At 39.0% G+C, this 72,089-nt stretch overlaps 1 long non-coding RNA gene, 1 other non-coding gene and 1 pseudogene across 4 annotated transcripts; 1 reads left to right on the top strand and 2 right to left on the bottom strand.

The window, feature by feature from the left end:
* Window positions 1–19,180: 19,180 nt before the first annotated feature.
* Window positions 19,181–19,287, top strand: LOC133780955 (small nucleolar RNA R71). The gene has a single exon (XR_009869759.1). It is a non-coding gene; the product is annotated as a small nucleolar RNA R71 (small nucleolar RNA).
* A 25,842-nt stretch (window positions 19,288–45,129) lies between these two features.
* LOC133778238 (uncharacterized) lies at window positions 45,130–48,540 on the bottom strand. 3 transcript variants are annotated; one of them, XR_009869053.1, is made up of 10 exons: window positions 48,342–48,540; window positions 47,569–47,670; window positions 47,414–47,485; window positions 47,259–47,330; window positions 47,094–47,167; window positions 46,866–46,997; window positions 46,580–46,750; window positions 46,258–46,350; window positions 45,744–45,854; window positions 45,130–45,605 (listed from the first exon to the last, which is right to left on the bottom strand). It is a non-coding gene; the product is annotated as an uncharacterized LOC133778238 (long non-coding RNA). The 3 variants fall into 3 exon arrangements; XR_009869054.1 differs by lacking the exon at window positions 45,744–45,854 and having other exon boundaries at window positions 48,342–48,539; XR_009869052.1 differs by having other exon boundaries at window positions 45,130–45,854; window positions 48,342–48,537.
* Window positions 48,541–59,552: 11,012 nt separating this feature from the next.
* LOC133778237 (carnosic acid synthase-like) lies at window positions 59,553–65,146 on the bottom strand (annotated as a pseudogene).
* Window positions 65,147–72,089: the final 6,943 nt, after the last annotated feature.

Genomic DNA, 72,089 nt, shown 5'->3' with positions numbered 1-72,089 from the left:
GAAGTAGTGCAGGTCGCAGTTGCGAAAACCCTTGGACATGAAGAACTGGTCTTTGAAGTCGTTGGGTTGGCTGGGCAGCTCGATGACCGCAGCCGTATTTGGAAACCGGGTCAAATAGTAGAACCCGTCGCCTCACCCCCGCTACTCCGGGCTAGCCTTGAGGCAGAAAAAGTATAGGATATCTGCCGGAGTGGGGACCTCCCACTCCTGCTTCAAGAACAGATATCTCAGCCCCGCCAACAAACGATAGGAGTTGGGGGGAGCTGGAAAGGGGCCAACCTCATATAGTTGAGGAAGTCGGTGAACAACTGATCCAGTGGGAGGAAAGCCCCGGCTTTGAAGTGTTCGTCACTCCAGGCCGCGAACACCTTGTCAAGCGGCGCGCAGCTCCTCTCACCTTCTAGTGGAGGTCGGGCGATCAGGGCGCCCCGCCCTAGTTCGATGTTGTGGGAAAGGAATATCCTATTCACTTTCTCCTGGTCGGTGATCTTCGAGATGATCCTCTCGGCCTCGAAGAAAGCGTCGGGTGCCACCTCGGGCTCCCGCTCCACGGCTGGCCCGAAGACAAGAATTAGGGAGTCCGTCATCACCTCTTTTCCCTTGGATTGTTGGGAAGACGAGCTGCCTGCGATCCTCTTAGAAGCGCTCTTCTTGGGTCCCATTTGGTCGCCTAGCGAACAAAAGAAGAAATTTTCAGAAAAGGCGACCTAGGAATAAGGGAGAATAAAAAAAGAGTTTCCTTTGCACGAGCTGACGTAATCTCGGCTCGTGGAGAGTGAGACCACGCGGTTCTATGAACACGCGCCTATGCTCCCAACAGATCCTCGATTGCTCAGGATTCGTGTGTTAGGAGGGTCAGGGTGAAAATTTGCCTTGGAGGGAAAGTTTCAGTAGGCAAGAGATGCAAAACCGTCTGTGAGGCGTGTCCCTTAAGCTACCCGGTTTGGCACCCAAGAGTAATGGATATTTTAAACAACCATACCGAAAATCCTACCCAGAAAATTTCCCCAAAAAATGCATCCTGTAAACCGTGTCCCTAAATAGTTTTATACTACAAGCGATACCCTAACCTAAAAGGCTTTCTCCCTTCATACCCACAAAAAATCAACGAAACCTTGCATGCAGCTACAGTAAATATTTACCTAGGCTACAGTGAAAAATAATTTCAAAACATGCACAGTCAGGGGACTTACGGAGTATTCTGGTTGAGAAGAGGATGAAGGGATCGTCTGGGTTGGGGCTTCGTCGTAGTAGTTGATTCCAAAGCTTCAAGGGAGCCCTTGCACCTGAACTTCTTGAGTGCTGGGAATGGCAGCCGGAGAGAAGAGGGTTTTTCTTTTGGAGATTAAGAAGAAAGAAGAAGGAAAATTCTGAAAAATTTCAAATGACCGGGTGGCCCATGCGTAAGGTGGATACCCTTTTTATATACGTGAAAGGCCACGTGAGGAGGGCCGCTGGATTTCTCTGATGTGGGATCCAAGTCTCTCCACTCGAAAGGCGAAGCGACGGCTGAGTGTAGGCTAGGCCATTTAATGCGGTTCTCGGAAGACGTACCGTCACCAACCACGATGTTCCACGTATTCGACGCCTGCATAAAATGTGGAATATGAAGAGTTCATGGGGGAAGCCTAAAAGCCCCTACTGTGGCCCTACCCGACGTCGTGTACCACGAGCAGGGGCTTGGGGGGAAAATGTACGCCCTAATTTTCCAACGGGCTATTAGCGAGCTGAGATACGGCCTAAATTATATCAGCCACGTGGATCCCCCATGACCGGAGCTGTTGTCGTCAGGTTCTACCTCGTTAGCTCGGGGTATCCAAAGGTTCACCAGGATTACTTAAGGACTGAGTCTGGAAATCTGAAGGCCACAAGTCGAGGGAAGCATCCAGCTCGTAGTACGGGCTAGAGTTGGAGGCTTTGACTTTTTATAAAGTCAACCATGCAAGGTAAACGTGCATATATCAGACATCACGTGTCTGATATATCCCTGACTTCTCGGACACGCAACATGAACGTGCGTATTCAGACACCCACGACTGGGTTGGGCTGTGCGGCCCATTATCCCCCCCTTACCTATTGATTAGACCACACTTCATGTGTCAGGTTTTAGGAATTAATCATGAATGTCGCAGAAGTGACATGATAGGTAAGAAGGTCATGGGATGACCTTCTTACCAACTCACAGGTGCCCTCTCCTATAAATATGGAGACCCTGGGAGTTGCAAAGGGTTGGATTCTATTGTGTAAGGAAATACCCTGTAAAATAATACCAAGCATATAGCAATAATATTGGCTGGTGGAGTAGAAGGATTTTAACCTTTGAACCACCTAAAAAGCGTGATTGTGTCACCAGTCCATTTACAAAGATCATTCATCTATTTCGGTTCATCGTTAAGCACTAATCCCTTTCTCTTATTTTCTTAATTACCTGTTGGCGAAGAACTGCGTCAACATTTGTGATAAAAGCATAATCATTTATCATTATGTATAGAACAATAATATCCCCACAATTATGTAGTCACCAAACAGTTAAATTCAATAAGTCATAAAACACCCAAAATAATACTTAGCATCCACCATTCCTCATTCCTAACTATTACATAGCTACTTTAGATACACAAACCACTAGGTTGCAAATTGAATACATATATAACGTCCAAAAGATAGGACCATGGCACTAAACACATTAGCTTAAACAATAATTCACCTTATCCACAATCGCGTCATTAGGATCCTTGAATGGGAGAGATATATGGGGTGAGCTTATAAAGCCCACCAGGAAAACAACTAATATCATAGGACCCAAAAAGTTAAATAAAACCCTTGCATGGTTAGCTTTAAAAACAAAGCATATATTATCATGTATAAACTAAAATAGAGATGAACCACAAATAATCATAAGAGCATAGCTACAAGTGCACATCACACCGTCCACTAGATCCCTAGTTCCCGTTACCCACCATAGAAAAACTGACATCCTAAACCGGGTAGCCAGACCTAATAACCACCACAAGGGGGAGGCTCATAACACTTCCTATGTACAGGTGCTAGGTCTTTACACCTACAGGTGAGTGGACACCTGATCTACCTATGATGACGCAGAGACTAGGTCGTGAAATAACAACATGCACAAATCATGATCACTATGGCTCTCATCGGTATGACCAAATGCTGGTACACATGAAAAGAAAGAAACATATTCCCTTTATATTTTAGAAAATTGGGCAGCATAACAACTACATTTGAATAAAACCCAAAAATCATAACCTGCATAAATAAGTGAACAAAAATATATTTGGCACTTAGTGTCCTCAGAACATAACAGAAAACATGCATATTAAGTTTTCAATTTTTCAAACAGTTTATAAATGTCCAAATTGGAATATGTTTAATGCCATTCAATACGAGTAAAATAAGTTCAATAGTCAAGTTGGGTCCCTACCTCAGAATTTTCAATCCAAGCCCAAAGCGACGCTCCTAAGCTTAATGATGATCCTAGAGTGATTTTGTCCGATTTTAATATCACGTTTTGCCTACGTTCACCAAATGAGCAAACGATTATCATCATTGCATTCCTTACTCCAAATTGTGTCTAATGACAGATAATATGACCATATTTAAAATTTCAAGTTCTGGAACCTCACCCAAGCGGTGCATAATAGCGGTTGGTGGCGGCAATGAGCGGTGTACCAGAAACATCAACGAATATATGCATGGCATATATCAAAACGATCCTCTCAATGAGTACATCATGAAAGTAAAGCTCCTTCACTCAAATGACCTCCGGTGTCGCCGAAAAATGCTTCCAAAGGGGTGAAGAAACCCAAAATCTCACTGGAAAAAAATGGTGAGTTAACCGAAATGACTTAGTGGGCGACGTTCCTCTCTTCATGCTGGTTCCAATGGTACCGACCATTCACTGAGTGGTGTCCGGAGCTAGCCAGAAAATGTGTTCAAAGTTTAACGGCGAAACTTCGAAGTTTTCTTCTAGGCGTATCTCCACTCCGTTGGCCACCAAACTTTAGGGATGAGTTCGTTACCAACCACTAACGGTTCAGCTTCGGCAATGGCTGCCTGGTGACTTGCCGTTGGTTGTTGTAGAGAGAAAAGCAAGGAAAGAAAATAAAATAAAAAGAAGAAGAAGAAGAAGAAGAAGAAGAAGAAGATGATGATGATGATGAAGAAGAAATACGGGTCGGGGAGGGAGAAGAAAAAGTAAAAAAATATGAATATAATTTTTTTTTAAAATAAGTGGGTCCCACCACTTATATAATTTTTTTCCCTTTTAGACTTTTTCAACCTAAAAAGTCTCAGGTTTTACATTCCTCCATCTTTGAAGAAATTTTGTCCCGAAATTTTCAAAGTACAACCTCAAGCGGAAAAGTAAACAAATGAGGATACTTCTCTTACATCTCCAACTCTGACTCCCAAGTAGCCTCGTATTCTCCATGGTTCCGCCATAAGACCTTGACTACCGGAATCTCCCTGTTCCTTAGCACCTTTAACTCTCTGGCCAGGATTCTGATAGGTTGTTCTTCATATGTCACGTCCTCGTGAAGAGGGATAGCCTCTTACGCAATGATGTGCGATGGGTCTGAAGTATACTTCCTCAACGTCGACACATGGAACACATTGTGAACATGCCCTAACTGTGCTGGTAAGTTTAATCAATAAGCGACCTCCCCCAACCCTCTCGATAACCTCGAAAGGTCCAATATACCTCGGGGCTAGCTTCCCCTTCACTCCAAATCGTATCACACCACACATAGGAGTAACTTTAAAGAAGATATAGTCACCCACCTCAAACTCAACTTCTCGTCGGTGGAGATCGACATAGCTCTTCTGACGATTTTGAACAACCTTAAGTCTCTCTTGGATATCTTTGAACTTCTCAGTGGTACTAGCGATAATTTGAGGTCCAATTGTGACATGCTCATCTGGTTCTGCCCAACACAAGGGTGATATGCATGGTCTCCCATATAAGGCCTCATAAGGAGCCATGCCTATACTGGCCTGGTAGCTATTATTATAAGTGAATTCCACCAATGACAAGTGTTCTCCCCAGCTACCCCCAAAATCCAAAATACAAGAACGAAGCATGTCCTCCAAAGTTTGGATAATCTTCTCAGATTGTCCATCTGTCTGAGGGTGGTGAGCGATGCTCAAGTTAAGTTTAGTTCCTAAATATTTTTACAATGCTTGCCAAAACCTTGATGTAAATCGAGGATCTCTATCAGAGACAATGCTAGAAGGCAACCCATGCAGTCGAAGTATATTATCCACAAGAAGTCGAGCTAGTCTAGAAACCTTATAACCCTTCCTAATTGGAATGAAATGAGCAGATTTGGTCAAATGATCGACAATCAGCCAGACACTGTCCTGCTTTAATGTTTAGTAATGGTAATCCCATCACAAAGTCCATCGTGATCTTGTCCCACTTCCATTTTGGTATAGGTAAAGGTTGAAGCAACCTTGAAGGTCTCTGGTGCTCAACTTTAACCTGCTGACAATCCATACACTTAGCTACAAAGTTGGCCATATCTTTCTTCATACCTTCTCACCAGTATTGTCTTTTAAAGTCTTGGTACATCTTTGTGCTTCCAGGATGTACAACAAATTTAGACCTATGAGCCTCGATCATAACAGACTCTAACATTAAGGATATTTGCAACGACCAATCTTCCCTTATTGTATACAAGTCCTTCAGCATATACTGTCCATCCATCTAACTGCTCACCGTTTCGGATTCGATTCCAGATAAGTCTTAATTTCTCATCTTGCCACTGACATTGCTTAACTTGCTGAAGTAGCACTAGTGTAACCATTTCGTTTGAAACACAAACAATATCTTTTCCTTCATAGTACTCTAATTCATAATCACCCACCGTGATCATTCTTTTCCAATCCTCAAGAGCCAAACTAACCAAAGTGCATTTCTACTTAATGCATCAGCGACCACATTTGCTTTTCCAGGATGATATTGCAAAGTGAAATCATAATCTTCCATGTACTCGACCCATCTTCTTTGCCTCAGATTCAAGTCTCTTTGAGTAAAGAGATACTTTAAACTCTTATGATCATAATATAATTCAAACTTTGCCCCATATAAGTCACATCTCCAAAATTTTAAGGCAAAAATCACTGTTGCATGTTCCATGTCTTGTGTAGGGTAGTTGTTCTCATGTGGCTTCAATTGGTGTGAAGCAAAGGCAACAACCTTGCCATTTTGCATGGGAACTCCACCTAAACCAGTACTAGAAGCATCAATGAATACCACATACGGTTCATCACTATTAGGCACAGCGAGAATAGTCACCGTAGTCAATCTTGGCTTAAGTTCTCTGAAAGCTTCTTCGCAACTGTCATCCCACACGAACTTTAAATCCTTTCTTGTTAGCTTGATCAAAGGCATAGCAATTCAAGAAAAATTATCCACAAAGCGACGATAGTAACCTGTTAACCCAAGAAAACTTCGAATCTCAGTGACGTTCTTTGGTCTTTCCCATTGTAAGATAGAATATATCTTCGCAAGAATCCACAGTAATGCCTTCTTGAGATATTACATGCCCTAAGAATTTGACCTTAGTCATCCAGAAGTCACATTTTTTATTCTTAGCATATAATTGATGGTCCCTCAAAGTTTGCAACATAATTGTTAAATGTTCTGTATGGTACTCAGGTGTCTTGGAATACACCAAAATGTCATCAATAAAAACAACCACAAACTTATCCAAATATGGTCTAAAGATTCTATTCATAAGGTCCATAAATGCTGTAGGTGCATTCGTCAATCCAAATGGCCTCACAAAAAATGCAAAGTTTCCATATCATGTTCTGAAAGCAGTTTTAGGAATATCCTCTTCCTTAATCCTCAATTGATGATAGCCTGGCCTAAAATCAATCTTGGAAAAACACTTTGAACCTCCGAGCTGATCAAACAACTCATCTATCCTTGGTAAAGGATACTTGTTCTTAATTGTCATCTGATTCATTTTTCGATAATCGATGCACAGTCGCAAGGATCCATCAGCTTTCTTGGCCAACAAACTGGAGCTCCCCATGGAGGAGTACTGTTCCTAATGTAACCCTTTTCCATTAGCTCACCTAATTGATTTTTCAATTCAACTAACTCTGTAGGTGCCATGCGATAAGGTGTAGTAGAAACTAGTTGAGTCCCGGGAATCAAATCAATGCAAAACTCGATCTCTCTATTAGGTGGTAGTCCTTACAAATCCTCAGGAAACACATCTGTAAACACATCTGACATCAAAGAAAACTTGTCTAGAGGCCTAGACTCATCCTCAATTGTAAATAGACTCCCGTAACACTCTAAGTTTATTTTCCCACCTAAACATGCCTTAAGAATAAGATTCTACCTTACTGCATTCATGTTGGCTCGATATACAATGAAATCTCCACTTGTAGTTAAAAGAGTCACTCTTTTGCATGAGCAATCAACAATGGCTTGGTACTTAGACAACAAATCCATGCCAAGAATCACATCAAATTTCCCCATAGGTAACACCATCAGGTTTCCTAATAACTTATTTCCTTCAAACAAAATACAAGCCGATTTTCAGATGGTTGATACTTCACCATGCCCTCCCATAGGTACACTCAACTGCAATGTAGGACTAAAAGTTTCCCAACACAAGCCCAACATGCTAGCAAACATTAATGATATAAAAGAATGGGATGCACCAATATCAAATAATACATGAGCCCAAGAGTGTGAGATAAGAACCATACAATCTGCAACTCCTTTTCATGTTCCTCCTTGCACATCATCACCACCAAGAGCATAGGCTTGACTATAGGCTTTTTCCTTTGCTTTCCTTTTTCCTTGACCAGGATGGCTTGTCCTTGCACTAGAGCCTCCTCTATGATTGAACCCTCTCTGACTCCTGGCAGAAATAGGAGTTTGGAAACTCTGTGAGTGCCCCTGGTTGAATCCAAAACCTTCGGGCTTGAACTGATGTTGATATTGGGATTTTTTTTCCCTGGTGCGGGTGTGAAACCATAAGATGAAGTTTGAGGCTGGTTACTCTTAGGTTTTCTTGTGAAATGAGTAGACCTAACATAACTCCCTATGGTCCTCCATCTGATGGTTAGAACCTCTGTTGTCGTTGTGGGCAATCTTTCTTTTTATGACCCTGTTGGCAACAATTGAAACACCCATACGGCCTAATTCAATTCTTTCCTGAAGATCCGCTATTGTTGCTACCCCCACTAAGTTGTTGTCATTGGGATATCCATCGCCCTTGGTTCTTCTTGTTCATTTTCCTATCATTTCTTCTTTCTTAGGCTGGATTCTTTCTTTCAATTCCTTCTTGATGAACCTCAGTCTATAAGGCTACTGTCACACATTCAATCAAAAGAGGTTGATCGACCGTATCGACATAACCATAGGATGATAACTCTACAAACTTCATGTAGAATTCAGATACTGTCATATCTCCATGTCTTAAGTTGTCAAATGACCCAATTAAGGTCCTTCGATGAGATGGGTTAAAATATTGTTCTTCGAAAATCCATCTCAAAATTTCCTCAAGTCATCCCATCAGCTCCTCTCATTCTACTTAAGGCTTCCTAGCGATCTGGTGCGCTCCTTTCCAACTTGGACACATTAAAATTAACATGATACTCTTTAGGTGTTCCCATAATGTTTAAACTCTTCTTTATCTACCTCGACCATCTTTCAGCCACCATGGAATCTTTTCCACCTTTAGACTTAGGCAGTTGGATCTGGTGGAAGATCTGGAAGTGATTGTTGTAATGCCCCAAATTTCCTAATAAGGTTTAGGACCTTGATTAGGAGGTCGGGAGGGCCATACTTGATTTATTATGTGATTAAATGATAATATGCACGTTTAGGTGTATTAAATATGCATATGAACCCATTCCTGATTAATTGGGTGATTTTCATATTTTGGCCATTTCGGGCATATTTGGCATATATGTGATATGTGTGTGGTGCTTTATTATTATTTGGTTATACCAGGGTTACTCAGCACGAGACGATCCTAGGAGGTAAGCTAGTGGGAAAGTCACAACGAGATTTGTTCTTGATTCGGAGTGAGTCAAGGGGTATTTAGTGCATTACCGGGATATTGGATAATGGGAGTAAGTATTTGATGATAAATTGGGAGTTAGTAAGATCAGGGGGAAATTCTAAAGGTTTTGACTATTTTGCCCCCAGGGACGTTTTTGGGACCCCGAGCGTTAGGATTTGTTTGAGGCTACTTAAGCTTGAAGTAACCTGTTAAGAAATAAAAAGAACATTCAGAACGTTCTCTCTCCTTCAAAGTTCCATTTTTGTCTCCCGATCGCATTTTCGAAGGAAACTTGAGTTCTAGGACTCGGATTAAAGCGAGGATCGAGGCATAACAATTCTAGGAAAGATTAGAAGCTTATTAGCCAGAGGATTTAGTTGGGAAACAACTCAATCAGAGGTAATTCAAGTTTTAAGTTCTAAGTTTTTAAAGTTTTTGAGCTTGAATTGGACTTTGTGTTTTGATGAGTTTTTGATTGATTTGAGACTTGGGTTTTGTTGGTTTTGGATCATGGGGATGTTTGTGAACTTTGATTTTTGAGTTTGGAGATGTTTTGATAGGTTTTTGGAAGGTTTTAAAATGTTAAAAACACAGAAAAATAGCTGGTTCGAGGTTGGACCGCGGCCTTGTTCTATGGCATCGCAACCCAAGCTTACTGAAGGAGGAGGAGGCTCTGTCAGAGGGGTAGGCCGCAGCATGGTGTATGGAGGGCCACGACACTTAAGGGAAAAGTTGCCCAGAATTGTGTTTTTGTCATGGGAACGTAACTCTATGGGCCTGGGATCGATCCTACTACCTGGTTGCATGGGATTCGACGTCCTGGAGGCTTGGGTTGGGTTTGGAAGTATTTATTTACTCATTTTGATGAGGTTTTATATTATGGTTGTGACTAGGTTATCACTAAGGGTTTGGAATCAGGATCATGCTTGTGGCTCGTTTATTGGTAACCTGTGCTTGGACCAAAGGTAAGAAAACTGCACCCCATATGTGACATGCATGGTTATTATTGGGGCATGTCGAGTGTTTAAACGTGACGTATGTGACGCACGAGGAACATGGGGATAAGGCATGCCATGAATATTAAAAATGGGATTGATCAGAGCTTGAGTCTCTGTGTTTGTGAATGATCATAATTATGCTAGCAATTGTTAAGTAAGCATGTTGAATGCCCTACATCTGGATATTTGACATATGATATATGCCTGGTAGCATTGCTTACTTGTGCGTGGCACTGACTAACTAGTCATAATTGGCAATGGTGTCAGTATTAGCTGTGAAGTTGTGACCTACTTGTCAAGTTCACAGTCGTACTGAGCACTGGTCATCTGGTATTGACTAAAAAGTCAAGAATGGCATAAGCGTCATGAACGCAGAGTTGATAAAAGATTAGATCTAATCTACATCTGCATTGAATGACTCAAATGAGCATTAATGTCGGATCGACCTCAAGTTCGATGAAAATTATAAGCACTTGTCTAGCCAAAGGCTAGTTACTTAGAGCCAGGGCCAGAGAGCCCTAGTGACTATTAGTCACATGGCTATGGATGTTGAGCCCGAGTGACTTACCCAGCAGTCACCCATTTGATTGGAGCCAGGGCCAGAGAGCCCCAGTGACTGTTTAGTCACATGGCTATGGGTGCTGAGCCTAAGTGACTATTTCATCACACGACTGTGGGTGCCGAGCCTCGTAGTGACTTGTTCGTCAGTCACTCATATAGCGCTATAGTCAGTGCTGAAGCTCTTCAAGAATTCTTCCTAGCGCTACGACGCTCCCAAGGTAGCGCTGTAGCGCTACTTACAGAAACACCCAAAAGTCACAAATCCGTCTCGATTTCATTCCATTTTCGCTCCTTTTCAATATTTGCAACACTTAACGTCAATTACCCTGAAACAAGAACAAACGAGCATAAATCCGAAATAAAACAATCCTAACTAAAGAAAAATAACCTAAAAACTAGAACCATAAACGAGCCTAAAACTCGTTTATCAAACTCCCCCAAACTAAATCTTTACTCGCCCTCGAGTAAATCCTAAGTTAAACTAACAAAACGAACACCTTAAACCATCATTACTATCTATACTACTTTGCCAAAACTCATGAACTCTCAATTGCAATAACAATAACCAGAATTTCACCTCAATTGCCTTAAAGTCCGATTTGTAAAGTTCAATTAGGGAAATCACAAATATATCATGAAAATTACTGCAACAATTGGACTCTATCATATATGCTCAACTCCTTTCAGACAATTCCACAAACCAAATTTTCAATACGCTTGCATCACTTGACCTTCTCCACTAATGTCAATAACATGTGTTTTGAAATCAAGAGGACTTTCACAGGTTATAGCTTGGCTTAGGCAGGGGTAGATAAAATTGTCATTTAAGCTCAGTCGTTACCATAAGCATAAAACCTTAAAACCAACCAAATTTTTCTTTACCACACCAAAAATCACTCTTTTATACAATTAGAGAGAGAGATGACAACACTTTTCATTATTTTTCTTCTTTTCTTTTTCTAGACTTATCACTTTTTTTCAAATCACACTCCCCCAAACTTATTATTTTCTATACATATATATGATCAAGGAGTGTGACAAAGTGATAATATATATATATTTTTTTTCAAAGACTTCTCTCTCTCTTTTTTTTCTTTTTTTTGTACAATCATACTGTATTCCCATCATACCAACTTCTTACTATTTTTTCCTTCTTCTTTCCCACAGATTATATGCTTATGATAACAAAAGGAAAGGAAAACAAAAATAAAGAAGTTAAGAAATTTAGGCTCAAATAGTATGATCAAGAACAAAAACAAAGTTTAAGGTTCAAAAAGGGTGACTAAGGATAATAATCAAGGTTGGCTTGAAAGGCACAATCGATCCAATAAAATTGCCTAAATCACTTTTCTAAACACATGTCATCAAGGATTTCTCCTCAAAGGCCAAACAATGCAAGTTCTATCGAATTCAAATTGTCATACCACCAACCCTAGTCCAACATATATAATAAACTCCAAAATGTTGCATTTTCAAAACATATTAAAAATTTCCCACAAAACCTTTAAATTAAACGCTAAATCAATTGAACCAAGCACACAGTTGAATTCAATTTCCTTTTCATGAGCAAAAACAAAGCAGCAACAGACACGAATGATGGTTTAACGATTACACTACAAGGCTATGGATGTGGAGGCGGAGGGTAAAACGGAGAGTACGGTGGATAAGGTGGAGGTGGAGCAAAATACGTGCGATCTGAATCATCTAGCGACCAGCGGTTCACCAAATTGTTTAGTTGAGCCACATGACTCACTTCATAATCATAACGCTGGCCTAAATACTGATTCACCATATGCTGCTGCTGAACCACATATTGATTCTGTTGGATTAGATAATCCAACTTCTCATTAACTTGCTGCAAGCTTGAATTGCTATCGCTACCCACTAAAGCTGGTTCATCGTCCTCCTCCACAGTAGCTTCCATACGGCGCTTTCCCTTTTTTCTTGCTTGTGGCACATATAAAGAAGGCTCGGGATAGTCATTCATCAGATTAATGGATAATGGTTGCTGCAGCGAATGATAGATATCAGTAACGAACTCTGGGACACCAGCCTTACAGCATAACATTGTGATGACTGATCCATGGGCTAAACCACCAGTAGTGTGCCCTTTTTCAATGAAATTGATGTTGGCCTTAATCCAAATACCCGGATTAACACTCATTCCCTGCATCAATGCGTACATTAATAAGGCTCGATCCTTAGTCATATCAGATACATGACTAACAGGCATGAATCGAGCACAAACAAGGAACGCCCAAAATCTCGCCTCCCTGTTAAGCTGGCATGATGCTATACTTTTAGGGAGGCTGCCAGATAAATTCCAAGGGGCGCCTTCAAAACACAGTTTATCAGCCACGGCCGCAAAATCTATAGAACCGCCCAAGAATTGGGCATATTCCTCCTCCTCTTGTTTGATATGCGGGACCTTGAACACCCTATTAATCGCTTCAGCAGTGAAGGGCACACGTTTCCCTCGAACAAAGACTGTGTCATTGTGTTTATCTCGTAGGTTGGCATAAAACTCATACACCAACGACACATTAGCCTGAGCCAGCCTTGTTACAAAATCGCCCCATTTCCTATTCATGAGATTCACCCGAACCCGTTCAAAGATCGGATGAGCAAACGGTTCAGACTGAAATTCCACTTCTCTCTCGGAGATCAAAGGTTTCCTGACAAATTTCTCATACCGCTCCTGAGCCTGGAAATTGATAAATCGAGTCTCATCATACTCATGCTCAGAACTTTCTTCCCTGGATTGAGACGCAGAAGCTTGCCCCTTTCCCTTGTTTCTACCCACTCTTTGCTTGGGTGCCATTATCTCTAGTATCACCACCACAAGACAAAATTTTTACAGCACCTCCCCTATTAATGGACCTTTTTCCTCTTCACACACAGTAGCAATATTCAACCTTTCAAGAAAATCAACTAATTTCCCCAAACCCAAGTCAAAGAAAGGATTCACCCTCTTCAATCAATCAAAGCCAGCCAACCTCAAATATCGCAACAACACAAATCGGAAGAGAGGAAAGGGAAGAAGACCACTTACCAAACCTTTGCAATTGATTCCTTTACGCGTGAAAGTGAATACCCCCTTCAGAATTTCCTCTTTTTGCAAGAACTTGGATCAATGAAATTCTAGGGTTTCAAAATAGATTTGGGGCAAAATTGAAAGATGTTGGAATGGAAGGGAAGAAAAAAAAGAAAATAAGATGAAGAATGAAGGAAAGATGGAAGGTGTGTGGGGAAATTTCTGGGAAAAAGGCTGTAATGGCAAGGCTATGGAGGTATGGAGAGGATAGGAATAAAGAAATAAAGATGAAGAAAAAGAAAGCAGAAGAAATGAGGGAAAAAAATCGCACCTTTCTGATTTTTAAGTGGTTTACTGGGCCGAGCGCTATAGCGCTATATGAGTAGCGCTATAGCGCTCATACGCGATTTGGGAGTGGGCCTCTGGAACCAGCGCTATAGCGCTGGTTTAACAGCGCTGTAGCGCTTGTTGAACCCCGAATGGCCTGGTCCTCTCTGAGAAGAGCGCTATAGCGCTGCAAGTGCAGCGCTGTAGCGCTATAGCTCTGCAAGTGCAGCGCTATAGCTCCTGAAATCACCACATTTATCATTTTTTTTTTATTTTTTTATTTTTTTTATTTTTTTATTTTTTTTCACGATTTTCACGGTTCAAAATTCATGAAAATAAAAAATAAAAATAACAACTAATTACAAAATTCCATCATTGTTCAAAACCAAATAAAATAAAATAAAATTTACAATTGAGAACTACCTTCTCAAAGCGCTGTCTTTAACGTCATTTAACCGGACGCTGGATCCCTCTTCAAAGAGGCTTCAGAAGAAGGACAGACTTTGCTTGATCAAAAGTACCACCCAAGTAAGGTTTCAATCTCTGGCCATTGACTTTAAAGGAATCACCTGAATTGCCCCGAACTTCTACAGAGCCATATGGAAAAGCTTGAACTACAGTGAAGGGCCCTGACCATCTTGACTTCAATTTGCCAGGAAACAGTCGAAGTCTTGAATTGAACAGAAGTACCTGCTGCCCTGGTTGGAACTCCCTTCTGATTAAGTTCTTGTCATGCCAAGCCTTTGTTCTTTCTTTATAAATCTTGGCATTCTCATAAGCCTCATTTCTGAACTCGTCAAGTTCATTCAGTTGCAACAACCTTCGTTCACTAGCAGCATTCCAATCAAAATTCAACTTTTTCATAGCCCAGAATGCCTTGTGCTCCAATTCAACTGGTAGATGACACGCTTTACCAAACACCAACCTGTAAGGAGACATGCCTATCGGTGTTTTGAATGCAGTTCTGTATGCCCAAATCGCATCATCTAACTTTTTCGACCAATTCTTCCTCGAACTGTCAACGGTCTTCTCCAGGATGCTCTTGATTTCTCTATTCGAAACTTCAGCTTGCCCATTTGATTGAGGATGGTAAGGCAAAGATTTTCGGTGATAAACTCCATAACGAGCCAACAATGCATCCAGTTTCTTATTCACAAAGTGTTTCCCTTCATCACTAATCAGAGCTCGGGGAGTACCAAATCTAGTAAAAATATGTTTGTGCAGAAAATTAAGGACAGTTTTTCCGTCATTGGATCTAGTTGCTGCAGCCTCCACCCATTTAGACACATAATCCACTGCCAATAGAATGTATTCATTGTTGTAAGATGGTGGAAAAGGCCCCATGAAATCGATGCCCCATACGTCAAGCAGTTCTACCTCAAGAATCCCTTGTAGAGGCATTTCGTTTCTCCTCGAGATATTGCCAGTTCTCTGACATCTATCACAAGCCTTGACAAACACATTGGCATCCTTGAATAATGAAGGCCAATAGAAACCGCTTTGTAATACCTTAGCCGCCGTTCTTGATGCTCCAAAATGCCCTCCGCATTGTTGAGTATGACAGTGATTAAGAATGGACTGCATCTCTTCTTCAGGAACGCACCTTCTGATAATCTGATCAACACAGTGCCTATAGAGAATAGGTTCCTCCCAATAGTAGTGTTTCACCTCAGAAAAGAATTTCTTTAATTGCTGCCTTGACATTTCAGAAGGCACAATCTTGGCAACTAAGAAGTTCACTATGTCTGCAAACCAGGGGACAGCTAAGGTTTCACTTACCCCAAACAACTGCTCGTCAGGAAAATGATCATTGATTTGCACTGCTTTCTTATTTTCAGTCTCCTCCGCCTCAAGTTTAGAGAGATGATCAGCTACCACATTCTCGCTGCCCTTTTTGTCACGAATCTCCATGTCAAATTCTTGAAGCAACAAAATCCATCTAATTAGGCGGGGCTTGGCATCTTTCTTTGACATCAAATATTTAATGGCAGAGTGATCAGTGTAGACAATCACCTTGTTGCCAATCAGATATGGTCTAAATTTGTCGCAAGCAAACACAATAGCTAGCAACTCTTTTTTTGTGGTGGCATAATTAAGTTGAGCATCATTTAGAGTCCGACTAGCATAGTAAATAGACCTGAATACCTTGTCAATCCGCTGTCCCAGAACTGCCCCCACTGCGTAATCACTGGCATCACACATCAACTCAAAAGGCAATTCCCATCTCGGAGCTATCACAATTGGAGCAGAAATAAGCTTTTCTTTCAAGAAATTGAACGCCCTCAAACATTCGTCATTAAAATCAAAGACAACTCCATTCATAAGCAGATTCGAAAGAGGCTTAGACACCTTTGAGAAATCCTTGATGAATCTTCGATAAAACCCAGCGTGACCAAGAAAACTTCTAACTCCTTTTACTGAAACTGGTGGAGGCAGCCTTTCAATGGTAGAAATTTTCGCTCTATCTACCTCAATTCCCTCACTTGAAATTTTATGGCCAAGAACGATCCCCTCTTTTACCATAAAATGGCATTTCTCCCAATTCAACACCAGATTAGCCATCTCACAACGACGCAGCACGTTCTTCAAATTACCCAAACAGAGGTCGAATGATGAGCCAAAAACAGAGAAGTCATCCATGAAAATCTCAATACACCGGTCTACCATGTCTGAAAATATGGCCATCATGCACCGTTGAAATGTTGCAGGGGCATTGCATAGTCCAAATGGCATTCTCCTGAAAGCAAATGTGCCATAAGGACATGTGAAGGTTGTTTTCTCTTGATCCTCTGGTGCAATAGCGATCTGATGATACCCAGAATACCCATCCAAGAAACAGTAGTAGCTGTGGCCTGCCAATCTATCAAGCATCTGATCAAGAAAAGGCAAAGGAAAATGATCCTTCCTTGTTGCCTTATTGAGCTTGCGGTAGTCTATACAAATCCGCCACCCCGTTACAGTCCTTGTTGGAATGAGTTCATTGTTCTCATTTTTCACCACAGTCATTCCACCCTTCTTAGGTACCACTTGCACAGGGCTCACCCATGTACTATCAGAAATTGGGTAGATCACCCCAACATCCAACCATTTAAGAATCTGGTCTAATACTACATCCTTCATGGCTGGATTGAGTCTTCTCTGGGCCTCTATGGATGGCTTGCTATTCTCCTCCAATAAGATTTTATGCATCACTGTCGCTGGGCTTATTCCTCTAATATCTGCCAAGGTCCACCCAATGGCCAATTTATGCTCCCTTAAAACCCTCAACAGTTTCTCCAATTCTACCTTTGACAGGTCAGCTGACACAATGACCGGTAAGGTTTCATTCTCTCCCAAATAAGCATATTGCAAGTGATCTGGGAGAACCTTTAATTCCAACGGTGGTGGCTGCTGAATGGAGGTTAGCGGTTTTTCAGTCGCATCCGCTAATTCTTGGAACTTTTTCCAATATGGTAAGAAAGAATTGATCCAGTTGACACATTCTCTGATCTCAGCGTCCTCATCATCATCGCCTTCATCACCCAATAATACTGCCTCTAAGGCATCACTGCTCATCCTTCTCTTGGAGACTGCCTTTTCTATCACATCCACACTAAAGCAACTGTCACTAGCCACCGGATACTTCATAGACTTGAAGACATTAAAGACCACCTCATCTCCTTGAACTCAAAGCTTAAGCTCTCCTTTTTGAACATCAATAAGAGCTTGGCCTGTGGCTAGAAATGGCCTACCAAGAATAATAGGGACATCTGTGTCCTCCTCCATGTCCAGAACAATAAAGTCAGCGGGAAATATGAACTTATCCACTTTCACAAGAACATCCTCAATAATACCTCGTGGATGTGTTAACGATCGGTCTGCGAGCTGTAAAGTGACAGTTGTTGGTTTTGCCTCCCCCAAACCAAGTCTTTTAAACACAGATAAGGGCATCAGATTGATACTTGCCCCCAGATCACATAAGGCGTGCTTGCATTCAAACTTGCCAATGGTGCAAGGTATGGTGAAACTCCCCGGATCTCTCAGCTTTTGGGGTAACTTCCTTTGTAAAATAGCGCTGCACTCTTCAGTGAGTGCTACAGTCTCATAGTCCTCCATTCTCCTTTTCTTTGACAAAATCTCCTTCATGAACTTAACATAACTGGGCATCTGCTCCAAGGCCTCCGCAAAAGGAATGTTTATGTGCAGCTTTTTAAACACCTCAAGAAACTTAGAAAACTGTTTATCAAGGGTAGTCTTTCTAAGCCTCTGAGGGTATGGAACTCTAACTGGCTGCTCAATGACAACTGGGGGACTCTGATCTGACTTCTGATGGTCTTCAGTAACCCTTTCTGAATCAGACTGTGCACCCATCTCTTTTTTTCTGAACTACTGCCTGTGGAGGTCTAGGCTGCTCTGTTTGCTTTCCACTCCTCAGAGTAATTGCCTGAACTTGCTCCTTGGGGTTGACTTCAGTATTACTAGGCAAGTTTCCCTGAGGTCTGTTATTGAGAATATTGGCCAACTGCCCAATCTGTGTCTCAAGGTTTCGAATGGAGGATCTGGTCTCAGTCATGAATTGAGTTTGTGTATTAGTAAGAGTCAACAGGGCAGCTTGCAGTTCATTAGGTCTCTCAGGTTGAGGCATTGGTTGTTGAGGCCTAGGCTGCAGTGATGACGAAGCTTGATTCATAGGTGGCTGAGACATGTTATTCTGAAACTGGCCCTGAAACGGAGGTTGTTGGCCTTGATTATTCTTCCACGAAAAATTTGGATGATTTCGCCACCCTGGATTGTAGTTGTTGGAGAATGGGTTATTGAGTGGCCTCTGAAAATTTCCCACCGCTTGAACTTGGGCGTGATCCATTGGGGTGTTATTATTACAGATAGGGCACTGATCGAAAGAATGAGCACCACCACACATTTCACACCTCACTGCCATCTGAACCGCATTAGCAGACATACTACTCTGTTGCAACTGCTTGGTCAAAGAGGCTACTTGCGCTGTTAAAGCAGTAATCGCATCTAGCTCATGCACCCCAGCTACCTTTCTAACTCCTGATGATCTTTCCTCTGACCACTGATGGTTGTTTGTAGCCATGTCCTCCAGCAGCTCATAAGCACCAGCTGCACTCTTGCTCATAAAAGTACCACCTGCTGCAGCATCTATAATAGTTCTGGTTGTTGGACATAAACCATTGTAGAAATTCTGTACTAGCATCCACTGTTCAATGCCATGATGAGGACATCTTCTCAGGAGTTCCTTAAACCGTTCCCAAGCTTCATACAGTGACTCCCCGTCATTCTGGCAAAAGTTATTTATCTCTCCCCTCAGTTTAGCAGCCTTTGACGGAGGGAAGAATTTGGATAAAAATTTCTGAGCCAGATCTTGCCAAGTGACAATGGAGTTTGGCTGCAGAGAATTCAGCCAACTCTTAGCTCTGTCCCTTAGAGAAAATGGGAAGAGCCTAAGCTTGATTGCGTCATCACTCACCCCATTATATTTGAACGTTCCACACAACTCCAGGAAGTTGGACAAATGGGTGTGAGGATCTTCAGAGGGCAACCCATTGAATTGCACAGAGGACTGCACCATTTGTAAAATAACAGGCTTGATTTCGAAGTTGTTGGCCTCTACAGCTGGTGGGCGTATACTATTTTGTACTCCCGTCAGAGTGGGTAGCACATAATCTCTCAGACTCCTCTCAGCGTTGGTCTGAGCCTGAACCCCTTGGACAACTCCTGGATTTATACCATTCCTGCCATCCCCATCATTCTGTGCCATCTTCACAGAATTCTGGGTCTCTCTCTTATTCTTTCTGATTTGATTGCAAGACTTTTCGATCTCGGGATTCAGAGGAACAAGTGTGGCTTTTCCTTTCCTGCCACGCATATACCAAAATTCACCTGAGATAGACAAATTATGCAACTAAACAGATTAGAAACGAGAGAAATAAAAATCAAATTAGAATAAAAATTAATTAGACTGATATTGATAATTTTCAGTCCCCGGCAATGGCGCCAAAAACTTGTTGTGGAATTTATAGCTATGCAAGTGCACACAGTCGCAATTCGTAATAAAAATGGTAAAAACCAAGTATCGTCCTCAAGGACTGATTTATCAATTACCAATCAATTAATCCCTTAATTCTATTTGATTAAACAATTATCAGAGATTTTAAACTAAGAAAAATACTAACAAAGCGCAGTAAAGAATTAAACAAATTAACAAAGAAAACACAATTAGGACAATTATGATCCTCTATTTTTCCACCCTGTTATTTCCTAATGCAAGCATCTATATCTCCTTCTCTCTATTCAAGAATAAGTTGCAACAACAATTCATAATCTGGTCAAGACTTATGAAATTCAATCTAAATGACAACTTCCTATATTTCTATGGTAAGTTGAATCATGTAGAGGGCATTAGCCACGCAACTCAGAAAATAAGCAAATAACCTAGATACTTTCGTTCTAAATTAAATTTGCATCCAAACAATCAAAGCATATCAAATTTCACTTTTCAGATTTCAATTTGATTCATAAAATAGCAATTAGAGGTGATCAATCAATAATCGCACAATTAACATAGATTGCAAGGAATTGAAAGAGATGAAGAAGAATATCAACTTTGCATTAAACCATAACAAGGGTTTCCAAAAGATTCACATAAAAGCCCTAAAAGAAAATTTAGCCTATGATCTTCATTCTAGCAATAAGATAATTCAATTACAAACATGAAAATTGACAGAAAAAGATGATGAAAACTCAGGGAAGAATCCTCCAATATGGTGTTCTTACTCCAGCCGTCGTCCTCTGGTTAGCCTCTCTCAGTCGCCTATATGACTCCCAAAAACCCTACTGAAAATTCCCTCTCGAAAAGACTGAATTGCCCATCAAAAATAACCAATTATGCCAGAACTCGCGACCCCAGCGCTATAGCACTAACATTGTAGCGCTGTAGCGCTAAACTCAGAAACAAAACGGGAAAAAAACTAGGCACCAGCGCTGTAGCGCTCTTTTGGTAGCGCTATAGCGCTAAAGTCAGGAACTATCTTCCTGAAAACTGCTTCCCAGCGCTGTAGCGCTGATGTTGTAGCGCTGTAGCGCTATAGTCAGTGCTGAAGCTCTTCAAGAATTCTTCCTAGCGCTACGGCGCTCCCAAGGTAGCGCTGTAGCGCTACTTACAGAAACACCCAAAAGTCACAAATCCATCTCGATTTCATTCCATTTTCGCTCCTTTTCAATATTTGCAACACTTAACGTCAATTACCCTGAAACAAGAACAAACGAGCATAAATCCGAAATAAAACAATCCTAACTAAAGAAAAATAACCTAAAAACTAGAACCATAAACGAGCCTAAAACTCGTTTATCAAGCCCCAGTGACTGTTTAGTCACATGGCTATGGGTGCTGAGCCTAAGTGACTATTTCATCACACGACTGTGGGTGCCGAGCCTCGTAGTGACTTGTTCGTCAGTCACTCATCTGATTAGAGCCATTGCTAGAAAGCCCAGGTGACTGCTTTGTCACATGGCTATGGGTGATGATCCTCATAGTGACTTGTTTGTCAGTCACTCATTATGGTTTAACAAAACCTCAAAGTGATATTCACTCGTCTGTTTAGGGCTATAAGCTCTATATGATCATAGTTATCATCATTTTCATGGATGTGGGTGCTGAGCCCCGTGGTGACTTGCTTGTCAGTCACTCATTATGGTTAATGGAACCACCAGTGTTAAATCACTCATCTGATTAGGAGTGACTTGATAGTCATCAAATCAGGAGGGCATGATTTCTTATCCTAGATTCCCTAGCATTATCTGAGGTTATTTGCATGCTTGAATAGAAATATATTTGCTAGGCATGCCAGATATGATTTGATGTCATGATATGACTGTTCATGAGCATATTGAGTTCTCTTGCTGGGCTTCGGCTCACGGGTGCTATGTGGTGCAGGTAAAGGTAAAAGAAAGCTGGACCATCCTTGAGTTGGAGAGCTTAGGTGACGATGTGTACATATGCGGCTACTCGACCACCACGGCCGAGGGTTGAAAGAGGAACTAGGGTTAAACCCTATTTTGCCGCTTAGATCAGCTGGTTGTAAATATTTTCTTGTAATGAACCTTTAAATTATATTTTTGGGATCCCAATGTATACAATAAATGTTCTAATGAAATGTTATATCTTAACCAAAAATTTTAATCCCTAAACCGCTAATCATACTTAGTTACACGATTATGACCAAATGACTCGATTAGCGAGTTTAACACTGTTTAAAAGGCACACCACAATGGTCCCTGGAGTTTAGGGCGTTACAATTGCTCTGTTGGGCAGCTGGATCCATCTATTGGGCAAGAATGCCTCTTAAAGTCTCAAGAATGGCGTTCATAGGGAATGCAATTGGCGGAGAGGGAATGTAACATCCAAAATTCCCTAATATGGTTTAGTGCCTGGATTAGGTCGGGAAGCAATAAGTGTGTTAATTATGTGTTAATATGGAATGAGCATGTTATTATGTTAATTATATTATAATATAATTATGTTTGCGTGTTAGGAATGCTAAATGTGCGTACGTGGGCCCGTATCTTATAAGAGGGGCATTTTAGTAGGTTGACCCGCTGAGGGTATAATTGTAAATTTGAGTCTGTGTGATTGAGACCATATTATTATGGGGATATATTTGGGTTACTCAACGCGATGCGATCCTGGTGAGCAAGATAGCGGAAAAGTCACAACAGGGTACAATACTCGGCTCGGAGTCAGCTTAGGAGTACTTTAGTAATTTAGTACATTGCCGTGATTTGTCGGGTAATGGGAGATTAAATGATTACTATTCTGTGAGTGATGGGGATTTAGAGGAACACCCGAGGAGTCACGGGAAGTGGCAATTGACGGATCTGCCCTTGAGGCCACTAGAGAAATTAAGTTAGTGGTAAGGGTATTTTGGACTTTTGGCAAGATGAAGGTACAAGGTTTAGACAGCAGTGATTTAGAAACATTTAGAAATATCAGTTTTATAGCTCTCACTTTCTCTCTTCCGTATGACTCTCTTTCTTTTCATGGAAGCTTGAGAATCTTGAGGAAATTGGAGGACCAAGCTTAGGAAATTGAAGGGTTGGATTGGTTGAGTTGGGGATTCAATTCAGGGTGATTATATCTTTGAGGTAAGGGTTTAAAATTTGAATTGGTTCATGGAAATTCTGTGGTTTTGTTTGAAGCTTAAGTGTTTGCATGTTTGGTATTTGGAGAGTGAATTTTGGGAGTTTTGATAAGTTGTAACTAGTAATTAGCTAGGTGTTGTTGCAAGAAAGAAGTTATATTGATTTTGGGGATATAATTGAAAGATTAGGGTATAATTGGATTGTTTCTAGTTGGGTTTGGCTAAGGAAAACCCCAGAAATTCTGGGTTCAAAGGGCTGGGTTGCGGCTCTGTTCTTGGTGTGTCGTGGCCCTCTAGAGCAAATAAGAGTCAGGTTGGGCTCTGTGGCAAAGGTGGGCCGCGACGCCACAATGGCTAGGCTGCGGCGCGTGTCTGATGGCTGGGGAGGCTGAGCCTCTGATTAGAGGCAGGTCGCGACATGGGAGTATGGGGCCGCGAATCTTAAGTGGATTTTTTGCCCCAAAAAGGTTTTGAGTGCGAGAACTCAACCTTTTGTGCTCGGGATTGATTCTACTTCTGTGTTGGGTGGAATTCGACGTCTCAGAGGCTAGGAATTAGTCTGAAAGCCTTTAGTCATTCGTTGTTGATGGAATTCCTTATTATGGTTGTGACTAAGTCAACGCTAAGGGCTCAGATCAGGGATCGTACTCAAGGGTCGTTGTTAGTAACTTACATTTGGACTGAAGGTAAGAAAATTGCACCCAGTATGTGAAAGTGGGATTAGGGCTTGGCCCGACAGTTAAATATAGATATGATTAAGGCTTTAGCCCTGTTAATGAGCATGATTATAATTATGTTTGTGAATATTTGGTTACGCACACTGGAATGCACATGATTATGATTCTGCCTATGTATGTTGTTTTAGTGTATTATAATACATTTTTTCTGTATGTATGTATGATAAATGGGATATGTTATTGTTTGTTGTGACTAGAGAGCTCGGTTTATAAACTAGAGGATTATTAGGATATTAGTTAGAGATCGACTTATTAGTTGAGGGAATATTGGATTTTGAGAGACTCATCTTATAAGTCGAGGGTCTTAAAGCTTTGACTTATAAGTCAGGGGCTTGTGAGGCTCGATGTAACGCCCTGACTACCCTAGAACAGTTACGGTGAATAGTGAACCGGAAATTTGACTCGCTACCCGAGTCCTTTGGTTAAAAACGTGATCTAAGTGTTATTATCAGGTTAAGGTGGAAAACCAGTAAAAAGGAAAGGATACATTTCATTAAGTAAATAAACTGCTCATGAGCCTTTCAAAATGTTTACAAGTTGTTCATAACACAAAAGGGTCACTACTGTAGCAAATTTACAATCCCCGCCGACCTAAGCGGCAAAAATAGGGTAAACCCCTAGTCCCTCTGAGAACTCCTTGACCGTGGCGGTCAAGCGGCCCAATATGTACACAATATCGCCCAAGCTCTCCACTCAGGGTTGGGTGAGCTTCTCTTTCCCTTTACCTGCACCACAAAGCACCCATGAGCCAAGGCCCAGCAAGAAAACATAATATAGCATGATATAATATCAACAATAGCCACAATAATCGTTCAGGATTAACAGTCCAAGCCAATAGGTGACAATAGCCAAAAGTCACAATAGTGGGTACAGTTCCCTTTAGCCATGTGACGATAGGGCCACCAGGGCTTAACTGATAAGTGGTTCTTTCATAAGTTTGACCAGGACAGGTGCTTGGTGATTGGTCACCAACATAACCTTCCTCCCGACTCTAGAGTCATTACTATGGACAACGTCCCCTAGCCATGTGACAAACAGTCACCGGGGTCATATACCTTGGCTAAATACATCTGGTCTTAGACCAGGCAGGCGCTTATAAATTCTTCGACCTTAGGGTCGGTCCCACATTAATGCCATAGAGCCATTCAATGCGTGTTCATCGACTTTAGGGTCGGTCCCTGACTAGTCAGTGCCATAAACAAGTAATCATCGTTCACTAGCATTTAATATGCAGTCCATGTCCACATATATCAACCAACATGCCTCAATATCAAACCATGCATGTCATATATCTATACAGGGTGCAACTGTATCCATACAATGTTTTCTTACCTCTGGTTCAAGTGAGAATTATTATATGAACGACCCCTGAGAACGATCAACCTTTAAATTCCTTGACGGTCACCTGGTCATAACCTAAATATAGGTTTTATCAATAAAAATGATAACCGAGGGTCCCCAAACCAAGAACTAGCCTCCGAGACATCAAACGCTACCCAACCGGGTACTAGGTTCAACCCCGAGGCCTAAGGTTTGAATCCCTAAGCTAAAAACATGTTTTTGGCTGAAATGACCTAAAGGGCCGCGGTCCTCCCCTGCTGCGCCGCGGCGCGCCCTCAAACAGAGAGGGCTCTCCCCTACCAGACGCCAAGGGCCGCGGTGCCCAGCCCAAACCAGCAACACGCCCACACGAACCCAGTTTTTCCCCTGTGCTATTTCCTCTCAAACCAGCCCTTCAAACCATCTCCAATCCTCCTCCAAACACACAATTAAACCCCCAAACAACACCCATAGCTCACCCTCATCAAATCCCAATCAAACCAACACTAAAACTCCCTTTGATTCCCACTTCCATCAAGAACTTTAAAGCTGAAAACTAAAGATAAAAACAGAGCATAACTTGAGTTCAATGATCAAAACTCACCTTAAAACCTATTTTGAACTTCCCTCACTAGCTGAACCAAGTCCACCAACCTAGCTTTTAAGTTCCCTAGCTTGGATTCCCACCTAGAACTCAAACCTCAAAGGAATGATGAAGAAGATGGTGTACGGGAAAGGAAGAAGCAAATCTCTGTTTTTGTTCTGTTTTAGTCTACAACTTTCTACAGCCAACAACCTCTTAAATCATATATATCCACCCTTAAATGACCAAAATACCCTTGAGCTACCTAAAGCCTCTAAAACCACTTCAAGGGTAAAATTGGTACTTTCCGCTTAACCCGTTAATCATAATTAACGCTTCTCGATCCCCGCTAATCTCAATATCTTCAAACACCAATAATTCATATCCCATTACCCTAAAATCCCCGGTAACGCTATAATCACTAAAAACACCCCGAGACTCACCCCGAGCCCCGGGCTCAAACCTGTTATGGCCAAACCGATAAATCATAATTAAAGATCATCTCATGCTGAAATACTCGAACCAATCCACATTATAATGTGGTCTCACAATATATCATTGACATACAAGCAAGTATGCGATTATACCCTCAACGGGCCAAATTACCAACATACCCCTGTAAACAAATGTGGACTCACATGCATGCATTTAACATCATATTATAATATAATTTTCATAAACATGCATAAATACATTTAATGTCATAATTAAATAGTTATGGCCCTCCTAGCCTACTAATCCAGCCATTAAACCATAATAGGGAATCCGGGGCATTACACTCGACTTATGAGTCGAGGATCGGTAGGACTCGGCTTATGAGATAAGATTGGCATTACGCATGTGGAGTGCAGGCCACCATGGCTGGGCCACCTTGGGAGTGTAACATGCACGTGATTGGCTCGGATGCCAAACAAATGGAAAGAGAGTGCAACACGCACTTGTACAACTCTATGGTTGTTGAATTGTATAATGTGTATGCCAGAATCAGTTATTATTGTTAGATAGATATGTCACTCTGTAAATTGTTTAATATGTTTTCTTGCTGAGTCTTTTGGCTCACGTGTGCTCCGTGGTGCAGGTAATGGGAAAGAGAAGCCCAACCAGCCATGAGTCAGAGGGCGATAGCAGTGGCATGTACATATGTAGTCCGCTCGACCACCGCGGGCGAGATACTGAAGGAAGCTAGGGTTGAACCCACCTTTTGCTGCCTAGGTCGGCTTAGTATGTAACTTGGATGTTGTAACTAGTTTTTAAACTAATGTTTTTGGGATCCCATGCAAAGAACATGTTTTTGGGTTTAATGAAATGGTTATGACTTGACAAAAATTTTAAATACCTAAACCTTTAGTGGCTTAATCACATGTTTAGTCCAAATGACTTGTTTAGCAATTCCAGCACTGGTTTTAAATACACTTGGTAATGATCCCTAATTAGCAGGGCGTTACAGGGAACCTCAGCCTCAGGGACATCAGCAGCAAGCCGTCTACTTGTTTTCCTTCCCTTTGGAGGCATTTTCTTAGGTCAGTATAATCAAAAGCTAACTAGTTAGTGAGGAATGGATGCTATCTATATACATATGCCTTTAAAGATCAAAATAATTTATTTTAAAATAAATTTAATCTATTTGGTGACACACTCCGAGGTATTTAAACCCGATGCTCTGGTACCATTTTTCTGTCACGACTCGAGCCCAATGTTGTGGCAGATTTGTAATATCCATAACTTGGGTGGTCAAAGGTCAAACTTTGATCCTTGTTGGAAAATAGTCTTTATAAATGATCTTTTAGTTTCTATTAGATAGTACTATAATTATAAGTCAAAACAATGGAATAAAACATATAATTATATATACAAATATTGGTGATAAAAGCAGGATCATTTATCATTATACATAAAACAATAATATCCTCACACTTATGTAGTCACCAAACAGTTAAATTTAATAAGTCATAAAACACCTAAAATAATACTTAGCATCCACTAGTCCTCATTCCTAACTATTGCATAGCTAATTTAGATATACAAATCACTAGGTTGCAAATTGAATACATTTATAACGTCCAAAAGATAGGACCATGGCACTAAACACATTGGCTTCAACAATAATTCATCTTATCCACAATCGCATCACTAGGATCCTGGAATGGGAGATATATAAGGGGTGAGCTTATAAAGCCCAGTAGGAAAACAACTAATATCATAGGACCCAAAAAGTTAAATAAAACCCCTGCATGGTTAGCTTTAAAAACAAAACATATATCATCATGTATAAACAAAAATAGAGATGAACCACAAATAATCATAAGAGCATAGCTACAAGTGCACATCACATCGTCCACTAGATCCCTAGTTCCCGTTACCCACCATAGAAAAATTAACATCCTAAACCGGGTAGCCGGACCTGATAACCATCACAAGGGGGAGGGTCATAACACTTTTTGTATACAGATGCTAGGTCTAGGTCTTTACACCTACAGGTGAGTGGGCACCTGATCTACCTATGATGACGCAGAGACTAGGTCGTGAAACAACAACATGCACAAATCATAATCACTATGGCTCTCATCGGTATAACCAAATGCAGGTACACATGAAAAGAAAGAAAAATATTCCCTTTATATTTTAGAAAATTGGGCAGCATAACAGCTACATTTGAATAAAACCCAAAAATCATAACCTGCATAAATAAGAGAACAAAAATATATTTGGCATTTAGTGCCCTCAGAACAGAACAGAAAACATGCAGATTAAGTTTTCAATTTTTCAAACAGTTTATAAATGTCCAAATTGGAATATGTTTGACACAATTCAATACGAGTAAAATAAGTCCAATAGTCAAGTTGGGTCCCTACCTCCTTAGAATTTTCAATCCAAGCCCAAAGCGACGCTCCTAAGCTTAACGTGATCCTAGAGTGATTTTGTTCGATTTTTAAATCATGTTTTTCCTACGTACACCAAATGAGCAAACGATTATCATCATTGCATTCATTACTCAAAATCGTGTCCAATGACATATAATATGACCATATTTAAAATTTCAAGTTTTGGAACCTCACCCAAGCGGTGCACAATAGCTGTTGGTGGCGGCAGTGAGCGGTGTACCGGAAACGTCAAAGAATATATGCATGGCATATATCAAAATGATCCTCTCGATGAGTACATCACGAAAGTAAAGCTCCTTCGCCCAAATGACCTCCAGTCTCGTCGAAAAATGCTTCCAAAGGGGTGAAGATACCCAAAATCTCTCCTGAGAAAAACAGTGAGTTGACCAAAATAACTTAGTGGGCGATGTTCCTCTTTTCATGTTGGTTCCAATGGTACCGACCATTCATCGAGTGGTGGCTAGACTTAGCCAGAAAACTTGCTCAAATTTTAACGACGAAACTTCAGAGTTTTCTTCTAAGCGCGTCTCCACTCCGTTGGCCACCAAACTTTAGGGATGAGTTCGTTGCCAACCACTAACGGTTCAGCTCCGACGCGTGGCAGCAATGACAACTCTGGTGGTGGCTGCTTGGTACCTTGTCGTGGGTTGTTGCAGAGAGAAAAGCAAGGAAATAAAAGAGAAGAAGAAGAAGAAATAAGGGTGGGTGAGGGAGAAGAAAAAGGAAAAAAAATCTAAATATATATATTTTTTAAATAAGTGGGTCCCACCACTTATATAATTTTTTTTTTCTCTTTTTGACTTTTTCAACCTGAAAAGTTTCAGGTTTTACAGCCTAAGTGATCAAACCCATCTTTAGTTAAAAGTCCAAAATACCCCATAAGCTTATCTAAATCTTCAAGTGCCACTAAGGGCAATTCCGTCATTTGACATATCCCGCTAACTCCTCGAGTGTTCCTATAAATCCCCATTTAATTATGACATGTCCAAATCATTGCTAAATTATTACCTGTTACTCAATAAATCCCAAACACACATTAAGTTCCCAAAATACCCCTTGGCTCCTCCCGAGCCAGGTATTCGACCTTGTGACTTTCCAGCTAAACTGTTCCCTAGGGCCGTCTCGGATCGTGCATCACAAATATATCACCACACACTCGTGGTATCAATCACAATATACACAAATATTGCATTTATGCCCTCGATGGGCTAAAATTACAAATATGCCCCAAATAGCCAAATGGGGCCCACATGCATATTTAATTCACCCAACACATGAATTTCTAATCACATAATCATCAAATTTATATATTAACGTGATTAAATCAATTATTGTCCTCCCACCACGCTAATCAAGGTCCTAACCCTTATTAGCAAATTTGGGACGCTACATTCTGGTTGAGACTACCATCCTGCAGCAATAGAATCCAAATGTGATTGTCTTAGGCTCTCAACGAAAGCACCATAATGTTGACTAGTTTTTTTTATCCAATTGACGCTAAGTCAAATAATTAATTAGAGAGCTTTCACTTAGAGTATCAATGAACCATAAATGAGCCAAGAACCTGATAATAATGAGCAATAAATAATAAAGAACTCCTGGGTTTATAGAGGTTCGACCCCAAGAATTGGTAATGACCTACTTCCTCTTAGATTTGTATTGATCTTAAGGGTTTACACAAGATAACCAGTGAATACATGTAGATTTCTAAATGTAAATAACAATACAAAATGGTAGAATCCCTACTAAGTACCAAACCAGGTTGCTCGGTATGTTTCTAGTACTGGTCGGTAAGCAATTTTTTTGAACCCCCTCCACTGCGGTGGAGGGTTTACATTTATACTAATCCTCTCACCCAGGGGTTGCGCCCGAGCGTATCTGATGGGAAATATCCCTATATTCTCGCAGATGGTTTCTTCCCTATTCCTTAGGAACTTTGACCAAGTTTTCTGGGCTGTTAGACACTCTTTGCAGATGGTTGGGTGATCCCTGCAGAGAGCTAATGGTGAGTGTAACCACTTTCATCCGTGCAGGTATGTCTATTTTTCATATCGACCAGCTGAGCATCTGGAGATAGTATTACAATCAGTAATTTTTCGTATACCCCGCATGTATACAATGACCAATCTAACAAGTGGTCTGCCCAATCTGCTCCACGTGTCCAAGTTTAGTGCCACTCAGATATGCCAATTTTTGAGATAACAACAAGAACTCAATTTTCTTAGTTGCTCTCATAGGCTATAATTTTTGGAAATCTCGATTATTACTTGAACTAGTAATCTTAATTCGTAGGATCCATGAATAGTAAAAAATAATGACATTTTGTGCTTTCTTTTAGGACCCTTCTTTTTGGTTAATATATCCAAAATATTTTGGTTAATTATGTCTAATATTTATTTGTTATATCAAGTTTGGTGTTTAGTTTTTTCAACTAATTTCCTTATGCATACTTCTTATCCCGGTCCCATTTACTATTTGTTTGTGTATTTCATCTTTCTATTGGTTATGATTATAGTTGTGTTGAGCTTCCTCACAATATGCGCTAGTTATTCAACATATTCTCTTAGTTGTGTTTGCTCACATTGTTGGTATATACTTTCTAGGCAATATATGGTATAAATCTTGACACCTATTGGTAAATTCGCAAAACATGTATCCCGAGATGAAGACGTATGTAATATCTGCTTTTACTAGTAAGGGTATTATGGTAAATGTTATGACATTATGTGTTTAATTATGTGAATTATGATATGCATGATTTATGATGTACATTTTATTATATGTTATCATCAAGTAATCCACATTCATTTGTTCTTCAATTGTTAGGGGCCAAAGTGTAATAGAATTGGAGTACTGAGGGCAAAAGTAGAATTATGGGTTTTATGATAGAAAGTGTAATTATTAAAAGTTGAAGCTATTAGTTTTGGATGGAAATTACAATAAAGGTCTTAAGTGATAATTAAGGAATAATTTGAGATTGTGGACAGAAATATCATTTGGTTTTTATACGAATTAAGTCAGATTAAATAAATCAAAATAAGTAAAATAGGCTTAGAATAGTCTTTCAGAATCTGGTATTGGGCGATAGACTAAAAGGGGAAAAAGACCACAAACAATCTCTCGTTCTTGATCTGAGTTTGTGAAGACTTGAGGTTGAAGGAGATCAACAGTCTGGGCTATTGAAGGGCTAGGAATTTCATAGGTGGCATAGATCTGAGTCCTGTGGCTAAATTTTATTTATAAGTATTCAAACCTTTACTATTTAGAGTTTTGTCAAATCTAAGTTTTTGGAAGATCTAAGACTGCTGTTATTGTTTTTGGGTTGATGAATGTTTAATATTGGTTTAGGGATGTTAATATTTGGATTCATGGGGTTAGAAACATGTTAGGATACCTATTTTGGGGGTTTGGGTTCGAGGTTTTACGATCATGTTTGATTTTCAGGTTTAGAAATTGCACTGCGATCTCTGAAAGTAGAGGCCTAGCGCCATCGCGCCCAGCCCTGGCGCGACTACGCTACTCAGCTAGATTGGCCTGGAGCTATGTGAGCGCGACCGCGCCCAGGCACTGACGTGACCACGTCAGTTGCCCAGAAACGTGGTTTTTGAGGACTTTTTATGTACTTTTGGATATAAGTTGGTAATTTTTGGGACTATATGAAGATGGGTTTTAAAGACTTTCTTAAGTATTATGGTGATTAATTAGTTTTAAAAAGAATTTGAGTGGGTTTAGTTATGGTTTTTCTTGGTTGGGGGTCTTAAAGCCTTAATGTTATATGTTATGTTTAGGCTCGCCGAGGACACTTGAAAAGACGCGTTAGGGTGTGTGTGGATCATTGCTGCATTTGAGGTAAGAAGAGTGGACACCTGCAGGGAGGGTGTACGCTTGACGTACTCTATTGTAGAAACTATTTATGAGTTATGTTAATGATAATGTTAATGCATAATTATGTTAGTGAATGTTATGTGTAATGAGCTTATGTGAACTATGGTTATGTTTTGTGTATGTGTATGTGATAAATGTTTCGTATGGTTACGTTTAAAATGCATGTCGTTACGAAAATGCATGCTTACGTTATATGATACTGGTCCAAGTCAATTTGGACTATGTTTTCTTTTTATAAGTTATGATTTATATTCTATTATTGCTATTGTTATTTTTATTGATTTAAGTTCCCGATTAAGGTTATGGGGTTGTGTCCTACACAACTCTTCTTGTTGGACTTTGGCTCATGGGTACTCTGTGATGAAGGTAAAGGCAAAGAGGTGGTTACAACACAATAAGTTGGAGAGCTTTGGCGGAGGGCGTACATGTCAAGGATTTAGCGATCATAGAGTATCAGGCCTACATTGGAAATTTACCAAGTATTTATTTTAGAATGATGTTTTAGTTTTATGGATTGAATTTCAAGTTGTTTATTTTATTTTATTTATGAAAACTACGAAACTCTGGAGTTTAATTCTTTTTAACGTTTGAGTGGTGTTAATAAATGATTTTATAAATAAAAGAGTATTTTTATTTTAAAATTTAATTATGTTAATAGTCAAGTTAACACTTCAAGAAATTGGGGCGTTACAGTTGGTATCAGAGAAACGGTTTCATTTCCTGTAGACTATCTTGACAAGTACTCTCACCGCTGAAGACAAGCTCGACTTATTGCACTGTAAGCTTTATTTAAGTTGTTTTGGTTATGTGAATATTTGCCTTACGTGTTTTAGTGCCTTATTTATATGTATAGAGTAGATAGCATGGTCTGTGTGCTTAGAGTCCCTAAGGGTCCTTTGAACAAGATTCAACGAAGGAAGCTAGCAAGAAGGATAAGAAAGGTACAAAAGATAAGGATGCAACATTTTGCACAATTGAGCATCAAGAACTTAGTGGACCATTGTGTGATGGTAAATAAGCTCATTCAGGAAGTAGTCTGGGAAGGAGGACAACTAAGTTGCAAGAAGAAGTATGAAGTATTCAGAGATACGATTTCCTCAAGCAGGATGCTGGAAGAACTTCAGGCGGTATGGAAGCACGTAAAAGACAGAGCTCGGGAAGGTGCTAAGTACAAGTGTGCGCTTAAGGCCTTCGTAAGACAAAAAGGGTTTGCAATGTCCAATGAACCATCTGATCAAGGAATTTCAATAGAGTTGTTAGATAAGCTTAAAAGTTTTTTTCCTGTGCATAGGATGTGGTTGTAGACGCTTCGTTGTAAACTGGCCGGTTTTAGTTGATTTTGTTATTACTTTTTGGGTTATGAACTTTTGTGAATGATGGATGATTCTGAATATTTTGGGCTTTATGAATAAATGGATATTAGTTGTTTGATGGATTTGAAAGTATGTTTTGGTTTCCCATTTGAAAGAGTTACACTAAGATACACTGTTTGTTTGAGGCACGATTAGAAACCATAGCTTCTAGAAGATCAGTACGAAGGAACACTGGGGTGAATCGCAACCTTGAAGACCAATGTGTTGTGAGACCTAGTATGCGAGCTAACCGTAGTGACGATCCTCCACTAGCTGATGGGGGAAGTAGGCGTGAGGAAGATCCTCATATCGCCTGCCAAAGGTTGGAGGCGCAGTTTATGGCCATGTGAGAAGACATGAGGAAACAGGCTAAGGAGTTAAAGAAACTGAGACAGTTGAGGTAGCAACAAGCTCAGCCAACACCATTGATCAGAGACGTTCAACAGTCATTAGCACCAATTGTAGCGATTCCTGAAGTTGGCAATCATTTGGAACCATTGTATGGAAGGTTCCAAAAGCAACATCCTCTAGTATTTGAAGGGAGTGTTGATCATTTAGTTACACGATGATGGCCAAATGATTCTTTTACAGAGTCTAGCACTATTTAAAATACACAATTTAACGATCCTTGATTAGGGAGGAAGTTACAACTTGGTATCAGAGCGTGCCAAGGTTAGGGTTCTTTAAGACAAGCTGGGCATGCACACTCGTCATTAAAGACAAGCTCCACTCAGGGTTTGGTAACTATTTATGTGGTTATGTATTTAGCTGCTTAAATAGGATATAAATGCCTTATTAGCCTGCCTTATTTCGAAGCAAGAGATATTCGGATAGGGCCTCACCCTTGACTGTTGATATGATTATGTGCTTGCCTGCTCAGTTGATATATGAATGCTTTATCTGCATGCTAGAGTAGAGATTGGGAGGAGTGGTCTTATTGGTTGATGTATGAATTTCTGGGCATGTATTTTTAGTACTGCAGTGGTTTGTGAATGTGTTGTTGTTTGGTTTTCCCGTGGGAAGGCTTTTGGATATGCTCATCATGCCTAATGGGTCAACTCATTGACTGCAGACGAACTCGAAGGTTATGTACCCAAGGAAGTTAATGGGACCCAGTGGTGTTTATGTTGAGATCGGAAATTATAGCCAGGGCCAGAGCTTTCCGCCTGCCCCTCAAAATGGGTAGCAAGTGTTTATGGGTATGTTATCAAGATTGCAAAGGCAAGAGGAAGATAGGTTCTATCAGAGAACACCTCTTCCTTTATTATGCCAGGAGTGTCACCAGTTTTGGCTCAGTCTAGGGTTGAGAACAGGTGGGAATTACTATATGAGATATTTTAGGAACATTACCCTCCAGTTTTTGAGGGAGGCTTAGATCCATTCAGATCTGAGCAATGGATGGGCATGATCAGTTCCATCCTCGACTTTATGGGGGTGGTAGGTTGCGCTAGGGTGATCTATGCTATGTATATGTTACGGGAGGATGCCCAGACTTGGTGGGAAATGGTATCCCAGACGCAAGATACAGCTGCGATGAACTGGAAGGAATTTAGGCAGCTTTTTAATGAGAGATATTATTGTGATGCAATTAAGACTGCAAAGACAAAGGCATTTCTGAACCTAGTTCAAGGAAATACAATAGTAACAGAGTATGTTAACAAATTCGATGGGTTGGCCGAGTTTATGGTACCCACAGACGTGGTTTGGAAAGAGCGATTTATCCAGAGATTGAATTCTGGGATAGCCCAGAGCATTAAAATTGCCCTAGTACATGAGATCTCTACCTATGCTCAGGTGGTAGGGAGGGCTCTTTTCGTTGAGGGCATAGGAAATGAGATATGGAGGGAGAGTGCCAGAGAGTGTGGAGTTCAGGCAGTGATACCTCTGTTTAGTGGAATAGGTAAGGGCAGAGGCCCCAGTGATTAGAAAAGAAAATTTATCAACATATTCATTACCCCTGGACTAGAAAAGAGGTTCCAAAATGCTCAGATAGGCCATCAGGGCAAGGGCAAGGATTGGAAACTCTACCTAGAATGTGCTAGGTGCAGGAGGCGCCATCTGGGAGAATGCCGAGCAAGGGCATGTTTCTTATGTGGGATGGTTGGACACCTCAGGGATTGCCCAAGGCTGAGGAAAAAAGAACCAAAGGGGGCAGACATCTTGACTCCAGCTCGAGTGTTCGCTCTGACGCAATCAAAGGCTGAGGCTGGTCCCTTGGTAGTGATAGGTCAACCTCCTAGTTACGATTCTTATATTATGCTGATTGGTTCTGGTGCCATGTTTTTCTTTGTTTTGTTGCATCAATTAGAGGCATAGACTTAGTATGTAGATTACGTGGTTATGTTGTGATGAGAATTTGGAACCCTACTAGTAACTTTTTAAGAGATGGATTAGATTATTGTGGGAAAAGATTCATCAGTTGACTTGATAAAGTTGGTTATGATCGACTTTGATATGATCTTGGATATGGATTGGTTAGCCAAGTATGGGACAATGATAGATTGCAAGAAAAAGATGGTAACCCTTGAGCCTCAGGGTGAAAAACCCTTTGTATTTGTTGGCACTGTGCAAGGACCCCGTATACCTATGATATTTGTACTTAGAGCTAGAGACCTATTGCAAGGGGGTGCATAAGATTCTTAGCAAGTGTGGTGGATAGCACTCAGGTCGTGCCAGTGGGACCAGGACAGACTAGATTAGTCTGTGAGTTTCTGGATGTGTTTCTTGAGGATTTGCCGGAGTTACCCCTACATAGGGAGATAAAGTTGCGATTAAGTTGGCGCCAGGGGCAGAGCCGGTGTATAGAGAACCGTATTGGATGGCTCCAGTAGAGCTGAAAGAGCTAAAGGTACAATTGCAAGATCTGTTAGACTTGGGTTTTATTAGGCCTAGTTTTTCGCCATGGGGCGCACCAGTTCTCTTCGTAAAGAAGAAAGATGGTTCTCAGAGGATGTGTATCAATTATAAAGAACTGACCAAGTTAACTATCAAGAGCATGTATCATTTTCCAAGGATTGATGATCTGTTTGATTAGTTTTTGGGTAAGACAGTATTCTCTAAGACAGATCTTCGATCTGGTTATTACTAGCTGAGGATCAGGGATGAGGATATACTGAAGACTGCTTTTCATACCAGATATGGGCATTATGAGTTCTTAGTTATGTCTTTTGTTTTTACTAATGCACCAGCTACTTTCATGGATTAGATGAACATGGTGTTCAAAGATTATCTAGATCGATTTGTGATCGTCTTCATCGATGATATTTTTGCATACTCTCAGTCAGAGATTGGCCAAGGCCAAGTACGCCTTAGAGATAAGATTTTTCCTTAGATTGGTCGATTATTACATACATTTTGTGGAAGAATTCTCAAGGATTGCTACCTCATTGATGGAACTAACACGCAAGAATCAGAAGTTGCGTGGTCAGATAAGTGTGAGAACAACTTCCAGCAGCTGAAGCAGTGAATGATTACAGCTCCAGTTCTAAGTCTCCTTATAGATCATAACAAGTTTATGGTTTATAGTGAAGCCTCAAGACAAGGTTTTGGTTGTGTTCTTATGCAGACAGTAAAGGTGATTTCCTATGCTTCATGTCAGTTAAAGGAATATGAGCAGAGGTATCCCACTCATGATATAGAGTTAGCAGAAGGTATGACTAGAGCAGGTATTGAACTAGTGGTGGACCAGTCAGCCAACATCACCCTGTAACCTACTCTTTTAGAGAGGATAAAAAGGAAACAGTTGAGTGATCCATAGCTGGGAAGGATTAGAAGGGATGTCCTAGCTGGAGTAGCTAAGGACTATACAGTGTCAAACATAAGTTTATTGAGGTATAAGGATCAGATTGGTGTTCCGATGGACACTGGGATCAAATGAGAGATTCTGTTTGAATCTTTGTAATGCCCCAAAATCCCTAATGAGGTTTAATGGTTGGATTAGGAGGCCGGGAGGGCCATAATTGATTTATTATGCCATTAAATGATTATATGCATGTTTATGTGAATTATATTATTATATGATGATAAATGCATGCATGTGGGTCCACTTTTCATTATAGGCATATTTTGGTATATTGGCCCATTGAGGGCGTTGGTGAATTATTGATGAGGCCACATTATTATGTGGATATGTTCGAGCTATTCCGCATGAGACAATCTTTGAATACAAGTTAGCGGTTTGGTCATAACATGGTTAATTTCGGGGCTCGGGGTGAGTCTCGGGATAATTTGATGATTAGTACATTACCGGGAATTAAAGGGTAATGGGATATGATTTATTAGCGTATGATAACATTGGGAATAACGGGAATTGGAGGATGTTAATTATAATTAACGAGATAGGCAGGAAACGACGGTTTTACCCATGTTAGCCTTAAGAGGGTATTTAATGACCTAGGGGCATTTTGGTCTTTAAACCTAAGGTTATATACCAACTAGAAGGCTGTAGAAAAACTGAACCAAAAATAAAGCATTCTTCCTTCTTCCCACGATCATCATTTCTTCTTCATCTTCCTCGAATTTTTGAAGTTCCAATTAACGATTCAAGCTAGGGAAGTAAGCCTCGAGGGTCTAGGATTGTGTTCTACCATTGAAGAGGGTTCCATCTTGAGCTTGAGGTAAGATTCTATCCATGGAAACTCTAGTTTTGACTTTGTTTTTCATTGATTTTTAGTTGGGAGTCTTGGATTTGATAGTTGAGAATTCAAGGAAGTTTTTAGCAAAGTTCGATTGGGTTTTGATGCCTAGGACTTTGTAGAATGGGTTTTTGGATTCATTTGTGAGTTTGGATGAGGTTTGGGATCAGATCTTGAAGATTTGAAATTGGAGAAGTCGAAGGGGAAAAACCAGGGTTGAATCACCCTGGTTCTAGCGCTACAGCACCCAAGGGAGGGCGCTACAGCGTTGTCCAGGGCAAGTCAGCCTTACTTGTAACACCTAGGCACCAGGGGGCAGCGCTACCCTATTTTTCCAGGGTACTCTTTTGGGTACTTTTGAGGGTTTTTGGCTCGGGGTTTCAAATCCTAGGGCTCGGGATCGAATCTACTAACCTTCTTAGTACGATTCGAGGTCCCGGGAGTAAGGTGTAGATCATGAACCTTTTATCATTGATTTCATTGATGGAGTTCCATATTTGGTTATGATTTGGTGAACGCTAAGGGATCAAAGGATCGATCGTTCCCAAGGGTTATTTTTAACTTGTTTCACGCTCGAACTAGAGTTAAGAAAACTGCACCCCGTATATGACATCCATGGTTATTAATGAGGCATGTTGAGTGCTCTATATGTGGACATTGATTGCATATTAAATTCTTAGCAATCTTGCTTATCTGTGAATGGTACTAACTTATTATTCAGAATTGGCAATGGTGTCAGTATTGACTGTGAAGCTGTGATTCATTAGTCAAGTTCGGCAGTAGTACTGAGCACTGATCGTATGATATTGGCTTATGAGTTAAGAATGGTATTAGCGTGTTTAACGCAAGCCGAAAATGTTAGATCTAATCGACATAAGCATCATCATCATAAGCATGAAATGCTTGACCGACCTTAAGTTCGATGAAAACAAAAGTGCTTGTCTAGTCTAAAGGCTAGTTACTTAGAGCCAAAGCCAAAAGGCTAAGGTGACCGACATGTCCCATGGCTTAGGGAGCAGATCCCCAGAGATGGACTTATTAGCCATCTATTTAAGGAGCAGAACCATAGAGATGGACTTATTAGCCATCTATACAGGGAACAGATCCTTAGAGGTTGACTCATTAGTCACCTGTTCAAGGTTGTGACTCCATAGTCACTCATCTGATTAGGGTGCAGAGCTCTAGAGATAGACTTATTAGTCATCTATTCAGAGTATGACTTAATAGTCACTTATCTGATTAGGGCTACATGCCCCAGCATGATTACTAGAATCTCGATACCATCTGATTAGGGTACACGCCCCAGCATGATTATTAGAAACTCGATATTATCTGATTAGGGCTGCAAGCCCAGTATAATTATCATGTTCATCAATTGATATTGTATACATGCAGTAATGAGTTTTCTTGTTGAGCCTTGGCTCACGGGTTCTATGCGGTGCAAGTAAAGGAAAAGAAAAGCTCACCTAGCCTTGAGTGGAGAGCTTAGGTGGTGATGTGTACATATGCGGCCGCTTGACCACCGCGGCCAAGGTGTTTCTCAAAAGAACTAGGGGCTAACCCTACTTTTGTCGTTTAGGTCGGCGGGTTGTAATTTTTACACAGTAATGACCGTTTTGGATTGTAAATAACTTTTAAACGCTTTTATGGGCCCATGTATAGTTTTATGTTTTAAATAAAATATATCCTTTCCTTAAATAAAGTATAAATGCTTTACCTGTTTACATGTGATGCATTAATAAGGCTAGGCCTTGACTACTGCATCATGGGCAAGAACGTGCTTATTAGTACTGATATTGCTAGAACATACTTATTAGTATTGTTCATTAAGAATTATCAACTAATACGTGTTAAATGCTAAATGCTATGATCATGTATCCCTTTGTATATATGTATAATTGTGGAATATGGGTGATTATCTGTTGATCTTGGACCGTGAGGTGGCAAGAGGTTTAGTTATCACTGCCCAACTGGCTGCATTGACTATTGCAGCAAGGTTTAAGTTATACGAATGATTCCAAGGCAGAAAAATTCACCAGCTGGCTAGGAAGATCAAGGCAAGAATAATAGGCAGGGTCAAGAGAATGACCAGAATCAGATTCCACAGCCAGCTCTGATAACTGGCAGCAGCTGTTTAATGACTTACAGGCCAGAGTATTGAGGCAGGAAGAAGAAATCCGCCTCCTAAGACAACAACAGGTTTCTGCGAGGAACAAATTACCTGAGGCACCACCTATATCAGTGCCAACAGTTGAGCAACTGCCAGAGGTTGGAAGCAAATGGGAACCTCTTTATGAAAGGTTCAGGAAACAACAACCTCCAGTGTTTTAGGGTAGTGCAGATCCAGCTAAGGCAGAGCAGTGGATGAGTATGATTACCACCATCCTTGACTTTATGCAGGTGTCTGGTAATGAGAGGGTGGCTTGTGCCACATACATGTTTCGGGAGGATGCTCGAATTTGGTGGGAGGTTATATCCCAGACCAGAAACATCAATGCCTTATGTTGGGAAGAGTTTCAAACTCTGTTTAATGAGAAGTACTACCATGATGCCATCAGGGCTGCTAAAGCTGAAGAGTTCATCAAATTATTTCAGGGGAGTTTATCAGTGACTGGATATGCCCTAAATTTTGATAGATTGGCAAAGTTTTCCATGGAGCTGGTGCCCACTGATGGGACCAGAAGTGTAACGCCCCGGCTACCCTAGGACAGTTACGGTGAACGATGAACCGTGAATTTAACTCACTACCCGAGTTCTTTGGTTAAAAACGTGCTTCTAGGTGTTATTAATAGGTTAAGGTGGAAATCCAATAAAAAAGAAATGATATATTTTATTTAAAACATAAAACTGTTCATGGGCCCATAAAAACGTTTACAAATTATTTACAACTTAAATTGGTCATTACAATTTAAATTTACAACCCGCTGACCTAAGCGGAAAAAATAGGGTAAACCCCCTAGTTCCTCTGAGAACTCCTTGGCAGTGGTGGTCAAGCAGCCGCATATGTACACAGCATCACCTAAGCTCTCTACTCAAGGCTAGGTCAACTTTTCTTTCCCTTTACCTGCACCACATAGCACCCATGAGCCAAAGCCCAGCAAGAAAACACAATGTTGCATGAATATAATATCAACAATGATCATAATAATCATTCAGGACTCTCAGTCCAAAATAAAGGAGTGACAGTTGAAAAGTCACTAAGGTGGGTTCCGTTCCCTCTAGCCATGTGACGATAGGGTCACCAGGGCTACACAAATAAGTGATCCTTTCACTAGCTTATCAACATAGGTGCTCGATGAACTAGTCACCAATATAACCTACCGCATGACCATAGAGTCACAACCATGGGATTTCGCTCCCTAGCTACGTGACAAGCAGTCACCTAGGCCTTTAGCCCTGGCTCTGAGTAACTAGTCCTAGACTAGTCAAGCGCTTATAAGTTTTATCAACCTTAGGGTCGGTCCAGCATTAATGCTCCTAGAGTCATTAAAAGCTGATATCGATTAGATCTAATCTTTTATCAGCCCTGCGTTCAGGACACTTATGCCATTTCTGACTCTCAGGTCAGTAATACGCGACCAATGCCGACCCTGACTAATCAGTGCCATACACAAATAAGCAAGATTTACTAAGCATTTAATATGCAATCAATGTCCACATTCTATAACCAACATGCCTCAACACAATCACGCATGTCATATATACAGGGTGCAGTTTTCTTACCTCTGATTCAAGCGAGAGTTAATATAAGAATGACCCTTGAGAACGATCAACCTTTAAGTTCCTTAGCAGTCACCTAGTCATAACCAAATAAAGGACACCGTCAACAAAATGAATAACAAAGGTTCTCGAACCAAGATCTAGCCTCCGAGACTTCGAATCCCACTAATCCAGATAGTAGAAGCGATCTCGAGGCCTAAAACTGAGTTCTCGTGATCAAAACACCCAATTGGCCTCAAAACCACTCAAGAGTCACGTCCCCAACAACACCAGGAGCAAGGGCCGCGCCGCCCAGCACGCCCAAACTCCACCACTTGCTTCTTCGAGCTTGGGCCGCGGCCCCCACCTGAGGACCTGCATAACCTCGATTTTCTTCATTTTAAACCTTCCAAAAACATACCTAAACACTTCCAAATCCAAAAATCAAAGGTCCCAAACATCCCAATGATCCAAAATCATCAAATCCCGAGGCTCAAACGAACCAAAAACTCATCGATTCACAAAATCCAATTCAAAGTTTAGAAACTCTAAAAACTCAAAACTTAGATTACCTTTGATTGGGTTGTTTTCTGTTAAATCCTGCGGTCAAGAAGCTTTTAATCTTTCCTAGGATCTCTATGCCTCGATCCTCACTTGATTCTGACTCATAGAACTCAAGATTTCTTCGAAATTGCCATGAACGTTAAAAAACTAACGGGAAGAGAGAGAAGGGTGTTTTAACGTACGGTTCTATTCGACGAACTACTTCAGGCTTAAGTAACCTCAAATAAAACATAATGCTCGGGGTCCCAAAAACACCCTCGGGGAAATAATAGTCAAAACTTCCAGAATTTCCTCCCGATCTCAATAACTCCCAATTTATCATCAAATAAACATTCTCATTACTCAATATCCCAATAAATGACCCCGTTATGACAAAACCGCTAATTTACGATATAAGACCATCTCATGCCAAATAGCTCGAATATATCCCCATAATAATGGGATCTCATCCATAAATTACAATATGCACCAAAATACACAAATATGCCCTCAATAGGCCAAATTACCAAAACACCCTAACAATCAAATGTGGACCCACATGCATGCATTTAACATCATATTATAATATAATTCACATAAACATGCATATAATCATCTAATGGCATAATTAAACAATTATGGCCCTCCCGGCCTACTAATCCAGCCATTAAACCGCATTAGGGATTTTGGGGCATTACAAGAAAGGAGAGGTTTCTCCAGGGGCTACAGCCTAGATTAGCCCGGGATGTTCGTATCACCACTGTGACTGGAGTTACTACTTACGCATAGGTGGTGGAGAAGGCCCTCACAGCTGAGAGCGTAGAGAACAAGATCTGGCAGGACAATGCAGCCAGAAGAGAGTTGAGGAGGACATGTCCTCCATTTGTGGGTTCAAGTAGGGGTGGAGGCCCCAGTGATCAGAAGAGGAAGGTTCCTGATACCTTCCCAGCTCCAGGTCCTGATAGGCGACCATGTCGTATTGCAATGGGTTGCCAGGGTGGTAGTGAGGCCTGGAAGACTTATCTTGCGTGCCCTAGGTGCAAGAGGCGCCATATGGGAGAGTGTAGGGCAAAGGCTTGATTCTTATGTTGAGCAGTGGGTCATTTCAAGAAAGATTGCCCTAAAGCAAGAAAGGAAGAACCCAGAAAGGAAAACAGCTCGGCCCCAGCTTGAGTGTTCGCATTGACTCAAGCAGAAGCTGAGGCTTCACCTTCAGTAGTTACAGGTCATCTTCTTAGTGCTGGAACCCCTTATAATGTTTTGATTGATTTTGGTGCTACACATTCTTTTGTTGCTAGTAGAATTATTGATAGACTGTGTAGACCATGTGATTATTATGATGTGGGGTTCGGGACCTTATTACCCACTGGGGAGTTAGTAGTATCCAGGAGATGGGTAAGATCTTTGCTAGTGACAGTGGAGGGCAGAGAGTTGTCAATGAATTTGATAGAGTTAGTTATGACTGACTTTGACATGATTCTGGATATGGACTAGTTAGTGAAGTATGGGGCAACCATAGATTGCAGAAGGAAAATGGTCACATTTGAGCCTGAAGGCGAGGATCCTTTTGTGTTTGTTGGTACTGTGCATGGACCTCGTATACCTAAGATTTCTGTGTTAAGGGCTAGAGATATATTTCTAGAAGGTTACATAGGATTCTTAGCCAGTGTGGTTGACACCACTCAAGTCATGCCAGTGAGACCAGAAGAAACCAAACTAGTATGTGATTTTTTGGATGTGTTTCTAGAAGATTTACCAGGGTTGCCACCGCACAAAGAGATTGAGTTTGTGATAGAACAAGCACCAGGGACGGAGCCAGTGCCTAGAGCACCTTATAGAATGGCCTCAGCTGAGTTGAAAGAATTGAAAGTACAATGGCAAGAGTTGTTGGATATGGGTTTTTTCAGACCGAGTTTCTCACCTTGGGGTCCACCACACTACAAGAAAAAGCATTACAGATAACTCTGAAAAAGTGCTATAAAAAACAATTTATAACATTTTACCAAATGCTAACATAGCCCATGTTATTAAAAGTCTGGACATTTTTATAATAATTTTCAAGTGTTATCAATAGTGTTATAATTAACTATTCCATAACAATTTTTCTTTGTTATAAAATACATACAATATCTATTTATCAAGCTTATAAATATTTTTTCAAGATTCAAACATTATGCTTATTTAATGATATTATTTAAGTGTTATAAAAAATGTTATTATAGATTCTTTTATAACATTTTGCGCATGTTATATTATATTAATGATAACTTTTTGTTATAGTTGTTATTTTTTTACAAATAAATATTTATTTATTTATATTATATTTTAATAAAATTTATTTTTGATACCTTGATAACAATATAATAAAAAAAAACAATAGATTTACAAAAATGTCAATATCATCATATTAACTAACACGGTCCAAATACATGTTTCACTTAAGAAGTGAATAACTTTCAAAAAGTAGAATTTAGAGAATCAAAGTCATCATAATAAAATTCTAGCTAACAAAGTTTTGCTAAAATTTAAAAAAAACTTCTATATTTCACTAAAAAAGCGGACAACGAACCAATAGCACCAATAGCCATGGATGGCGTTCGTCTTTGCTCTTCTTCTCCAATGACTTCGGCGACATCGATATTGTCTGTTATAGTATTGGGGTCGCTCTAGTGGTCATCCTTAGGAGTCGATCATATACACTTGGTCATCCACGAAATCCATAGCGCGATTGGAGTGAATAAAGTAGCATAGACCTTAAAACTCTAATGCGACATCAACAGAGAATAGCATAAGAATAGCTTTGCAGGTACCCGTGATGGTCTTGAAGTGAGAGCCATTGAATCAAATCCCTCTACCACTGAAATCAACAATACAAATCAAATTACCCAAACAAAATCGAAAGAACGGGAGAGAGAGAAAGAGTTCACACATGTCAGATATACACTTATAGGAACCAAAAATTCTACAAAGAAGTAAATAGGATATGTAAAGCTACCTCACATATATATATGAACTCAGCACGACTAGGAAGAAGATCAAGTGAATAAGGAACACAAAGATTGTCATCTAAGCCATCAGTATCTTTATATGTGCCAATGGGGCATTCCTGTAAAATTGTATAGCAACTAAATAAAATTTATGTAAAACACAATTCAACTTGTATAAGTAGACTGAGTGCTAGCACTAAGAATATTCTCTTAGTCAAGAAAACAACAAAATGGGAGTTTCATCGCTTTAATTCAACATTCAAATAACATAAAACTTGAAAAATCTCTTCTCAGTTCTAGGTACCCTACTTTATATTTCATGGAACTTGTACTACCCTGATTTCTAGTGATTATAACAGAATAATAAATAGGAAGAAGAATGATTTTGCCTCCATGTTCAACATAAACAATTAAGCTACAAACTATGACGCCTGTGTGTGTGCATATAGACAAGTAACAATAAAGATTCAAAAGTGGGAAAAAAAAACATATTTTGGGTACCATTGGAAATATGAAACATACCCTGCAGTAAGTGCCATAGAGGCCCTTGGGACATTTTCTTCCAGTGACAATGCCATTTTCACCATAAAGACCATTATTCCCAGAGAACCTCCACTGTCAGTTAGCATGATTCATAAAAAAAAAGAAAGTAAACTAAGATTATTAAACAAACATAATGGTTGTATACTTGTATGTGACTATTAGTTATAGATTTGGAGCCACTTATTATTAGTAATTTGGCTAAAACTTGTCAGACTGGTCAACTTGTACCAGCAGTAACAACAAATTGAAGATCTAGAATTCCAATGGATGCAATCATAGTCTCATAGAGATCATAGCTGACCTGGAATAGAACAAAAATGGATCAGTGATAACGGAAGTTCTGGCTTCTTAAACCAGAAAAGATCATCCCTGGCCTCTTCCTTTCTCCATGAACTCTTAAACCAGCATTCTCTTGTGCCAGGGTCGCAATAATATGTTGTAGCTTTGTGCCAATCAAAAGAACTAGTTGCATCTGACAATATTCAATCCCATAAAAATAAGCAGACTTATTGGGACTCATAGTTATTAGATCCCTTTCCACATGTCCTAATTAAATAGCTAAAACAATTGTAGAAATAATGACATACCTTGACCAATCTTTCCAGATCCTGTCATCAATTCATTTGGTTGGTGAGATTTGTAAATTGCAACTATTACCAAAGATAGCAGTGTTATGAAGCCCAACGTCATACATACAAGTGCAGCTCTAGAGAATACTCCTGGAATATGAATAAGAATGACAGCTTGTCAACAACCAAGGAAGAGTAGCAAAATCTTTGATAGAAAACCAAAGCAAATTACACTCAAAATTATACCTTTCGATTTTGGCACATAAGGTCTGCAGATAGACCCCAACCAGTTTCCACACAACAATGGATTTCCAATGAAGCTGTAAAAGATCCCAAGTACTCAACACAATTGAATATGAATACAGTACTTTAAATATCAGAATGAGATAATAGGAGCATATATATATATACCTGTCTGGTGACAAATTAGAAAAGTTCCTTATAGGAGGTACAACTCCAGACAGATTGTTGTAAGAAACATTCCTGAAGTGTACGAACACGGGAGAGTTAATAACAATCATAGCATAGGCACATAAAAGAAGACAAAGTCAAGGAAAAATAATTACAAGGATGCAAGACTTAGACAATTGGCAAGCTGAGCAGGTATCTCCCCTTGTATGTTGTTGTTGTTAAGTATCCTGTTAATAAAATTTCAATCAGCCCAAAAATAACACTATGTCCTAAAAAGATGGCAGAAACAAAAGCAAAAAATTACACTTACAAAGACACAATGTTCTGCAACTGTCCCAATTCTGCAAAAAATCATTTTGCCACTTGTGAAAAACAGCCAAAATACCATCATAAGTTTTACAATGGCTTTGACCTGTATTCAAACAACAAAATGATAGTCAAACAACAAAGACAAAGCAGTTATATAATGATAATAAATATGATAAAGAGCTTTGGAAAATATTGATGAGTACTGATTCAAAATAGAACAAAATAGAACAGACCTATAGCAATATTGCCAAGCCTTGCCATAATAATGATATTAATAAAGAAAGAGAAAGAGACTTTTACTTTCAAAAGATAAAATATATGCACTAAACCTTTTTTTAGCCAATTAATATTAATAAAGCTTTATAAGAATAAGAAAGTAAGTTAAATACTGAAAGAGGTAATTTATCAAACACTTTGCAAGCAATTAATCAGAAAAGAGAAACAAAACAACTAAACTACAAATATATAGCATCAATCAAGTATATATGATACAATTCAATCTGCATAAACTATAAAGTAAGAAAACAGAGCATAAATAATAGAGTAAGAAAACATACTATAAACAATTTCGACTAAAATCAAATCACAGTAATGCTTAAATCATATTAATACATCTAATTCAAAGTAAAAACTATAGCCTAAACGAAGAGCACAACATACATAGAGAGAAACAGAGCAACGAATTGGAGATTGATACTTAGAATGACCCAATCTCAATCAATCTCTACGTTCTACATATATACACACAAATACAGCAGAGATGGATATTGATACCTCATACGACTCACAAATCCAAAGAGAGAGAAAATCTTATGCGGCATAGGAGAGAAGAGCTTCATCGGAGCCAGAGTCGCGAGAGAAAGGACAGAGAATTGGAGGAGATATTGTTGTGAAGTGAGAAAAAGATCACCGATGAGAGAGAGTGGGCGGGGAAAGGGGAGAGAGAGAGAGAGAGAGTATCTAGGGTTAAGAGAGAAATAATTGAAAAAAACAAATGGTAGGCCCAATACTCAAAATTATTTATAACATAATATGGACATAATATTACCAGCCCAATATGCAGTATCAACATCTAAATCAATAGCACTTTTTGAAAAATGTCATTTTTAAGTGGTATATATAGTCTGAAATGTTGTAGTGCCAGTTCTGTTTGTGAAGAAGAAAAATGGTTCTCTGAGAATGTGTATTGATTACAGAGAACTGAATAAGTTAACAATCAAGAACAAGTATCCTCTGCCAAGGATAGATGATCTGTTTGATCAATTACAAGGTAAAAGGGTTTTCTCAAAGATAGACCTTCGTTCCGGTTATCATCAGTTGAGGGTCAAAGAGGGAGACATACCAAAGACTCGTTTTCACACTAGATATGGGCATTATGAGTTCTTAGACATGTCTTTTGGATTGACTAATGCCCTAACTCCTTTTATGGATTTGATGAACAGGGTGTTCAAGGACTATTTGGACCAGTTTGTGATCATCTTCATCGATGATATCCTCGTTTATTCTTAGTCAGAGTCAGAACATGAGTAACATTTGAGATTGGTTCTACAGAGACTGAGGGAGCACAGATTGATTGCAAAGTTCAAGAAATGTGAGTTTTTGTTATCTCAGGTGTCTTTCCTTGGGCACATTGTCAGTAATGAGGGGATTCAGGTAGATTCAGCCAAGATTGAAGTAGTCAAAGATTGGCCAAGGCCAAAGAATGTTTCTGAGGTTAGAAGTTTCCTTGGATTGTAGGCTATTATAGACGTTTCGTGGAAGGGTTCTCAAATATTTCCACTTCATTGACTGAGCTAACTCGCAAGAATCAGAAGTTTGTGTGGTCAGACAGGTGTGAGAACAACTTCCAGGAATTGAAATAGAGGTTGATTACAGCTCCAGTTCTGAGTCTTCCAACAAATCAGAAGAAGTTTGTGATATATTGTGATGCCTCACATCAAGGTTTGGGTTGTGTTCTAATGCAGTCAGGGAAGGTGACTGTTTATGCTTCACGTAAGCTGAAGGAATATGAACAGAGGTACCCCACTCATGATTTGGAGTTGGCGGCTGTGGTCTTTGCTTTGAAGGTATGGAGGGATTACCTTTATGGGGATAATTGTGAGATCTATACTGACCACAAGAGCCTAAAGTACTTCTTCACGCAGAAAGACTTAAATATGAGACAAAGGCATTGGCTGAAGCTAGTAAAAGATTATGATTGTGAGATTTTGTATCATCCAATAAAGGCCAACATGGTAGTTGATGCTTTAAGCCAGAAGGGTCCGGGACAGATTTATAGTGTGAGGTTGAGGCAAGAGATTCTGGATGAATCTCATACTCCTCCTTATTCTTTGCATCCAAGCACCACGAAGATGTATCAGGATGTGAGATCACTGTATTGGTGGCCTGGGAGAAGAAGGATGTAGTGGAATATGTGGCTAAGTGCTTGACATGTCAACAAGTCAAGGCTGAGAATCAGAGGCCTGCAGGGTTATTGCAGCCTCTAGACATCCCATAGTGGAAATGGGAAGATATCGTGATGGATTTCATGGTGGGGTTACCCAGGACTGTTGGTCAACATGACTCAGTATGGGTTATTGTGGATTGCTACACCAAATTAGCTCACTTCTTATCAGTGAGGACTACTTATACAGTTGAATAGTACGCAAATCTCTATGTGTGAGAGATCGTGCGCCTCCATGGAGCACCGAGGTCGTTTGTGTCAGATCGGGACCCCACTTTCACTGCCAAGTTTTGGGAGAGTTTACAGAAGGCCATGGGAACACAGTTGAAGCTCAGTACTGCTTATCATCCTGAGATAGATGGACAAGCTGAGAGGAGGATCCAGATATTAGAGGACATGTTGCGAGCATGTGTGTTGGACTTTGGTGGATCCTGGAGTAAGTATCTACCTTTGATAGAGTTTTCCTACAACAACAACTATCAGTCGACCATTGGGGTGGCACCTTATGGGATGTTGTATGGTAGGAAATGCAGATCTCCCATTCATTGGGATGAGACAAGAGAAAGAAGATACTTGGGTCCTGAGGTAGTTCAGAGGACCAATGAGGCCATTGAGAAGATTAGAGCTCGGATGCTCACTTCTCAAAGCAGACAGAAAAGTTATGCAAATCCCAAATGCATGAATGTGGAGTTCCAGGTGGGAGACTATGTCTTCTTTAGAGTCTCGCCATGGAAAGGGGTGAGAAGATTTGGGAGAAGGGCAAGTTGAGCCCTAGATATGTAGGTCCATTTGAGATCCTGAAGAGGATTGGTCAGGTGGCCTACAGGTTGGCCTTACCACCGGCATTGTTGGTAGTGCATAACTTATTTCATGTTTCAGCACTTCGGATCTATGTATCTGATGTGACTCATGTCTTAAGTTACAAAGATCTGGAGCTTGAGGAAGATCTCTCCTATGAGGAACAGCCAATCCAAATACTTCACAGAAAGGACAATGTCTTCAAGAATAAAACGATACCTTTGTTTAATGTATTATGGAGGAACAACAAGGTCAATGAAGTGACCTAGGAGCTAGAGTCAGATATGCAGAATCAGTATCCCGAGCTGTTCAGGTAAATTTCGAGGACGAAATTTCTGTAAGGAGGGGATAGTTGTAATGCCCCAAAATCCCTAATGAGGTTTAATGGTTGGATTAGGAGGCTGGGAGGGCCATAATTGATTTATTATGTCATTAAATGATTATATGCATGATTATGATAATTATATTATTATATGATGATAAATGCATGCATGTGGGTCCATTTTTCATTATAGGGGTATTTTGGTAATTTGGTCCGTTGAGAGCATATTTGCATATTTTCATGCATCTTGGAGAATTATGGATGAGGCCACATTATTATGTGGATATGTTCGAGCTATTCGGCATGAGACGATATTTGAATACAAGTTAGCGGTTTGGTCATAACGGGGTTAATTTCGAGGCTTGGGTGAGTCTCGGGGTAATTTGATGATTAGTACATTACCAGGAATTAAAGGGTAATGGGATATGATTTATTAGCATTTGAGAATATTGGGAATAACGGGAATTGGAGGACATTAATTATAATTAACGAGATAGGCGGGAAAGGACGATTTTACCCTTGTTAGCCTTAAGAGCGAATTTAATGACCTAGGGGCATTTTGGTCTTTTGACCTAAGGTTATATATCAACTAGAAGGCTGTAGAAAAACTAAACCAAAAACAGAGCATTTTTCCTACTTCCCACGATCATCATTTCTTCTTCTTCTTCCTTTGAATTTTTGAAGTTCCAGTTGAGGATTCAAGCTAGGGAAGTAAGCCTTGAGGGTCTAGGATTGTGTTCTACCATTGAATAGGGTTCCATCTTGAGCTTGAGGTAAGACTCTAGCCATGGAAACTCTAGTTTTTACTCTGTTTTTCATTGATTTTCAATTGGGGTTCTTGGATTTGATAGTTGAGAATTCAAAGAAGTTTTTAGCAAAGTTTGATTAGGTTTTGATGCCTAGGACTTGTAGAATGGGTTTTGGGTTCATTTGTTAGTTTGGTTGAGGTTTGGGATCAGTTCTTGAAGATTAGAAATTGGAGAAGTCGAAGGGGAAAAACCAGGGCTGAATCACCTTGGTTCTAGCGCTACAGCGCTGTCCAAGGCAAGTCAGCCCTGCTTGTAGCGCCTAGGTACTCTTTTGGGTACTTTTGAGGGTTTTTGGCTCGGGGTTTCAATTCCTAGGGCTCGGGATCAAATCTACTAACAATCTTAGTACGATTCGAGGTCCCGGGAGTAAGGTTTATATCATGAATCTTTTATCATTGATTTCATTGATGGAGTTCCATATTTGGTTATGATTAGGTGACCGCTAAGGGATAAAAGGATCGATCGTTCTCAAGGGTCGTTTTTAACTTGGTTCACGCTTGAACCAAAGGTAAGAAAACTGCACCCCGTATGTGACATGCATGGTTTTTAATGAGGCATGTTGAGTGCTCTATATGTGGACATTGATTGCATATTAAATGCTTGGCAATCTTGCTTATCTGTGAATGGTACTGACTTATTAGTCAGAATCGGCAATGGTGTCAGTATTGACTGTGAAGCTGTGATTCATTAGTCAACTTTGGCAATAGTACTGAGCACTGGTCATATGGTATTGGCTTATGAGTCAAGAATGGTATTAGCATGTGTTAACGATAGCTGAAAAGATTAGATCAATAGACATAAGCATTATCATCATAAGCATGAAATGCTTGACCGACCTTAAGTTCGATGAAAACAAAAGTGTTTGTCTAGTCTAAGGGCTAGTTACTTAGAGCCAAAGACAAAAGGCTAAGGTGACTGACATGTGACATGGCTTAGGGAGCGAATCCCTAGAGATGGACTTATTAGCCATCTATTTAAGGAGCAGAACCCTAGAGATGGGCTTATTAGCCATCTATACAGGGAACAGATCCTTAGAGGTTGACTTATTAGTCACCTGCCCAAGGTTGTGACTCCATGGTCACTCATCTGATTAGGGTGCAGAGCTCTAGAGATAGACTTATTAGTCATCTATTCAAAATATGACTTAATAGTCACTTATCTAATTAGGGCTACACACCCCAACATGATTACTTGAATCTCGATACCATCTGATTAGGGCTACACGCCCCCACATGATTATTAGAAACTTGATATTATCTTATTAGGGCTGCAAGCCCAATATGATTATCATAATCATCAATTGATATTATATACATGCAGTAATGAGTTTTCTTGCTGAGCATTGACTCACGGGTGCTATGTGGTGCAGGTAAAGGAAAAGAAAAGCTCACCCACCCTTGAGTGGAGAGCTTAGGTGGCGATATGTACATATGCGGCCGCTTGACCACCACACCTCAGAGGAACTAGGGGTTAACCCTATTTTTGCCTCTTAGGTCAGCGGGTTGTAATTTTTACACAGTAATGACCGTTTTGGATTGTAAATAACTTGTAAATGCTTTTATCAGCTCATGTACAGTCTTATGTTTTAAATAAAATATATCATTTCTTTTTTATCACGATTTTTTTTCACCTCAGCTTATTAATAACACCTAGATGCAAGTTTATAACCAAATGAATCGGTTAGCGAGTTAAGCATGGTTTAAAGTTCACAGTAACGGTCTTGGAGTAACCAGGGCATATCAATCTTATACTTATTCTTATTTTCTACGTCCAGGCACCACGAATATGTACCAGGATTTGAAATTTTTATATTGGTAGCTTGGGATGAAGAGCGACGTGACTGAGTACGTGGCAAAGTGCCTGACCTGTCAGCATGTCAAGGCAGAGCATCAGAGATCGGTGGGGCTACTACAACCTTTGGGTATCTTAGAGTGGAAGTGGGTTGACATCACAATGGATTTTGTGGTGGGGTTGCCCAGGATAGTGGGCCAGCATGATTCAGTTTGGGTCATTATGGACCGGTATATGATGTCAACTCACTTTTTACTAGTGAGGATGAACAACACAGTTGACCAGTATACAAATCTCTATTTGAGAGAGATAGTACACCTTCATGGGACTCCGAGGTCTATCGGGTCTAATAGGGACCCAATCTTTACATCCAAGTTTTGGGGAAATTTACAGAAGACGATGGGTATACAGCTGAAGTTCAGTACAACGTATTATCCAGATATTGGAGGACATGCTGAGAGCATGTGTATTAGACTTTGAAGGGTCATGGAGTGAATATTTGCCTCTAATAGAATTTTCCTATAAAGGCAACTGCCAGTCGACTATTGGACTGGCACCTTATAAGATGTTGTATGGTAGGAAATTTAGATTGCTTATTCACTGGAATAAGATGGGTGAGAGGAAATATTTGGGCCTCGAAGCAGTTAAGAGGATCACAGAGACTATTGAAAAGATTAGAGCTTGGATGCTCGCTTCTTAAAATAGACAAAAAGTTATGCTGATCCTAAACACATGAACATGGAGTTTCAAGTGGGAGACTATGTCTTCCTCAAAGTTTCACCATGGAAATGAGTGAAGAAATTTTGGAAAAAGGGCAATTTGAGCCCTATATTTGTAGGACCGTTTGAGATCCTGGTAAGGATCGGTCGGGTGGCCTATACATTGGCCTTACCTTTGGAACTGTCGACCGTACACAATGTATCTCATGTTTCGACACTTTGGAATAATGTATCAGGCGTGACACATGTATTGAGTTACTATGATCTAGAGCTTCAGGCAGATCTCTCCTATGAGGAACAACCAGTCCATATACTAGACAGGAAGGACAAGGTCCTAAGCAACAAGAATATACATTTGGTTAAGGTATTATAGAGGAACAACAAGGTCAAGGAAGCGACCTAAGAACTAGAGTCAGTTATACGGGATCAGTATCCCAAGCTGTTTAGGTAAAATTTCAAGGAAGAAATTCCTGTAAGGAAGGAATAGTTGTAACGTCCCAAATTACCTAATAAGGCTTAGTGCCTTGATTAGAGGGCCAGAATGACAACTTATGGAAAATTATGTATTAATGTGATATATATGTGTATCATTATATGATTACATGAGTTATATTATAATATGACTAGATATGCATGTTTAGGTGTGTTAAATATGCATGTGAGTCCGTTTCTCATTAGAATGATAATTTTCGTAATTTGGCCTGTTACAAGTATATTTGGAATATATGTGATATATGTGTGAGACAACATTATTATATTAATATATTGAGGTTACTCGGCACGAGGCGATCCTAGGGAGCAAGTTAGCAGGAAAGTCATAAAGGGACCAATACTCGACTCAGGGTGAGTCAAGGGGTATTTTGGGTATTTAGTACATTACCAGGATATTAGGTAATGGGAATGAATACTCGAGGCTATATTTGGAGTTAGTGAGATTAGAAGGGAGTTTTGGGGATTTTGACCATTTTTCCCTCGGGGACGTTTTTGGGTACCCTGAGCCTTGGGATTTGCTTAAGGTTACTTGTACCCTAAGTAACCTCTCATAACCATATAATACAGAAAACTCTCTCGTTCTCTCCTCTATTCTCTTATTTCAGCTTGTTAGCATTTTTGAAGGAAACTCGAGTTTTAGAGCTCAGGTTCAAGCAAGGTTAGAGTCATAATGATTCTAGGGATGATTAAAAGCTTGATAGCGAGGGAATTTAGCTGGAAACAGATTTCACTGAGGTAATTCGAGCTCCTAAACTTCTGAGTTTTGTTTTCTTAAAGTTTCTTAAGTTTGATTGATTTTTTATGGTTAGGTGAGTTTTTGATCCATTTGTAAGTTGGGTTTTGATGGTTTTGAGTTGTTGAGTTGATTGGGAACTTTGTTTTTGGGATTTGGCTATGTTTGGATAGGTTTTTGGTGGGTTTTGGCTTGAGGAAAACAGAGAAAAAAACTCAGTTTTCATGTTGAATCGTGGCCTTGTTCTTGGGGCGTCGCGACTCTCATGAACGAGAAGAAGAAGGAGGTGTTGAACCTCCATTTGAGCTGCGACACTTGTAGGGGTGCGTTGAGGTGTGCGTGTTTAGAGAAGAGCCCTTCAGATTTCTAACTTGGGGCGGGTCGCGGTGCTTGAAGGGTTTTTGAGCCCCGGGAAGGTTTTGAGTGCAGGAACTCAAACCTAAGAGCTTAAGATCGATCCTACTACCAAGTTTAGTAGAATCTGACGTTCCGGAGGCTAGGACTCAGTCTGGAAGCCTTTATTTGCTCGTTATTGATGGGATTCTATACTTGGTTGTGACTAGGTTATCACTAGGGGCTCGGAACCAGGATTGTGCTCGAGGGTCGTTCATTCTTAACCTGTGCTTTGATCAAAGGTAAGAAAACTGCACCCAATACATGATGTACATGATTAGGGCTTGGCCCAGTTGTTAAACATGGATATGAATAGGGCATGGGCCCCTGAGAATGTGCATTATTATGATTATGCCTGTGATTATTTATTAAGCATGTTGAATGCTATGTATTTGGATATTTGGTATATGATATATATGCTTGTCTACATTATCTGGTTGAAAAGACTTGACTTATAAGTCAAGAACGACAATAGTGTGTTGAGCGCTGGTCGAAAGCATTGACTTATGTCAAGGGCGACAATAGCGCGTTGACCGCTGGTCGATATGGTTAGGCTAATCAGGAGTGCATCATACGCTTGTCCAACTCAATGGTCGTGGAAAATTCAGCGCTAAGTACACTGGGCCAGCTCCAAGGCTGGTTATACAGAGGATAGGGCAGTTGGCCCTGGATAACTTATTAGTCCCATATCCTAGGGCTGGGCCACGTTATGATAAGCCTAATCAGGAGCGCATCATATGCTTGTCCGACCCATTGGTCGTGAAAACCTAAAGCGCCAAGTACGTTGGGCCAATTCCAAGGCTAGTTATATAGAGGATAGGGCAATGGGCCCCGGGGTGACTCATTAGTCCCATATCCTAGGGCGTTGAGCCCCATTATGATTCATTAATCATTTAATTCGAGCAGTTGGCCCCCATATGATGATGTAGTCATTTATATGAATGGTATGCATGCATGAGTATGGTTATTACTGCTAGGCATGCTTATTATGATTTGATAACGTGTTATTAACTGCTTATGAGCATGTTTAAGTTTTCTTGCTGAGCCTTGGTTCACAGGTGCTATGTGGTGCAGGTAAGATCAAAAGGAAGCTAGACCATCTATAAGTTGGAGAGCTTCGATGACAATGTGTACATATGTGGCTACTCGACCACCACGGATTGGATTTCTCAAAGGAACTAGGGTCAAACCCTATTTTGCCGCTTAGGTCGGCTGGTTGTAACTTTTCAATTGTAATTAACCTTTTGAAATGTTAGTTTGGGATCCCATGTATGGAAGTAAACATTTTAGTGAAACAGCTATCCCTTTTGACCAAAATTTTTATGCCTAAACCATTAATCACGTTTAGTTACACGGTTATGGCCAAATGACCCGTTTAGCGAGTCTGGTACTATTTAAAATACACAATGTAACGGTCCTTGATTAGGGAGGACGTTACAATTAAGCACTACTGTGGCAGCTTTTTCCAACTAATCACATTTATTTTAAGAGAATTGCTAAGGGGCACCAGTGATGCCCAACACTACAAGGAGGTGGCACATCGCTATTGGTGCAATATTGGGTCTCACATATTTGAATTTAATAAGTATTATGGGGTATCGATAACTAATTATGAAGTGTCACTTCATATGGTGTTGGCTACCTTAATGTGCTAAATATCAACACTCTTATTTTAAATTAGACTTCACTAATTTTTGGTAAAGATATTACTTCATGAGAAGCAGAACCCGAGAGCAAGAGAACTTTGTAGAGGGTGGGGTTTTGTTAGATCTTCCTCTCGTTTATCTTTTCTGCCTCTTTCTCCATTTCGTTTCTACACTACGTTTGATCTTCACCACCACATACTATTCACACACCTCTCCACTTAAGACTAATGATAAGTAATCTCATTTACAACTTTTCTTCACCACTACAAAAACATCCTTTTAGGACACTCACCTAGATGCGAGTCCTAAAAACAGCTCCTGGACTTTTTAGGACTCGCGTTGCGAGTCCTTAAATAATTTCTTTTAGGGCTCACGGAGCGAGTCCTAAAAACCATGTGTGTCCTAAAAAAGTTTAATTTTATTTTTAACAAACACATCCTGAAATTTTTAGGACACTCATTGCGAGTCCTTAAAGAATCTTTTTAGGACACTCATTGCGAGTCCTAAAAACTTATGTGTGTCCTAAAAGTTTGAATTTAAAAAAATCACAAATTCTCTCCAATCTCCTAGACTTTTTAACGCGAGTCCTAAAAACGGATGCGTGTCCTAAAAACAAATTAAAGTTTTATAAATAACTAAATTAAAACCAAAAAAATAAATCCACACTCAGCTCCTTCTTCTTTCTCTCTCCTCTCTCTCCTTCCCCCTCTCTCGCATGAAACTTTGCCAAGCCCAACCGCCGTCATCCCCGCCGCCACCAGCAACACGCGTTGGCCAGGGAGGTTCGGAGGCCACCGAAGCTTCGACCCCCGCGAGCTCGAGCCCTCACGTGCCACCTAAGACAGAAAACAGAGCCTTCGATTTTGGGTTTTCCCAAAGTTTCCGACGAGATTCCGACTACCTTGGGTCGTTGTGAGTTGAGCCACCACCACCATCGTACTCAACACTTTCATGCGAGCAAAACCCAACCAAGGATCGAGTTAGAAGTCTCCAGATTTCATTTTTGGTGTTCGTTAGAATCTATGGGGTCCGAAACCTTTTACCTCCAATCCGGCCACCACATTCGGTTCCACAAAGAACCACCACTGCCACGACGTTCCCCGAGCCTTAGGCTTCGAAAGTCAATCACTATTTTCTAAAACCAAAGTCATAGGGTGGTGGCGCCGCCACTGTCACCGGAGCTCCGGTGGGAGCTTTGGCTACCAATTCATTTTTTTAAAAATAAAACTTTTTAGGACTCGCACTCACAACCTAAAAAACCTTATTTGTAGAAGTGCTTTCTATGTTTTTGATCGAGTTCACTTTTTTTTTTTTTGTGGCTCTAAATCAAGTTCTTAGTGTTGATCGAGTAAATAGACCCTAAGGAGAAGTAGTCTCAATTTCTATTTTTTCTTTTCTATGGTTTTGATCGAGTTTCTTCAGTTGTTTTCTTTCTTTTTATGGATCGAGTGCCTTTTGTTGATAGAGTAAGTAAACCTACTTCTAAGTGATCACATTACACACAAGAAAATATATTAATTTCACCGACTACTTTTCATTTCAGAACTGCTAAGGGGCACTACTGGTGTCCAACATCATAAGGAAGTGGCATACCGCTATTGGTGCAATTCAATATCGGGTCCCATTTATTTGAATTTAATAAGCATTATGGGATATCGCTAACCAATCATGAGGTGTCACCTCATGTGGTGTTGGGCACCTTAAGGTGCCAAATAGAAACACTCTTTTCATTTATTAATGCACTTGCACATAAACTTTTTCACAACAAAAAAGAACTTTTTCACAACAAAAAAGAAGAGAGACAATTATTTAAATAAATAAGATTGGGAGAAATTACGCTAAGGCAGAAATAGAATAGTTTACTACACATAACTTGCTGCTTCAAATCACACCATTGAATCTTACATCCACGTCTAAGAAAAAAGCCTAACACTGAGGGGCAAAAGAGATGCTTAATTAAGGCATATACTTGGTGAACAATATTTTATGATGCGAATTGCACTAGTACGTGTGCAAGGGACCTGTCCAAAAGGGGATTACATCCATCCAAACTATTTATACATTTATATAAAAGACTTTATAATATCTGAACATTGAAGTAGTGATCTACTCATAAAGTGGTGAATTCGAAAATCTTGGAGTAGGAATGGCAACTAGAGGTATCTTCTTCTTCAACACAATCCCAAATTTCTCTGCAACATCCATTTTCTCTCCTTGAGGCAATTCCCAGTTAAAAGAATGCAAAAGAGTAGCTAGTAAATGCAACACCGACCTCTCAGCCATGGCTATCCCTGCGCATATTCTTCTACCAGACCCAAATGGGAAGTAATTGAAGTCACTTCCACTGAAGTCCCATTTGCCATTGTTCAAGAATCTGTCTGGATCAAACTTGAGTGGATTTTCCCAAATGGAAGGATCTCTATGTATGGCCCAAACGTTGGGGAAAACTCGAGAGCCTTTTGGAATGGTGTAGCCTCCCACAGTGCAACTTTCACTTGGGCAGTGAGGCACTAAGAATGGTAAGACTGGGTGCAGCCTCAGAGTTTCTTTCATCACAGCATGCAAGTAAGGTAACTTGTGAATGTCAGACTCCTCTACTGTTTTGTCTTTGCCAATTACGGCTTCTATCTCTTGCTGGGCTTTCTTCAAAATCTCTGGGTGGCTCATGATTTCAGCCATGGCAAACTCCATTGTATTAGATGTTGTGTCACTCCCACCCACTACCATATCCTGTTCACAGACAACCAACATCATGAAAACTGTTCGTCAAATATCATTGTGATTTTTTGAAGCCATTAATATCAGTTATTCAGCAATAAAGATGACAACTTGATTTAGCATGGGATTGTAATGTAATGATTTATTCTAACTATGACTTTTTATCGTTTTAAATAGTGCGAGTCATGTAGATTTTTTTTAGGAAAGTCTTGTAGATCTACCTCTTAATTTAAAAATAAAAAGGTATATATTGAGTTATGTATTAAAAATAAATAAATAGTTAGACTAAATCTTTAAAATTTAAAATTTAAATAGATATAAAAAAAAGTTAAATTTATCGTTTTAAAAACAAATATAGGTATTTATCGTTTTAAATCCAATAAAGGTATTTAAATTTTTTTTAATAAAAAACTTATAATTATATTAATAAATAGAAAGTAAGAAATTTATTTGAGTATTTGGTAATTATATTTTTTTTAAAATTTACTTTTAATAAATAAAAATTATTATTATACTAAAAATAATATATATAAATATAATTATGAAATAAAAATGGTTAACAAATCAAAATAGTTCTTATATTCAACTCCACTAATCATGGGGTTTAGTGCAAAATGACCATTAATAGTGTGTGAAAATAAGTAAATGTCCATGTTTTTAATTTTGTAGTAAAATAGTCTAACCACATTTTTATTATTACATATTACAAAATATGCTGTTTTAGGAAATTACTATTTTATTCTAAATATTTTAATATTATGGTATATGTATATTTATTTTGTTTAATTAGTTTTTAGAGGAAATTACATTTTATATATGATTCTTAATACAGTGTGCAAAAATATGGTTTTTTTTTTCAAAAAAAGTTATTCTATGGTTTTTATTAAGAATTTTCACTTTTATGGGTTTATTTTCCCATATTTTTGTATGAAAGTTGGTTTATGCCATAGTTTTTACTCTTAATCAAGTTTTATTATTTTGGAATGGTATGTTTGTAATTTTTTTTTTTTTTTGCTTATTTGCTTATTTGATTTTTTTATATTACTAATTTTAGATTAAATTTTTCTTTGGTTGTTTTGCCTTTTATTTAATATGAATTGTGTTTAAAATTATTTATTATTTATTATAAACATTTTTTCTTTTTTTTTTAGATTTTACGTTTTTTTAAAATACTGGGTAAGGTAACCAGTTACTTAATTGATCTTTGACAGTTATGTAAAAAAAAATCCTAGAGCTAGGTTAAATAACATGTACTAGGAGGGGTAACCAATTATCCTGAGAGGAGTAACTTTCTGTCATAAGAAGGGCAACTAGTTACCATAAGAAGGGTGACAGGTTACTCATATTAAATATGAAAAGAAACATCAAATTTGGGGGAAAAAGATGAAGAACGCTTCATTAAAAATGAATAAGAAATAACTATGATTTTAGTAACATAGGTAACCAGTTACCATAAAGAACCTAGAAATATACACACACAACAGAATGTGAAGGTAACCAGTTACCCCCAGAAATATACACACAAAGAACAGGAAGGTAACCGGTTACCACAGAGCTGAAGATAAAAAAATAAAAATAAAAATCAGATCTGCCCCCTTTTCCCTTCTCTCCCATCTTCTTCATATAATTTTTTTTCTAAATTTGAGTGCTATCATCAGGGTAACTGGTTACCCATTCATATTTTTATTAGCTTTTTTTTCCAAATTTTGATGTTCCTATAAGGGTTACAGTAAAAAGAAAATGCTGAAAAAATTAATTTAATTTTTTTTACATATAGTGGAAAAAAATATAAAAAAAATACGATAATAAATAAAAAATAGTAAAATAATTATGTAATGTTAAAATATGTGTGAAAAAAAGGGAAAAAAAGATAAAAGAATAAGTACAAAAGATGAAGGAAAAAGAAACTAAAAAAATATGAAAAAAACAAAACAAAACAAAAGAAATGATGAAGGAAAAAAAAAAGATGAATGAATAAAAATGAAAAGAAGAAGAAAAAAAATAATGGAAAATGAAAAGAAAAAAATATGAATGAAAAAATTGGTATAAAAAAATAAAAAATGGTAGAAGAAAAAAAGTCATATTTGTGAAAAAAGAAAAAAAAATGAAATGAGAAAATAATAAATACAAAAAAAAAAGAAAAAAAAGAAAGAAAACTGAAAAATATGAACAATAAAACAAAATAATACAAATAAAAAAATGAGAAGAAGAATGGAAAAATAAAAAGAAAAAAAAAAGGAAAAAATTGGTAGAAAAAAGAAAAAAAAAAGAGGAAAAAAAGAAAGAAAAAATAACTAAAAATTCTATTAAAAAATGAAGGAAAAAAATAAAAAAATTGAAAAAAATTAAAATAAAACTACCTTCAAAATAAAAAATATATATATATAACTATGATAAAAAAAAAATGTAGCATTTTTATATTTTAGTTAGCTACTAATTGTGTTTCTCATATTTTAATTTTTTTCTTTAATAAATTTTCCTTTAAAATTAAAAAATATATAATTATCATATTTTTGCACATTGATAGTATAAAAGTCATATTTTTTTTAAAATTCCCTAGTTTTTATTTTAAAGTTATTTTGTTTTTTTTTTTTACTTTTTTTTATGGGTTGTTGAATTATATATCATACTATAAAATACATATACTGAGTTGAAAAATAATATACCAACAAAACTTACAAAATTATTACTAAAAAATGTATATACTATGCTAAAAAAAAGTATATCTATTATTTGTATATATCATGATACAAAATTATATATTATCATTATGTATAATAAAATAGAAACTATATCATAAAAAAAAATGATGTACCATACCACAAAAAACATATACAATAATTAGAAAAATAATATACCAACCCATAAAAAAAAACTTTAAAAAATCAATATAACTTTAAAATAAAAACTAATTAAACAAAACTAATATACATATATCACTATATTAAAGTCATACGCTTCTAAATAAATAAAAAATCATAGAAAATGACAATTTTGATAATCAACAATGTAAAAATGTTATTTTTCTACAATTTTAAAACTGAGGAGATTAGCTTCTTCATGTTATTGTTTTGCGTCATTTAGTATAATTACTCTACTACACATTGAGTTATTAAAAACTCAAAAATTAATAGTTGATAGATAATGCAATCAATTACATTTTTATAAATATATTTCAAACATTAAATTCATATTCTTATTTTATAATCACAGTTTTTTAAAATATATTTTTTAAATTGCAAACTAATCTAGATCCTTATATTTTTATAATATGGATAATTAAAAATATATATGGATAAACATTGCAATTATAATGATATTTTTATAGTTAAAGGAAATATTTGGAATGATTAAAAATATAATATTTAAATAATTAAAAAAAATAGAAAAACTACTATTGTGTAATATAAAAATTTAACATAAAATAATCAACAGTGTATAGGATAGAAGAGCTTATCGGAATGCTCCCTTAGTCGTAAATCGAATAAAGAATGATGTGGTTACTGTAAATGAAAAACTGACTACGTACCTCTACTCGTTTACTTTCTCAATAAATAAAGAAAAAGAACACTTGAACGAAAAAAAAAATTATTTGCATATAGTTTCAGTTTGTTCGGAAACTTGTTACTAATATAAATTTGTTTGTTAATGTGTTAAGAAATTAATTAGCCATTTAAGCACCTAAAATTGCATAAGTAAAGTCTCAGGTTAAGATGATAAAAACACAGCAATATATTATCATATAGATAGAAAATATATGTACCATAAGCAGGGCTTTGACATGGATCATCGTCAACTTCTTCTTTCAACTCCAACAAATACTGCAAGAAATCTTTGCTCTTACTATTACTTCCTTCCAATCGTTGAGCTATCATATCCTCGAAAATCTTATCGAATTTAAGAACCAGCTTATTCATCTGCTTTGCCACTCCTTGCAGATCAAACCGAGCCAGACCCGGATAGAAGTCCGACACATTGGGCTTACCAATAAGCTCAGTCATCTCAGAAACAATCTGCCGAAACTCCGCACCCAACCCAGCTCTCTCGTCTCCCTCCACAGCCCCACCCCAAAGCATGTTCGTAACCATGTTCAGCATAGTCAGAAACAGCTGCTCCCCAACGTTGACCGGAGACCCGACCCGACTGTAAAAGTACCCAACAATCTTCCGAACCTCCCGGCGCCGAAGTCCGTAGACGGAGTCCAAGGTGGCGTTGCTGAGCATCTTGAGAACGGAGACTTTTCTCAGCATGCGCCATTCGGCTCCGTACGGGGTCCATGTGATGTCGTATCCGCCATAGGTGGCGATGCGGGCGGAGACTGGGACGTCGCGGTTGGCGAAAACGACGTCGTTGTCTTTCAAAGCTTGTCGGGCCAGAGATGGTGAGGCGATGACTAGACCGACCTTGTTTCCCAGCTGAAGCTTCATTATTGGGCCGTGGATTTGGGCCAAGCCCGTGAAGTATGTGTGGAGCTCCGGCTCCAGAGATAGAAGGTTGCCCAATAAGGGCAGCCACGTGGGCCCGGAGGCAACGGCGGCGAGGCCCGATTAGGCCGTAATTTGAAATATATGATGAGGAGGAGGACGACGGCAGCCGAGAGAGTGACGAACACGCGTGTGAAGTTGTCATTGTTATTTTGGAGGTCTTTTAAGAAGCTTAGGGAACTCATGATGGGTTGTGCCATGGTGAATGTGTAAAAGAATGAGTCAATCTTTAAGTGTGTGGTAACGGCAGAAGGACATATTTGTACTCCGGCTTTATTTTTATTTTTTTCTGATATTTTGTACAATTATTTGTCTCTATCTTATATTATATGATAAATTATTTTTAAAATTTATTATTCTCTAAAATAGTTTAAATACACATTTAAATTTAATTTTAATAAATAAAAAATTAAATATAATAATATGGTTATTAGATAGAATAATTTTATTTTTGTTCTGAATCATTAGTTTAATAAATTATTTATGATTTTATTTTTAAAAAAATTACTAAAATCAGATGTATGAATCCGTTTAAAGAATTTTACAAAATACAATATCTAAAAAATAATTTATTTAAACAAGATTCAAACAAATAATAAATCAAAATACAATTTCAAAAAATATATAAACCTTTTTTTCTTAGTAATATAAAAAGAAAAAATTGACCCATCATTGTAATCACTCAACATGAACCTGAAATTCTTTTGTCATACTTTTTTTTTTTCCTTTCATGGTTTACATTTAGTTTGTATAGATATTTTTGTAGAAGAGTAAAACATGCATATGCACATACATTGTTTTCGTTAATATTTTAAGTAATAATATTGATATTGGGCACTTATGGTCCTATCGTTGCCATTTTTTTTCCACCTAACTCTCTTTCTAATTACAACCCTCACAAAATTAAAAAAATTAAAAAAAAAAATAATACCCCTTCTTAATTTTAATTTGTACAAATTACCCTTTCATACACAAAATTAAAAAAAAAAAAAAAAAAGCAAAATCTTTCTACACCATTCTCTATTAAAATAATATACAAAAATTGACACGTCTCCCTATTAAAAATAAATTTACAAAAAAATTATTATTTTAAACACAAAATTAAAATAAATAATATTTAAAAAAAAAACCAAAAACCTAACTCATAAACACGCGTGAAACTGTCATTGTTAATTTGGTCTTTTGAGAAGCTTAGTGAAATGATGGGTTATGTCCAAGGTGAATGTGTACGGAGAAAGAATAAAGAGTTTCTTCCGTTTATGGTTTACATTTATTTTGTGTAGATATTTTTGTGGAACAGTGAGAGACACATATACACATACTTCGTCTATTTTAATAATTTAGGTGATCCTCCTATCCTTGCCTACCTCTCTTTCTTAATTACACCCTCCTAAATTTTAAAATTTTCTTTTCAGACCCCTTACTAATTTTTCTTTGTTACAAAATATTACTTTAATTTAAACAAAAAACAAAATCTTTCTACACCCATGTTTTTATTAAAATAATAAAGAAAAACTCATACATCTTCATATTTTAAAAGAAAAATTAATTACAAAATTTAATTTGTATTCTCATAAACACAAAATAAGAACATTTTAAAAAAAAATTAAAAACTTACCCCATAAAAGAATTGCTAAACTACTTTCATGTTTGTATTGTAAGAAAACTTGAAATATATACAAGAATAAATTTTAACATTTATAATTTATTTTATATTTGTTATTTAGTTTGTGTTAAAAAAAATGTATGTGAAGAAATATAATTATTGTTAAATAACTAATAAGGATATTTGTATAAAGTTAGAGTTTTTAGCCGTAAAAATACTCAATATTTTTACATTATTCATTTTTATATTCAATTTTTTTTTGCGGAATATACTCAAACCTCCTAAAAGTCTCTCTGTCACTACTCACTCATTAACAATGCTAGCAGTGTTTATGTAGCCATTGACGGGACCTAACATAATTGATGTGGCATTGCTACATAATTATTTTAAATAAAATTAATTTAAATAATATTTATTATTATTTTTTTGGTAAAATAATATTTAATTATTAAATATATATTTTTATAATTAAAATCAAATAATATTTTAATTATAACATCAATTAAATAAAAATTAATGAATATAATAAAAAAAACAATCATCAATCTAATTTCTCATTTTCCCAAAGCATCTTCTTTTTCTTTTGGAACATTTACATCGTAACACATATGTAACAAAATAATACTAATTATGTTGCTATTTTTTATATACCAAGATATTAATATTAAATAATATAAATAACCAACATTATTAATTTATTTTCTAATTAATTATACCCATTATATTTTAATCAATATACAATCCTCTTAAATACCATATTTATAATATCAACTCAAAAGCAATTACATAATTAAAAAAGAAAATTGTGGTTGAATCAAAGAAAAAGATATGTCTATTGGAAATGAATAAATGATCAGTTTTTATTGCCGCATTATTATTATTATTATTATTATTATTATTATAACATGATTAGTAGTGTTTGATGTAACTTTCAAGTATATATCCAATAGTTTTTATTACATATTATTTTATTGACTATTATTTAGTATTCAAATTGCATGATTGAGAATATATACTATATGGTATCTTTCTACTCTATGTAGTATCATTTGTGTTATACCAAAAATTTTATTCCACTAACTAGTATCCAACATACTATTTATTTAAGAAACCAGCACTTTGGATTGATTCCGATTTTTATTTGGCAATTTTTTTAAGTTAGGACCTGTTTTATACTATAAATATATATATATATATATATATATGTTTTTGCTTGAAAATTTTGAGAAATTATGGAGTAAGAAAATATTGTTCGGTAGGACTTTTATTTTGTGGTATTTATAAATTTATATTGTCAAGTTTTTTCTACTAATGGTATCCAAAAACTATGGTATTTATAAACATAGCTTTTTTGGTCCATTTTTCTTCCGAGATGTTTTTGGGTTGGATACTTAATGAGATTTTTTCTACTAATTAGTATCTAAAGCATAGTATTCACCTTTTAGTCTAATTGTTTACTCTTTTGGTATACTTTTTGGTGTTAAAGTTTTATAATGAGTTTTTTTTTCTTTCTACTATTTAGTATTCAAAACATAACATTGATTGATTTTTGTCTATTTTTTACTAACTGTTTACCCTAAAAACGGCTGATGATGACGTAGCGAGGATTTATCACACATGGTTGACACGTGGCCAAAGTACTGCTCAACTATCAACCAGAAGCACACCGTTTCATCAGGGTTAATTTTTAATATGACTAGGCTGGTCATATAACCTGATTTATCTCCTTCTTAAACTGTAATCTTATAATAACTGCATTGAATATTTCTTCATTATTATCTTGATACGCGATTATTAAGGAAAGTTAGGGCACGTTGGCATATGTAACCCTCCTTGAGCCTATAAATATAAATGAAATAGCTCAAGGAAGGCACTTTTGATTCCTGAATCTTTTTGCTAAGACAGAGAAAAAGAAAGAGTTATAGTGCAATTATCCATCGTTTTATTGTATTTCTTCCAAAGTTTGTGAAACTCAAGAACCTTAGTTCTTTGATCACTGCTTTGAGATTCAATCTTAATAATAGCACTAAGTGGACATAGGTCATTACCATCTTTTAGGGTCGAACCACTATAAATCATTGGTGTTTTCTTCTCTTCCATTAGATCATCTTTCTTATTTGTTGTTTTATCCTTTGTCGTATATTTGACTCTGCGTCGTTGGCCAAATCATGGGTCAACATTCTGGTGCTTTCATTGAGAGTTTGACAAAAAATTGTGAAAAAATCTAATGGTGAAAGCATCCAAGAAGACTGGACAGGCTGCTGACGCTGCACGGTCCCAACCTCCTCTACCAATATGGCCTGAGAATGAACCACATGTGGAGTTCGATGAGGATGAATTAGATTCTGAAACACTAAGGGCAACGCTAGGAGTGTTGCAAGATGAGTTGGCTAATCTAAGGGCCAATCAGGAGAATGCTGCGGAGACGATGGCGCTGCAGCAAAGGGAAATAGAACACCAGCGCCATGAGCTGAGTGAGCGGCAGGCGGAAATGGATCATCAGCAGAGAGATGCCATGGCCGCCCTTGAAGCAGCCATTCAACTGGCTAGGAGTCAGGCTGTGCCAGCCTCCCAGCTAGATCAACCACCAAACGCACCACCTCAAAGAGATCCCAATCCAAGCCCTCCGCTCCAGCCAACAAGCCCTCAAAGGTCGGAGCAGCCGCCTATGGCTCAGGATGATGTCCCACCTAGGGATCCTGAGCAGCAGCCTCCATCCCTGGCTGGTCGAGGCAATCCCCAGCGCCTGAGGCAGAATAGGGCAGGGCTGCCGCCCCGTAGCCCTAGACGCCTAAGGGATGAAGAGTCGAATCTACCGAGCAGGAGGCAGCGTCCTTCTTCCAACAGGAGGAACATCGAGTCAGGCTCTGCGGTCAGGGCCCCCCCACGGCATAACAATGCATGGGGACCCAACAACCAGCGCAGGCCTCCCACTGACGCTCGGGAAATGCCAGCCCGAGGAGGAAATAGCGTGACCAGCCGGTCAGGCCATAGTCAGCCACAATTCAGAGATGGGCATGGCTATAATGAAGATGATTCTGGCAGAGGAAATGCTAGCCGGAGAAATGAAGAAAGAGGTGGAGGCAGAAGCCCCCCACCTAGAGAAAATAGGCTAGCTAGCCACAACGCTGGGGGGCAACCCAGGCAGCCGAACATCTTTAGTTGGCTAGGAACTAGCGAGTAGAGACGTAGAGATGATGATCTTAGGGAAGTACTTAACGACCGTCGTGAGAGGCACGACGAGTACGCTCCCCCGGCACCGGAGGCCCCAGTAGTCCCGAAAGCTTTTTCAGGCTTAGATTGATGCCCTGAACCAGGCAGTATAGCAATTGGTCGGGGGACGAACATCCCATATCGAGTATGATAGGAGGGGGGGCACCCCCATCGTACAGAGGATTGCTGCGGCCGAAACCTCCAGTAAGTTCAAGATTCCTACATTGCCAAACTTCGACGGGTACGGAGACCCAGTATCTCACGTTAATAAGTTTGAGATACAAATGGACATACAAAAAGTGTCCGAAGACGCCTGCTGCCGGATCTTCCCTGCAACACTATCTGACACCGCTTAGGAGTGGTTCTTCAAGTTCCCTCCTGCTAGTATAGTATCTTGGGAAATGTTCGTGAAGGAATTTTACAGACAGTTCTACGCGGGTTGTGTACACCCCACAGAGGCCAACCAGCTGGTCGAGATACGTCAGAAAGAGGGAGAGCCCTTGAAAGAATATGTCCAACGCTTCATGCGAGCAGCAGCTGGAGCCAAGATAGTGGGCGATGAAGGTTAGATGATGGCTCTAACTGCTGGAGTTAGGCTCCATTCACCCCTCTGGAGTAGCCTCAGAAAGCATGGGGTTAGAATTACCCAAGAGTTCTTGGATCGGGCTGATCGATATATCAAGCTCGAAGACGCGATTGCCAACGAAGGGAAATCGCCAACTAAAGAAAAGGGGCCCAAAGAAGAACCCGCCAAAGCTGCCAACGGGTCGGAAAAGCCCAATGGCAACGAGAATGGCAATGGTAGGAATGGTGGAAAATGGGCGAACAATGAACCCTCGACTTCTGAGAGTAAACGCCCCAAAGGCAATCGATACGAGCCAAGATTCACCAACTACACGACCCTTGTCAAAAGCCGAGCTGAAGTCTACCAGGCGACTAGCTCAAGCGTGCCTTACAAATGACCTGCAACTATAAGGAAAGATATCTCCAAGAGAGATACGACAAAGTTCTGTCGTTTTCACAACGACTACGGGCACGATACCAATGAATGTAACCAGTTGAAAGACAAGATTGAGTTCCTGATCAGGCAGGGACATTTAAGAAGATATGTGCGAGCCGCAGGGGGGTCTCAAATAGAGGCTCAAGGTGGCAACGAGCAGGCGCCTGCACGCCAATGCTCGCCACCTCTACAGCCAGCTCCTGTGGCAGGCACTTTATTCACCATCTGCGGAGGCCCACATCTTGCAGGAGACAGTGGGAAGGCAAGGGAACGATACGCTCGAACCCTACGTCACGACCAGGACATCGAGATGATGAGTATAGAAGATCGAGCACCAAAAAAGGCTCGAACAGAGGAGGAATTGATAACCTTCTCTGATGACGAAGCTCAGCACGTGCGATTCCCACACTCCAATCCACTGGTCGTAGACATACAAATTGCCAACATGATGGTAAAAAGGGTGTTGGTCGACACAGGGAGTTCGGTCAACATCCTATACAAGTATTCCCTGGAAAGAATGAAGTTGTCCGTCAAAGACCTGGAGCCATGCAACCAAACCATTTATGGTGTTTCCAGCGAAGGGCTCACCCCAACTAGATCGATTAGGCTTCTAGTTACAGCAAGTACTACGCCTGCTAATAGGACATTACTCACTACTTTCATAGTAGTTGATTGTCCTTCAGCATACAATGCTGTAATTGGAAGGCCAATTCTGGTCGACCTACGAGCCGTCACCTCGATGTCGCACCTTGCCATGAAATTCCCAAAAAACGCAGGGGTAGGATGCATATTGGGAAATCAACGGGAAGCAAGGGAGTGCTACAACGCTTCGATCACCAAGACAAAAAAGGGTGTATCGAAAGATGCTCCCGAGAAAGAGTTGCAAGTGGCAACTGATGCTCAGGCCCACTCGAGTGATAATGTCACCAAATAGGACGTTGCCCAAAGTGAGGATAGGGATTTGGATCCTCTCTTTGGGGATTTTGAGGAAGCAATTGGACCCATCGAGGACCTTGAAGAGGTCCAACTCGATGAAGAAAATCCGACCAGGGTTGTGAAAGTCGGTAAAAACTTAGAGACAACAATAAAACAAGCACTGGTGGAGTTTTTAAGGAAAAACCAGGAAGTCTTAGCCTGGTCGCACAAAGACATGGTCGGGATAGACCCTGCAGTCATCAGCCATGTCCTAAACATCGACAAAAGTTTTCCACCAGTGCAACAAAAAAGAAGGCTACTCGACAAAGATAGATCAAGAGCTTTAAAAGAAGAAGTCGAAAAGCTGAAGGAGAATGGTTTCATCAGGGTGGCATTTTATCCATCGTGGGTCTCTAATCCCGTGCTAGTTCCCAAGCTGA

The sequence above is a fragment of the Humulus lupulus genome, chromosome 5 (assembly GCF_963169125.1).
Source record: "Humulus lupulus chromosome 5, drHumLupu1.1, whole genome shotgun sequence".
Taxonomy (NCBI): Eukaryota; Viridiplantae; Streptophyta; class Magnoliopsida; order Rosales; family Cannabaceae; genus Humulus; species Humulus lupulus.
The sequence above is the reverse complement of the archived record's forward strand: the minus strand, read 5'-3'. Positions and strand labels throughout refer to the sequence as shown.